The 52,439-nt window shown below is 47.3% G+C and overlaps 1 protein-coding gene across 1 annotated transcript; it reads right to left on the bottom strand.

Moving 5' to 3' along the window:
• Nucleotides 1-7,597: 7,597 nt before the first annotated feature.
• LOC142557000 (uncharacterized) lies at nt 7,598-32,786 on the bottom strand. The gene is made up of 4 exons (XM_075668512.1): nt 32,063-32,786; nt 29,001-29,094; nt 9,630-9,774; nt 7,598-8,080 (listed from the first exon to the last, which is right to left on the bottom strand). The coding sequence occupies exons 1-4, from the start codon at nt 32,274-32,276 to the stop codon at nt 7,964-7,966; spliced, it is 570 nt and encodes a 189-aa protein (XP_075524627.1). The 5' UTR covers nt 32,277-32,786; the 3' UTR covers nt 7,598-7,963.
• Nucleotides 32,787-52,439: the final 19,653 nt, after the last annotated feature.

Below are 52,439 nucleotides of genomic sequence, written 5' to 3'. Positions count from 1 at the left end.
GCGAGGTTTGGTGAGTGCGGGACTTTCTTCTTCTGAGCTTTGCCAGGCTTTTGTTAGTGTCAGAAACAGAGCTGGTAATTGTGGTTGTCGTTGCTGCCGGGTTAGTTTGCGGCAAGACAATAGTAAGCAGTAGAGAAAGCAGCATTCAGAGCAGCCATGGATTTGAAGTCGTTGCGCAAACCGAAATTGTTGGAGCTTGCAAGAGAGTTGGGTCTGGATGTCTCAGACAAACTAAGAAAACCTGAACTGCTAAAGGCTATTCTTGAGTTAGAAGCTGAGGATGACGAGCTGTCGGAATGCCTTGAGACCATTGAGGAGAGGGAGACTGCAAAAAGACAGGAGAGCGAACTTAAAGAACAAAAAGAGCGAGAGCAACAAGAGAAAAAAGAAGAGCGCGACCGTCAACACGCGTTGGAAATGAAGCGTCTCGAGATTGAGATGGAACGCGCTCGTAATGGAAGTCAGGCACACGGTGCAGGAGAACGAGTATTGTTCAAAATGACTGACCTGATGCGGCCGTTTAAGCTTGGAGAGGACATTGGTTTGTTCCTGGTTAACTTTGAGCGAACGTGCGAGAAGCAGGGGTTCTCTCGGGAAACGTGGCCACAGCGCTTGCTCACTTTGTTACCCGGCGAGGCGGCCGACGTAGTCGCTCGCTTGGATAGAGAGGAGGCAGAGGATTTCGACACAGTGAAATCGAGTCTTCTAAAAAAGTACCGGCTGTCTGCGGAGGCGTTCCGTCGGAAGTTTCGGGAAAATGAGAAAGGCAAGAATGAGTCATATACAGAGTTTGCGTACAAGCTTATGTCAAACATGCAGGAGTGGCTCAAAGAAGAGAAAGCGTTCGGTGACCACGATAAAGTTCTGCAGTGCTTCGGGCTAGAACAGTTTTATAGTCGGTTACCGGAGAACGTGCGGTACTGGGTCTTGGATAGGCCAGACGTTTGTACGGTGGCTAAAGCCGCTGAGCTAGCCGAGGAGTTTGTGACGCGTCGGGCTCGCGGAGCTAAGGACGGTCAAAAGGGTGAATTTGGCTCGAAGTTTGAGAGGCCGAAGTTCACACCCATGAGATTAAAGGGGGACACGCGTAGTGCGGATGCGAGTGAAAGCAGTCCGACCAAACGTAAAGAGACGGCGGCAGCCAAACGCAGAAAGCGGTTCGAGATGAGGCGAGCGCGCGTTTGTTATACGTGCCAGAAGCCGGGTCACTTTTCGGCGCAGTGTCCGGAAACAACACCAAAAGTTGTGTTTTTTTCAATAGGCAGCACTGACGAGAACATGAAGCTTCTCGAGCCTTACATGCGAGACCTCCTCGTGAACGGGAAAGAGTGCCGGGTGCTTCGCGATTCCGCAGCTACGATGGATGTAGTTCACCCGTCTTACGTAGAACCCCATATGTTCACGGGCGAGTGCGCATGGATCAAGCAAGCCGTGGAAGCTCATAGCGTGTGTCTGCCGGTAGCAAAAGTGCTTATTGAAGGACCTTTCGGAGCGCTTGAGACGGAGGCGGCAGTGTCATCTATGCTGCCCCCCCAGTACCCGTACCTATTTTCAAACAGGTCCGATCACCTCCTGCGCGAGAAGGGGCTTTTGTTTGGTGAGGCTAGCGTTCAGGCCTTAACCAGGTCGAAGGTTCGGGAGCTCGCTGCAAAGGCGGTAGTTGCGGGGCCGACGTTATCGAACAATGAAAAAGGGTCAGAGGTGCAGCAAGCTGACGAACTGAATAAAATTGAGCCTGTAACGTTGAAGGCGCCAGATACTGGAGAGGAAATGCCCGACACGGGAAAGTTAGAAGAGCTATCTACAGATTTGCTCATCGCGCCTACGTCAGACGGACTTGATAGGTTGCTAAAAGTCAGCCGGTCGGCTTTGATAGCCGAGCAAAAGAAGGATGGCAGCCTAGAAAACATACGCTGCAATGTCAAGGAAGGTATCGCCAAGAAAAATGCTCGTTTTGTGGAAAGAGGTGGAGTCCTGTACCGGAAGTATCTAGACCGCAGAGGAGTGGAGTTCGATCAGCTGATCGTGCCTCAATGCTATCGTCAGGATCTGTTGCGCTTGACGCACGGGGGTTCGTGGTCCGGACACCTAGGAGTTAAGAAAACTAAGGACCGTCTCTTGCAAGAGTACTATTGGCCAGGGTGTTTTCGGGACGCAGACCACTTCGTGAGGTCATGTGACACCTGTCAGCGGGTGGGCAAACCAGGCGACAAATCGAGGGCGCCGTTGAAATTGGTACCTATCATTACGGAGCCTTTTAGACGGCTCGTTATTGATACAGTGGGACCTCTGCCGGTAACAGCCACGGGGTACAGACACATTTTGACTGTGATCTGCCCAGCGACAAAGTTCCCTGAAGCAGTGCCGCTTAAAGAACTCAGCTCAGTTGAGATAGTCAATGCACTACTGTCTATATTTGCGCGAGTTGGTTTTCCTGCAGAAATCCAATCAGATCAGGGCACAGTGTTTACTAGCGCTTTGACGACAACTTTTCTCGAAAGGTGTGGGGTAAAGCTGCTACACAGCTCAGTGTACCACCCACAGTCGAATTCCGTTGAGAAGCTCCACTCCGTCATGAAGCGCGTGTTGAGAGCGTTGTGTTTTGAACATCGAACTGACTGGGAGCTGTGTCTGCCTGGGGTGATGTTTGCTTTAAGGACCGCGCCGCATGCGGCTACGGGGTTTTCGCCAGCTGAGCTGGTGTACGGTCGCTCGCTTCGGTCTCCGCTTCGCATGCTTCAAGAATCGTGGGAAGGCAGGGGCGACGACCCAGTCGTGGTGGAGTACGTACTTAAGCTCCTCGAACGCTTAAGAAGGGCACAGGAGTTGTCAGGTGAAGCAATGACAAAGGCCCAGCAGAGGGCCAAGGTTTATTATGATCGGACCGCCAGGGCCCGTCGTTTTGAGGTGGGCGATGAGGTCATGATATTGCGCACATCGCTAAACAACAAACTAGACGTGCAGTGGGAGGGCCCAGCGCGAATTGTTCAGAAACTGTCGGACGTTAACTACGTGGTAAGTCTGCCAGGAAAGCGGAAAGCACAGCAAGTTTACCACTGTAATCTGCTCAAACCTTATAGACAAAGGGAAGCAGTGGTGTGCATGATGGTAAACGTTCCTGAAGAGCTTCCGGTCGAGCTTCCGGGACTAGGCTCAGTGACGAACAGGGAAGACACCGGTCAAGTCATTAGTGACCTTATCAGTAAAGCACCGCTGTCGCCTGAGCAGAAAACCGAACTACACCAGCTCTTACAAGAGTTTCAAGGTCTGTTCTCTGAGAGGCCTGGTAGGACTTCTGTACTTACTCATGATATAGAACTTACCTCCCCAGAGCCAGTACGATCCAAGGCGTATCGGGTGTCACCCCGCCAGAGCGATATTATGGAGGCTGAGGTAAAGAAAATGCTACAGCTCGGTGTTATTGAGGCAGGTGAGAGTGATTATACCTCCCCTTTGATTTTAGTTGAGGTACCGGGCAAGGAACCTCGTCCTTGCGTCGACTACCGCAGGCTTAATTCCATCACTAAGGATCAAATTTATCCGATCCCTAACATCGAGGAGCGCCTTGAGAAAGTTAGTAGCGCTCAGTTTATTTCCACCCTAGATCTTGTCAGGGGTTATTGGCAGGTTCCACTTACAGAAGAGGCTAGTAGGTATGCGGCGTTCATTTCACCAATGGGAACATTCCGTCCTAAAGTGTTGAGTTTTGGTTTGAAGAACGCGCCATACTGTTTTTCAAGCCTCATGGATAAAGTGTTGCGGGGACAGCAAGAATTCGCTTTACCGTATCTAGACGACGTAGCGATATTCTCCGCATCCTGGTCTGAGCATATGGCACACTTGCGGGCAGTGCTAACCCGCCTGCGCGAAGCGGGCTTGACAGTAAAGGCTCCTAAGTGCCAGTTAGCACAGGCCGAGGTTGTCTACCTCGGTCACGTGATTGGTCAGGGTCGTCGCCGCCCCTCTGAAATAAAAGTGGCCGCTGTGCGAGACTTTCCGCAACCGCGCACAAAGACCGATATTCGGTCGTTCTTAGGTGTCGCCGGCTACTATCAGAGGTACATCCCCAGGTACTCTGATATCGCGGCTCCCCTGACGGATGCTCTAAGAAAGTCAGAGCCTCAAACAGTCGTCTGGGACGAGACAAAGGAAAGAGCTTTTAGCGCCCTAAAGAGTGCCCTAACAAACCAGCCTGTGCTACGATCGCCAGACTATACAAAAGGGTTCATTGTTCAGTGCGATGCTAGTGAGCGAGGCATGGGCGTTGTACTGTGCCAACGGGAAAAGGGAGAAGTAGAACACCCCGTCCTGTATGCTAGTCGTAAGCTGACCAGTCGTGAGCAGGCGTATAGCGCCACCGAGAAAGAGTGTGCATGTCTCGTGTGGGCCGTTCAGAAATTGTCATGCTATCTAGCCGGCTCGAGGTTTATCATTGAGACGGATCACTGCCCTCTCCAATGGCTGCAGACCATCTCTCCCAAAAATGGCCGCCTCCTGCGCTGGAGCCTCGCTTTACAACAATATTCCTTTGAGGTGCGTTACAAAAAGGGGAGTCTCAACGGTAACGCCGATGGCTTAAGTCGAAGCCCCTAACGTAGGAATCAGCCTCAAAATTGTTTGTTACTGATGTTTTTCTTCCTGAGGCAGGATTTTTTTTAACATATTGCTTTTGTTTAGTGTTTCAAAGTGATGATATGCTTTCTAGTGCAATCTTCCAATTTGTGGACGCGTTCTGAGTGATGCTAGACTACTGTAAGGAACTAGGCAGTGGTATAAAAAGGGGAAAGAGCCTGGCAGGGCTTAGTGAGGGTTGTGCCGTGCTTGCTGACTGAGCGGTTGAGTTTCAGCGTAGTTCTAACGCTTGCCGGGAACGAGAACAAAAATGTGAACTCTCCCGAAGTCACTTTGCAGTGTCCCGTGCGAACCTGAACGAGAGAACGAGGCCTTCTCTGTGCGCTGCGCTCAAGAAACGTCGAGGGACGCCCGACTTCGGTTATGAGCATCATCGAGCGACATCCCTCCGGACAGCGGATGCAGTCCCCTGTCCATCGGGATCTCCTTCCCCCGGCGGGGCGGTCTGTTGCGTTTCGCCTGCGACGCGCGGTTTTGCCGGCGCGACTGCGGCGGGGCGGCAGACATTTTGGCCCGTTCGGCGTCGCCGCAACGCTCCCCGCCAGGCGTTTCCAGGCGTTTCCAGGCGCGACTGCGGCGGGGCGGCAGACATTTTGGCCCGTTCGGCGTCGCCGCAACGCTCCCCGCCAGGCGTTTCCAGGCGTTTCCAGGCATGTTCCGATGCCACGTGTCTTCATGTGCGTGTGTGAGTGTATGTGCCATTGTGCCCGAACGGCGGCGATGCGACAGCAGGGGGTCACCCTCTCCTTCCAGTCATTGTGCCCGACCAGAGGCGCTACGAGAGCCGAAGTTACCTTCTCCTCCCAGTCTTTGTGCCCGACCGGCGGCGCTACGACAGTGTGCATCACCATTAGCCCATTGTACAATCACGTGCTCGTCTATTGAGGGGTTCCTTCTTGCCCTCAACTGCGAGAGTATAAAAACACCTGCCCCCGGGCGCCAAGAGGAGGGCTCCGATTTCTTCTGTTGAGTACAGTGCTCTCCCGTCTCTCTACTTCGGTCAACCTGACCGCCAACTCTTTGCGATGTTAAAATAAACAAGTTGTTTTGTTGTTACCAGTCGACTCATGCTTTGCCGGGACCTTCGGATGCTTCCAGTTGTACCCCAGGCCGCCAGGCCAACGCTACCCTTGGGGCTTGCGACCCAGGTACAACCACGGGCGTCAGCGCCGAGTTCCCAACAACCGATGCCATCGGTGGGATCCAAACACCGACCGTACTTCTCAAGGCGCCCACCAGTGGCGCGTCCGTATGCGCGCACTATGCGTATAGACTGCTGGCTTATAGAGATATACGATACTCTGATAGAAAGTTGAAAAAAGATTCTTGCGTGTTAGTAATGGAAATTTGGAGGAAAGGAAGGCAGCTGGCGAAGGATAAGGAATTTGCGAAAGCCGCAACTTACAGAGCGCTATACAGCGAATCTATAATGAGTAGTCAGCTAATTGTAATTGTTGTATCGAACTATATTTAGATAAAAGTGGTAAGTATTGTCTCGGATGGATATGCTATCAACTTGTATATTGTACGTGTACCTTAATCACTTATCGCATCAATATTTTATACATCTGCATCACGATATGTATTGGCGTAGTATCCATGTATATTGGCTCGGCCCCGCTAGTGTGACACGAGGAGTGTGGAGCCTAAATGACAACTTCAGCACTGGGTATACGTGTTCGTCACCTGGCCAATCGCTATGAGTGGATGTGCCACTGTGACGCGAGGTTTACGAAGACTTCAGTCTATTAATTAAACCGAAGCTTTCTTTCCCTCTCATCGCGTATACATATAGAGACTGCGATCTTCACGCGGAACACGCGTCTCGTGATCAGCGAGATCCAAACACCAACACGGACAGCTTGCCGCTTCCTGACTCTTACCGCGTGCCATGCAATGAGCGAAGTTGGTTCCGGCAGGCAAGTTCACGGCGCCCGAAATCACGGCACGCGCGAGCGCGAAGTCACGTCACAAGTTTTTCAGTTTCGCGCACTGTGGGAGTAAAGCCTGAAAAAAAAATTACGCCGGATATAGCGTGTCCAAACTGCTGACTGGGACGTTTTAGGGCGTAATAATAGCTTTCCCATTGAAAAGCCATGCCCTAATATCGAAACTTTAAAAGCTGAATAATACAGTTTCTCTAATCAGGCAGGTAATTTGTACAGAAGCACTATCCAGCTTGGCTAACGCTAGCTGCGACACCCTGCATAAAGATATCAGCATGATGTACAACACTAAATGTAAAAATATGTCACCGTTTTCAATTTTTTTTTTTCAGTCCGAACAAAGTTTTTGAAACGTCTATCACCTCAGACAGAAAGCGCCGTCTTTCTCATCAAATGTATTTGTGGAATATACGGAAATTACCTGAATGAGAAATCAAAATGCCCAGGTAGATAATTAACAAAGATCACTAATTAAATATTTGGTTATTCAGTGTAAGGCACCTACAGCAATTGCAATGTTGAAGTCGAGCAGTATAGTGAAGTCAGGCTTGCTTAGCAGAAATCGTAAGACCAGTACCACTTACGAAATACAGTGCGCTATGGAATACATTGGCGTTCCAGCTAACAGTTTCCCAAAATCATGAGCAAAGTGCAGTTCAGGGTGATCTTAACTGTAAGGCCAATGCATCTTTAGAATATTTTGGGGACGGATATATCGAAAGGGCGTCTAGTCTTATTATTTCTGCGAGGGTGACACAACTTCCGTTTCGCAGTTAGTACATCTTTCCTAATGTAAATAATGGGAAAGTTCATTAACGATTGTTTTTTTAACTAGCCATTGCAATTTATGACGTAACATCCGCTTCTTCAGGTAATCCACCTTTACAGGCACACAACGTTAAATTATTTATGCTATAAAAAATTTTTCGACTACAAATATGAACAAATATTGAAACGACAATATAGACGAATATATGCATATACGCGTGCATATGAAAAGAAACGTTACCGTGACAAAATCCCGATACGGGCAGAAGTTGCTTTTAATTTCCCAAAAAAGGCACACGACCACCTGTCTGGACTGTCGTTGTCCGGCGGTTAGAAGGACTCGCGGGCCTTCGATTTCGATGCGCGGCGATGCTCATCAAAAATGCGCGACCAACTCCGCAGCGCGGACAACCTGTGTTCCAGCAAGCGTCTTGGCTCGTGCGGATACGAGATGTCTTCCACGGGAAAGGAGCATCGCGGGCGCTCACGTGGGCGCGTCACGTGGTCACGTGGTCGAGCTGTTCTTGGGAACGTCTGGGAGCTGCGTCACTTCCGCGGGGGTGTCGCAGGTTCGCTGCGACCCCCAGGTCTCGATCGAGCGATCCGAGCAGCCTGGATCATCGCGACTGGTACGCAGGCGGCGCGGAGGGCTGCAGTGGACCAGTCGGTGGAACCCTGGGATCGAACGTGGCGTAGTTGTACCGTGGTGGCGGCGGTGGGTAACCGTAGAAGTCCTGAAAAGAGAGAGAGATATATAAGGCTCACATTTCAGTATACGCCGTTGCGTGCGCGTGCTCAAGAATTGTAGAACATTTTGCGAGCATGAACGTAGATGGCATAATCAAATCAGATTGTCTGTTTGCTTAAGTATATCGGATCGGTTGATTCGTGGGGTTTAGAGAGAAAAATAAACAGCTAGGAGAGAAAACGCGGGGAGGTCAACGAGCCAAGCGTCCGATTTCCAACTGTACACTGGGGGCAAGGGTAAGGAAGAGAGGGAATAGAAATAAGAAGAGAGGGAGAGAGTGAACGCTGCGCATACGCAGTACAGACGCACAGCAGGAATACAAACGGTCACTGAGGTCGGTGTTCCTCAAGAAAGTGCAACAACGCACGAATAGCTTTCTGCGCCACCGACGGATGCGGCCAGTGTCCAAAAAAACTTGGACCAGGTTCAAGGAAATGTTCCAGTCAAGGCGTTTACCGCCACAAAGCATCACTGGGGGATAGGTGAGATGCCCATTAGAGAAGGGACGACCACAGCAACGGCACACACGCACAGGACTGACACAGAATGGTTAGCAGTCAGACACTGGGTGAAGCAGTATGTCCCTTGTCTGGTGCGCTGTGGTTCACGTGTCCGCGTCGCGTTCTTACTGACACATGTAATTGCGTATTCTCGTCGCTGCATCCTTCCAAGGCCAATTAATTATGTCCACCAATTAAGTTTCACCACATTACTTGCACGATCAGGAAAGCGTGCAGTTGCAGTACGGATTGAGAATTTCCATTTTTCCGGCGAGTTTCGGCAAGCTTACAGAACGGGCAATAACTGCCTTCAGGAACGCCGGATGCGAGAACACAAACTATTTCACGTCTAGTGTACTTGGAAAGCACCTATCCAGGTATTTGAAAAGATGCCTAATGTGAAACAATGCGAAAAGCAATGAAAATAGTGAACCCGCTTCTTGGCGACATGCAGAAATCGAGAGCAAACATCTGCAGCCGTCAGGCTTCCAGCTCGTTTTACTGAAACACTTGACACGTATTGTTCGAACGTAATAGTGTGTTTTTGCCTTTGACTCACTCTGCCTCAGGGTGCACACTTGCTCACACAGCGCCTGAAGGAGATATACTACAGTGTGCAGAACATGTGCAGTTCTGCACAGTGCGTTTTTTTTCTTTACAACTGAAGCATTGTCTCGTCACCCTTGCGTTTGTAAACAAGCCCCATCTGAGATGTTCGCAGTGCTCCCAGCCGAGCCTTCATTTAAGATGTAGACGACGCGTGTTAGGCATTGTTATTTTTCATCAGTGACTTAGCTTTCGACGCACTGTCTTGGCGTTCACCATGGCTCACACGGTGCTTACAAAAATGACCGTTCTTCTAGATATTTAGAGCGCATTCTGGAGCACTACATCCACTATGCCTCTCATCATTTCTGTATATATGCACCCGTGCTATACTCCCAACCGTAATTGGCTGCACGTATACAAATAAAAATAAGCAAGAAAACAACAACGAAGCGTCCGCGCGACACATGGATCTGCGACTTCGCTTACGTGTCCCGGGCACCCCTGCTGGGTGTAGGTGTCCGTGCTGGGAGGCATGGTGTACATGGCGACCCTCTCGCCGCACTGCATTCGCCGCAACTCCTCCAGGTGCGCCCTGGAGGACTCCGTCTCGGGAGAGTTGCGGTCCTGGCACCTGCGACCGAGAGTGAACGAGTGTTATGCTGGAGCACGCCGCATTGGGTGCCGAGGAAAAAAAAATCATCCCGCAGATCCAACCCGCCTGTTCGAATCCATGTGATGGGAAACTTCGGTGAAGCAGCGCACGTTCAATCCTACATACAAGTAACGGTGATGCGTATGCAGCTGTGCTCGCCTCCATCTTACTCGACGCGTAACCGCGCGCAATGTTTGCCTTTGTACACTACAAAAAGGTGGCAACACTATGCCAATACAATTTTTATTTTTTTACGTTCATACACTACACCTCTCGCTAGCTGTGCCGTGATGGAGACGCCAAATTAGGCGGATGCGCAGTGTCATACTTCGACGCAGCGATGTCACAACACGAAGGCGATGTATGACGCTCGTTGGGGGAATAATGACGATGGCGAGAGTACGGCACAGAGAAGGACGACGCATGTTTGGCTACATTTGAGGATTATGTACCTCGTGTGTCGCCGCGGCGCATGCTCGATCCTTCTGGAGGATCGGCGAAGGATGGACACACACTCAGTAGTACATACCGCATTGCTAAAGAAGTAAAAGAACAACTAACAAACAAATACAAGCAAATAAAGGAATTCGTTGAATACAATAGCGCTTTTTTCCTTAACAGGTTGGTATGCTTTAAATACGCTGATGACCGACATTCTGATTTCAGGTTCTACGTAATAAATTTTTTTCTATTGCGCAGAACAAAGGTGCTGTTACTGGTGCTATCCTTTTGTTCATATACAACCTTCGTATAGATAGATAGATAGATAGATAGATAGATAGATAGATAGATAGATAGATAGATAGATAGATAGATAGATAGATAGATAGATAGATAGATAGATAGATAGATAGATAGATAGATAGATAGATAGATAGATAGATAGATAGATAGATAGATAGATAGATAGATAGATAGATAGATAGATAGATAGATAGATAGATAGATAGATAGATAGATAGATAGATAGATAGATAGATAGATAGATAGATAGATAGATAGATAGATAGATAGATAGATAGATAGATAGATAGATAGATAGATAGATAGATAGATAGATAGATAGATAGATAGATAGATAGATAGATAGATAGATAGATAGATAGATAGATAGATAGATAGATAGATAGATAGATAGATAGATAGATAGATAGATAGATAGATAGATAGATAGATAGATAGATAGATAGATAGATAGATAGATAGATAGATAGATAGATCCATTTTGCCTGTATCCCCCGGGAGGGATACAGGCGAAAAATGACTCAGTGCAAGTCGGCATGCAAAGCACAGTGGTGAGAAAACTCTGCGATAAGGTGGATGGGTCTGTGTCGTGTCTCGGGTTACGGGTAAAAGAAAATCGTGAAAGCGGCCTTTGTTCTGCAGTCGATGATGTGGTGGTGATGATGATGCTGTTGATGATGATGATGATGATGATGATGATGATGATGATGATGATGATGATGATGATGATGATGATGATGATGATGTGGCAGTTTCATGACGTAAAACGCTTTCGCGTTTTGTTTCACATGTCGCTCGCAGCATGTTGTCTGGACCGATTCGGAACAGCGGCTCACGGGACTCTTCGTACTTCGCAAGGTCAATCGTGCGAGTTTCGCATTCATTGCGTGTTGCCTTGACGGGCGCGATCGGGCGTGTCTACAGCGCATTCTGTCAAATGTCGTCAATACAAACATACTTTCTATCTCAATCTAAATGGATTCTTTAAGATCACCAGGACCAGCCATGGTTGCTCAGTGGCTACGGTGTTGAGCTGCTGAGCACGAGGTCACGAGATCGAATTTCGCCCCCATTTCGATGGGGGCGAAATGCGAAAACGCCCGCGTACTTAGATTTAGGTGCACGTTAAAGAACCCCAGGTGGTCGAAATTTCCGGAGTCCTCCACTACGGCGTGCCTCATAATCAGAAAGTGGTTTTGGCACGTAAAACACCATAACTTAATTAATTTAAGATCACCAGGGTGACGTGAGTCCAACTTGTGGTAAAACGCGTGGTCCACATAATCTGCTTTCGTAACCTATTCATATCAGTAAGAACTACCCTATAATCTCCGTACAGAAGGGTACGCATTTCACCAGATTGGTCGAATGCGTACCCTTCTCAAACTCAAGAACAGGACCGGAAACAGCGCTGTTTTGTGTCTTTTTCTCGTGTCCTGTTTTCGCGCTATTACCGCACGACTCTGTACAGAGCGTTCATGAAAAACTACCATGCCTTGAAATACACGGCACGTACTCCTCCCACAAGGCCAGCGCTGTCTGTGCGTCGTGCGCAACTAATACTGCTGTCACACGGTCGCTTTTGATCGCGATCGAGTCTGATCTCGACCACGATTGGCTCCCTCCCGCAGCTGTGCAAAGGAGGCAATCACGACCGATAAATTCGATCCCGATCGGGAAGAATTGCGATCGAAAGTGCGCTGTGTGAAACCCGTATAAGACACTTCTAACTTTCCTGAGGCACACTGGCATGTCTGGAATGGGTCGTGTGTCAGTAACGTGTACGGTGCGCATCATTTCGTGTCTTATCAATCCCTTCTGGAATAACGCACTGAACGGTCCGTCCCGCCAGGCAGAAGTCTACGGGAATAAGAGGAGAGGAAGACAGGGAAAGAGAGAGAGAGATAGATTACAACATGTGCATAGACCGGCTGACTCTACCTTGTGCAGGGGCAACGAGGTCGAGGTAACCACACAAGAAAGGAGGGATGAAAAAAAAATCTCAGGAAATCACTAAAGAGCTAAATCTTTCTTCATCGCGTTAATATAATCGACGTTATTTTATTCGATTTAGGCAAGGATTTGCTTTCGGCATTGGCCTTCCCCCTACTGCAGGCTTAAAGAAGGCTGATAACGTTGATAATAACAGACAATGCTATCGCATTAACATTACCGACAGCATTGTCATCTGAGACCTGCATGGCTACGTGCGCTTTCCTTCAAAGGTCGTCACAAAGTTTCTTGTGGCACTTTTTAGTGAGCTAGTCGGAGCGCATGTAAATCTTAAACCACTTCTCTTGTGAGGATCCTTGTGACCTGGTGGCCTTCATGGTGTCACAGAAGCGAGCACGAACTCTCGCGAGAGCTGACTTGTAGAGGTAAGCGTAAATCACCACTTGAGAGACACGCTGAGTCATGAAGAGCGGGCATTACAAAGCTATCGAGCGAAATATTTGTAAAAGCACGTTTTTTTTTTTTTCGATTGCAACACAAACTCTCTTTTTTTCTTTATCTCTCCCTCAATATCTCCTCCCATTGCCATCTGCGTCTTGCATTTTTGTGTGGAAATGCCCAGTCCCGTTTGGAACAGCTGCTTTTCTCGAGGCTGAACTGCCTTACGCGCATACAAGTCCCAGTGGCCTTGTTGCAGACCATTCTACGTAGCCTGATTTTTTAAATCTTGATTTCTGTTTTTTCACCGGGGTGTAACAATAGACGTCAGCACGTTCTCAACCCGACACCCATGGGAGCAAGAAATGAAGGGTTACTCAAGAAAGACTGAGACTGATGCTCAGAAGCAGCACGTCAACGAGTGCGAGATCGCTGTTACGATAAAACGTACTTAAACGAACATAAACGAATGATAAAGCGTCGGTAACAAAGCGTCGTACCCGCAGGAAACGGAACTATAAGCTCTCCAGCGCGCAAGCCCTGGGTTTTGCTACGATGCCGATCTGCTAGTGCACCGAGCGGCAGGCTTATTAGGTTAGTGGAGCGCTCGACCGGCTATATCGCTCGCACCATCCTTGCCTGAGGTATGCGCTCATGCGAATCCCTGAGGTACGCGCTAATGCTGACGTTGCCTGACGCCGGTTGTTTCGGATAGCCGGCTTTGCCCTTTAAGCCGAAAACAAATAAAAGATATTTCTGTTTCACTCTGAAATAAAATAATAAATGAAGTTTCGGTTACGCTTTCGTTCCGCTCAAATATATCGTTTCTTTTTTTTTCGTGTTAGTTTTCGTTCCCTTCCAACATACTGTGTGGTACGGCATTACAAATATTTGTTTAGAAGATGTAATATTATTATGGCGAAAGCCTGAAGTGGCTGGTCGCAACTGCTCATACCTGAAAAAAGCGGCGTCTAGTCGAGTGAGAGAAAAAACATCGTCATCAGGAATGGATCATGCCCCGTAAGCAAGCAAACATGTAATGGATCAATATGAATGAAGAAGCGAAAGAAAGAAATAACGAAGGAAAAAAAGAAGGAACGAAAGAAAGAAAGGAAGAAATACGGAAAGAAAGACAGAATGAAAGAACCTTTAGGTGGTGCATTAGGTAATCGCATGTGTCGGTGGAACGAAAGAAAGAAAGGAAGAAATACGGAAAGAAAGACAGAATGAAAGAACCTCTAGGTGGTGCATTAGGTACTCGCATGTGTCGGTGAGGAGGTCGACCTACGGCATCATACGTTTACTTCACACTGCGGCTCGTTATGTCTTACAAGAAGTTGTGGGGATGCGCGACTCTCACGGGTCCCCTGATATGTTGTTTTCCCGCATAGCTCCCGTCTCCTGGTAATCCGGCTTCGCCGCGTGCCCTGGTGCCCACGGCAGTCGGTGTGGTTGAAGCGCATCGCGAGAGATGGCAATGAGTGTGGCTCTGCTAGCGCCACCTAACAGCGGGGTTACTTGGGCGCTGAAAGGAGAAGGCACTTCCTCTTTGGCTGCGGGTCGGAAAGTGGCGCGGACGTTCCGCGCGTGCGCCGATCCATGCTTCTGAGAGACCGTCTCGCGAGGCCTCGTTCGAACGCGAGACCGTTCGCGTGACCGTATGCGTGAACGACCAAGCGTTGGTGTCCAGCATGGGGCGAACATATTCGCTCGTTATCCGGTCGCAGTGAGTCGGACTTCCTAGATTTGTCGCGCGCTCATCGGCATGTTTTGTGGATAGCGAATCGGCTAGCAGGTACTGATCTATGAAAGGTGCAATAAATGCCCTTGTGATTGTTTGCACTACTGTGTTCTCGTTCATTTGTTCCAAGAGCACGGGTCAGAACCCCACAAAGTCTGGCCGCACATTTCGTACAACTTGATGCATTACCACGTGTGCATCAGGCTTTCGCCTTCACGCGTTACATGAGTGTAACACGCTGCCGAACATTTTGATTCTCACGACCTGAGAGCGATTTTTCATGTAACTTACAAGTAAATCAAATATCTACTGTGAAACCCATAACGTTTAAGTTTGTCCAATAAAATTAAACGATCCACAGTGTAAAGTGATTTTCCTTTAAATCAAGAAAGATAACACCAACTAGCTTACTGAGTTGAAATGCCATGTTTATTTTCTGCGACAAACTCATAACTGCAGCAGCCTTTGAGAGCAGAGGCCGGGAACCGTGTTTCTCATGAGAAAGCACGATGTACTTATCTAGAAAGAATTTCATCCGTACTGATATCATTTTCTCGAAAAATATTATAGATTACACTTATAATAGGTATTGGCTTGTAATTTCAAGGGTCTGGCGGATCACCGTTCTTGCGAATATATATATATATATATATATATATATATGTATAATGAATGAGAAGAGAAGGGGGTTAAGCGAGGGGCCCGATTTTATTAGTCAGATCACGAGAAGCGAAGCCAACAAACATATATATATATATATATATATATATATATATATATATATATATATATATATATATATATATATTTGACAGTGAATAGGAATCACGTTAGCATTATTTAATGAAGTTCAAGTCTTTGCTTGTTCAATAGAATGATTTGACAAACGGCGTAATAATGGTCCCAGGATATGAATGTCACGCTTAAGCAGCCTCACAGGAATACCATCGCGCCCAGTAACTTCATTGTTTTGCATGGTAGAAACAGGCGAAACAATTTCAGCAATTTCTCTTTCTCCAATAACAAACGAGTTTACTATTGGATTTGGTGGAGGAGGAGGTTCAATAGCAATTTAAGGAAGCTGGGCTGCTAGAGCCGGACCTACGCTAGTAAAATAAGTGTTGAATTTCTCAACAATGTCATTGGTAACGGTCAGAGGGAGAAAACATTTTTTGACGTGTTACCCATAACTTCTTTTACTGTTCGCCACACTCGTTTAGAATCACCGACAGCTTGGCTGATCCGTTCTCAGTAAGAGCATCTTTTTCGGGCCCTCATCATTAACACCCATTTTTCATGGAAGGTTTTATACTGACCTAAGTAGTAATTATTGCTCCTATTATGACTCCATTCGAATGCTTTGCATAACAATGAGCCCCACATGGCGTGGAATCTCAGTAACGTTGTTTTTTCTCCGCGAATATAATCTTTTCCTCGCAATTACTTACGACCCAGATAGTTCAGTGAAATTGTAGTATAGTATTATGTGGCCTAATCCCTCAATCATGGATTATTTGTTTCTCTTCCAGTAGTCTTTTCCTGACGTCTTTTCATTTTGTGCATTGACCTTTGTAACGTTTAATCCTACCCCCCGATGGTTGGACGTTGACCCGGACTGGCTATACAATTACACAAGCAGTCGTTTTACAGCGCGACAACGTTAGACGAATCGGTACGCGGCTGACAGATGTCCTGCGTCGTTTCGCGATAAAAAGGGGGGAAAACATCGCAGCAACAGAGCTATACTGAAAGACGAAACAACAGTAGTCCCATGTTGCTACGCTTTTTTCGAAATGTTTCTCAGCTAACTAGCCCAACAGTGACGTTCGCGATCACCTTTCTGAAGCGCTGACCGCTACTCAGAAAGACGCCTCTCGTACAAGTCGCCGACGAGAGGAGACTCGGACTGGAGTACATTCGGTTCGTTTACTCTACGACGCGCACTCGGCGCATTCGAAAATCCGTCTCGCCAGACCCTACCGTGTAAGGTCTGCTTAAGAACCCCCTTTGCACGAGGTGTTATCTAGTTCATTCCCGGCTGTCTCGAGCAAGAGTCCCGGTCGCGCGGTCAAAGCACGGTACAGGAATGCCTCCAGTACCGTCGTCATGTAGGACTGCCGTAGTCGTCGGGCCATGGTCTGTAGCGCGCACTCGAAGTCATATAAAATTGGGGCCCCGCCGCTCGTTCAGTAAACGGTCGCTGCCACCGCTGGCCATGTACCCCCGGGGGTGGATTATAATATCTGAGAAGTTAATTAATTAATAGTTCCCCCCGCACGGATGTACGAGGAGCTGACGGAGACGTTCCGGCCAACACTGCTGCGCGAGCTCCGAGGGCGCGCTACCAGGAGCACCACGCCAAAGCAAGCTGCGACCCGTGTGAACCACGGCATTCCGCCCGCAGCTCGGTTTCGTTTATAGTCGCCAACATCGACGTCTGTGCCGCTTTATTCACATATTGTTACAGGCGTCGCGTCGCTCTGCCCGACACCAGCTCCGCACTGTTATCACCTGTCAGGTCATTTAGACCTGGGAGAGAGAAAGAGCGAGAGATAAAAGGGAGGCAGAGATGTTAACCAGCCAAGGGTCCGGTTGGCTACCCTGCGCTGGGGGAAGGGAGGAGGGGAATAGAAAGACGGGAGAGAGAGAGACATGGAGGTAGAGAGACGTGCACGGACAGCACCACAGAGTCAAAGGCACTCGCACAAGCCAGACGTCCTCAGAGAGCACACAAGAGCCTTCATGATCGGTGGGGACGGTGTTCTAATGTTGTCTGTTCACTCAGACGACGATCATCTAATTTCCTGAATGCATTGAGCATAGATTGTCTTTGTGCTCAAAATTGAGTACAGCGGCACATAGGTGGTCAATGTTCTCCTCGCAGCCACAGACATCACATGCAGGGCTGTCAGCCATTCCAATCAGTGATGAATAAGCTTTCGCGAAGGCAACTCCCAACCACAGCCGACATAGAAGAGAGGCTTTGCGTCGGTGCAGTGCGGCCCGAGGTCTGAGTGGCAGCGAAGGGTTTAGTCTGTGCAGTCTGGCGAGCGTTGTATGTGCGGTGTTCCACTCAGCTAACGAGAATGTGCGTGCTAGAATGCGAAGCCGTCTCGCAGCACCTGTCCTTGAAAGAGGAATGGGGACGCACTGGTTTGACGTCCGAGCTGCCTTATCTGCGTCATCATTTCCAGATCATCACTAACTTAACGAGATAAGTCCAGTTACAGATTTTGCCGCGAAACTGGTTGAACGAGCCAGTCGAAAGAGAAGAAAGGCGGTTCTGCATGCGCGAAAGAAGAAAAAGATGAATAGAAGGCTCGACAGGACAGCGGTATCCGCCGTTGCACAGACAACAGCTGCGGCTGACAGCACACAGCTGTCGCCGATATCTTCGAATGCAGAGATGGGTCAACCTTGCTCTCTCAAGCACGAAACAAGCACCCCGAGAGCTGCCGCCTTGGCGTTCGTTTTATTTTCAAGAATCATTTTCTAAATCATTTAGTGACTGCAGCTGCCAACTTCAGCCATTTCTTCAGCCCCCCCACCCCCGCCTACCCCTTGTTCTTTTTAATGCGTTAGCATTAGAAATATCAAACTGAAAAAAAAAGTATACATGTATAACATCACATAAAGCTAGCAAGCAATGAAGCCAAGGAAAGCCTAGGGCTAATTTGTTGTGGTTGAGATTGAAATGTATAAAATAATGATAAAAGGGGGAGATCACAGTTTACGAAAGGATAACTTGGCGTTGGTGGAGAGCGAACCTACAACCTACGCATTACGCGTGCGATGCACTACCAATTGTGCTATACAGCGACGGTCATCCACCCGCCCACTAACTGGAGTAGTTCTGAGTGCTAGATCCAGCTCCGGGTGTGTTAGCCAGAGCCACTCAGAGTCATGGCAGGCAAATGTGAAACGCCCTTTGTACGTCCGATGACGTCATGTAACACGTAAGCTTAGGACGGCAGGCACGTGGCTAATAAACCCTCGTATGCCACCTAATGGCACCAAGGCTGCCACATTCGAGACCCTCGCTATGAATGAGCGTTTCTCGTTCGTATACAGGGTATCCCACGTAACATGTGCCAAAATTTTAAAAATATGGAAGTGCCATGCAGCTGGACTGAACCAAGGTAGTGTTGTTTGCCGTCGCTTGGGAGCAAGTCAGACAAGCTTTTTTATTTATTTTACATAATTATATAATTAGTTATAACTATTTAGGTAACTTGTCAAATATTATAATCGCAGCAAAAAAAATCAATCAGAGAATGGTAGGCCATCATGAAAAATTCCTGGTACATATTTCTGTTGCTCAATACGTGCTATGTAATGTTTTTTATGAACTTATTAATTCAGGGGTTTTACGATTTCATTACGAAGATCGCCGTAGTGGGGGACACCGGATTAATTTTGACCCCCAGGAATCTTTAGAGTGTCCTCAACGCACGGGACACAAGAGTGTTTTTTTTTTTTTTTTTTTTGCATTTCGCCAACATCGAAATGCGACCGCCGTGACCGGGATTTCATCCCGCGATCTCGCGCTAAGCAAGCGCAACAAGCATAACCGCTATACCACCGCGGCGGGTACATAAAAATTTTTTTAAAGCCTGAAAGAAGCCCAGCGCTAGTCGCACGGCACTTTTTCGTGTTTTCCAGGCTTTCTTTAACACTTGGAAAACACTTTTGTGTAGCACGTATTGAGCAACAGAATGGTGTAACGGGGATTTTTTATAATTGCCTACAATGGTTCGGATTCACAATTTTGTTCAGGTTATAATATCTGATAATTAATAATTAGTGACTAATTACCTCATTAGGCAAAATACAAAAAAAGTTGTCTGACTTACTCTAAGCGACAGCAAGCAACATTACCTTGATTCTGTCCAACTACGCGGCAATCGCATATCCTTAAATTTTGGCTTAAGTTACCTTGAACAATCGCCCCTCGAAAAGGCAGGACGTGTGTCGAGTGAGCTCCTCAACAAAAATTTGCAATGGAGTGAACGCGGTTTAAATCATGAATGCGGGGCCTCAAAGACGCGTGACGTAATGGTGACGCATTTACGTCCAATTTGCCACTAGATCTCCACTGAATTTTCTTTTTCTTTTTTTATAGTGCTTCGCAGGAACACATGAGTTTTGTGTAATAGATCGGTGCTGCTCTAGCTTTCTCTTTTCTCCTATCTCTACAAGTTCTTGACTACTCTAGCGTTCTGATGATTTAGAGGCTGTTTATTCGCTCACACAATACCAAAAGGAAAGAAGAGGTAAATATTTAGCTTGTCTGTCCCCTTTGTTCCGACGCTGGCAGATGACTTTTGAACGCCCTCTAGCCTCTCTGTGAAAATTTTGTGTAGTTATTATTTAGGTATCGTATTAACAACACCACATGTATACTATTTCGAATAATAATAATCAATCAAGCAATCAATCATTTATTTATTTATTTATTTATTTATTTATTTATTTATTTATTTATTTATTTATCGTGCCCAGGAACAACCACGAGGTCTAAGTGCTGGCGCACGGATACATAGGGCAAAAATCGGCAGGGGAATATAAGCAAAATAAAACAATGAATAAAGAACAATCTTGAAGATTGTACATACAACAAGGCGCAAGGTGAATTCAATATAAAAGGGAGTAGAAGGACAGTTGAACAATATGTGAAAATATGGCACAACATCGCAGAGCCCGGAAAAGAGTGATGACTGCGAGTTATGAAAAATATCAAGTTCATTAAAATTAGCGATATAATGACTCTGTATTCTATGGACGGTCGAGTGTCGCTGGCGCCAGGCAGGACCATGGGAGAGAGAAATAAACGGTACTGGAAGGGCAGAAAGCTTAGCCGTATAAGATTCTGGTTTGCTACCCTCCACTGGGGGAAGGGTAAAGGGAAATTAAAGAGAGAAAGAACAGCGGATAGGATAGGGAAGGTAGGGGAAGGTTGGGGGAGGTCGTTAGGGCAGAAGCATAGGGAAGGTCGTGAACGTCCATGCGAACTACAGTCTCTTCAATAGACCACTCGAACGTAAAAAATTTCAAGAGTGCCTTCGCTGTCTTGTGGTGTGACGACTGTATAAGTTGGCGTTCCAGGACTATTTGCTCCGAAAGCGGCCGGTGATCGAGACGCGGTCGCGAGGGACTGCATGTGTGCGCTGTATCGGGGACAATGACAAAGAACGTGTTCGATAGTTTCCTCGTCTTCGTAGTGGTATCAAGCCGCACTATCCTCCCTTCCCATGCGGAAGGCAGACGGCTTCGTAAATGCGACGCCAATCCACAATTGGTGAAGTACCGTTGTTTCGTGTCGGGGTAGTCCATCTGGAGGATGAGGTTGCAGACAGGGGTCCAGTCGATGTAGACGTGTGTGCTGGAAACCAGGTTCCACAACGATTGTAAGGCATAATATACAAGCACTCGAAGTTTCGCTGCTGCATCTGTTCTTGACAGAGGGATTGGTTCCTGCACGCCGTCTTCATGAGCAGATAGAGCACCTTTATGGGCATGTTCATTGCCCATTGTGCCACAGTGGCTAGGGAGCCACTGAAATGTGACGTCGTGCTGTTGATCGGCGAGGCGATAAAGGAGATCTCGGATTTGTAGCACCAGTTGTTCGTAGGATGCACGGCGTAAGGCAGAAAGCAAGCAATGTAGAGCTGCCTTAGAGTCGCTGAATATGCTCCACTTCTTAGGTGGTTCCTCTCGAATTACGCGTAGTACGCTACGAAGAGCAACAAGCTCCGCGGCTGTCGATGCAGTCTTATGCGACGCCTTGATCTTCAAGGTGGTGACTTTCACAGGAGAAATCACTGATCCTGCAAAATTTTCCACGGTGGTTGAACTATAAGTGCATAAATGGGTATGATAGTTGTATTTTCCGTGCACCAACAGCAGCGAATCGTTCTTGAGAGCTGGTGATGAGAGTTGTACCTTCCTTGGAATTCCTGGTGCTGTCAGTTCAACTTGTGGCTGAGTCAAGCACCAAGAGGGAAGCAAAACTCTCGCAGCTATGTAATCTGATGGCAGGTATACACGATAAGGTAGTATCGTCTGACAAAAAAAAATTACCGACGATTACGTTACTTCCTAATGCGAAATTTGAGCGCAGCAAATAAGCTGTTTCACCTTTTCGATAGATTGAGGCAAAGAAATCGAGCAACACATGTATGCGCTATCACAGAATTTTTTTTTTATTTTTCACACGTATTCCTTTAACAAAGACTCCACTAGGTAAGCTTCTGCTTCGGCGGCACGCACCTCTGGATTCTGACGGCGACGGCGCTGGGCCTCTGCTCTGGCAGCTCGTTTAGCAGCAGCAGCAGCAGCAGCAGCAGCAGACGGAGGACTTCCATCGGTCGTCTCGCTCATGGCTCAGAAAGAACTGGCAGATAATTTCGCAGTGGCGAACGGCAGCGGCAATTTCGGCTCGGGCGGTGCACATATACAGATCCGCCGCCACCGGTCTGGCTCTCTGATTGCCACCGCACAGGGCGAACGGCAGCGGCAATTTCGGCTCGGGCGGTGCACATATACAGATCCGCCGCCACCGATCTGGCTCTCTGATTGCCACCGCACAGGGGTTGCATTGGAGGAGGAGCGAAGAAAGGAATTAAGTTCGAGCCGGCGCTTTGACAACCGGAGACTCGCAGGAAGAGGGGGGAGGGGGGCGGCGTGTACACCCAGCGGCAAACGATGGGGGCAGAAGCGCGCGCAGCAAGCGGACAACACGATAAAGGGAGGAGGGAAGAGATAGCAGCGACTGACTGATGCCGCTGACGCCGATAGTGAGTCAACCCCAGCTGCGGAGTTGGTTTCAGGGACAACGCCGCCGATGCCGACACAAACAATAGAGAGTTTTAGCTCAGCGGGTTTACGTTTCGCTCCGCTCGCGGTCTCCTCTGTTGCGCCAGCGGAGCGGCTCGCGAAAAAAGAATTTTAGCCCGGCGGATCACTCACCCGCTCGAGCGGAGAGAGCGGGGCGCTCTGCTTCTCCACCTAGTGGTCCGAATAGGAGTTACTGAAAAATGAATTTGAATTACGCTTGCTTTTATAATGCAAGAAATGTTGAATAAAGATATATTACAAGTTCTCAGTACATTATTTGTTAATAATATACTGAGTACTAATGTACGGGTCAGCGCCGCAGTCGCCGTCGTCGATGCAGAACTGCCGGCGTTCATGTTCGCGGCTGCCATCTTGCATTTCCCATACACGCCCGCGCGCGCTTACGCACGCTCGCGCGCTGCGTATACCCTCCGCTGGGGAGTGCTTTCCAGCGGGCGTAAACGCTGCTCCGTAAAACCGCTGGCCGCCTCAGCGTTGTGCGCATGCGCAGTCGTGTCACCGCTCGCCCGCTCCGCTCCGCTGGCCGTAAACCCGCTGGGCTAAAACTCTCTAATATGATACCCTCGCTTCCGCAGCGCTAAGAACCAGGTCTAGCCGTGGGAAGGTGGTCACGTATTCGTCGACGTGCCGGGACCTACGTGAAATAACCGGCGCGTCGGCAACTGAAGAGCACCCTATCCGCCACACAAGAACAGGGGGGGGGGGGGGTGGACCCTTTCCTCCTCTTTCTGCATGGCGGCGACGGTGTTCTATGCAGTCACGTTATCTTGACTCTCTAGCGGCGTCAGCGGCATCCAGCGGTATCAGTCGGTCGCTGCTAGCGCTGGGGGGATGAAAGAGGGGCGGAGCTGGTTACGAGGCCGACGACAACGCCGACGACGACGCGAAACCCAGGAACGGACGCCAAAGAGCTGCGCTCTAAAAGAGGTGGGGGGTTGGTCTTCCGGCAGTGCGGCGACTTAGAGGAGAGGGGCGCGAGCAACGTGCCTGACGTGTGCACTGAGAGCTTCCATAACAATGTGAATCTTGACTGGGTAGTCATGCGCAATTGCAATGGTTTTGGATGTTGATGTACATCGGTTCAGCCCTAGGGAAATCCTAAGTGTCTGGACCTGAGCACTTTCGAGTGTACGGATGTTAGTGCTACAGGTATTGGTCAACACTGCCAAGCTGTGTCTCAGACACCCGAGAAACAGCGTCCAGCACGATTGCATCATCATATGTACTGAAGTACCCCAGACTTTTCCTCCAAGAAACTTCAAATGATGAGAAATGGCTGTCAGGCGCTTCTTTAGGTAGGCCACATGGAGACTCCAACAGAGGTCACGGTCCATCGATGAATATGGCGTACGAAGTCATTAGCTTCCGGCTAATGCCACCATTCCTCTTTTTTATATATAAATGAAGAGATGTTGAACGTGTGTAACCAAATCGATGACATTATCAATGGAGCATCGATGATGTTGAAAGCCAGCCATGGCGTCTGGGTAAACTTCACAGCGTTCGAGGTATCGTTCAAGCCTGGCGAAGATCACTCGTTCTATCATCTTCACAATGCCAATAGCCAGCGCGACAGGGCGGTATGAAGTCACCTCTAGAGGAGACTTGCCAGGTTTTAGGTGCGGTACCAAGCGACTGGCCTTCCATTCTTGAGGAACGTTTCAATCCTGCGAGGTGTCAATGAAGATATGCAGCAATGGACTTCGCACCGGTTCACCGAGGTGGCACAATATACGGTAAGCTTCACCATCTGGTCCAGGAGATGACGATTGATTACATAAGGCAAGTGCCGCGTCGAGTTCTTGAGTCATGACCGGCAAATCCATGTGTGAATCCCGTGTGCCTGGAACGTCGTTAAACGTAAGGAAACTTGTGCCCATTTACTGTCCTGCAATCATAGGACAAAAAATTTTCCGCTACATCCAGGTCTTGTCGGCGTTGGAAGAGCGCTAGGGCCTTGGATGGGCAGCCTTGTTAAGAAACAGAACCTAGGCCTCTCACAGTTCTCCATATTTGAGACAGTGGTTTACGGGGGTCAAGGGACTCACAATACTTTGTCCTTAGTTCGGATTCCTGTTTATCATGCGGCGCTGTATCTTCTTTCGAGTGGGCCGGGCTGTCCTTAGATCGCGAATCGTGCGATGGCATCTTCGTGCCGCGAGACGACGAATCGCGCGAAGTCGCTCCCACTCCAAGTCGAATTGCGAGTGCTTCTGTGAGCACATGAGCATGCGCATAGCAGTCTGCGCCGCTTCTTTAATAGCTTCTTGCAGTCAAGAGAAGAGACCTTTCTTACAAGCCTCCTCCAATAGGTTTTTTAACACAGTCCCATCTATTGCTTGTAGTGTGCTAGGCGTATGAGTGTTAGACATGCCGTCGAACTTAAGGTAAGTGGAAATGTCATCGCTCCCATGTGCCTCAATGTCCAACAACCCCTTAACGCCCATGTCAAAGCGGCGTGATACAAAGGTCAATCACGTCCAGGCAGCTGCTGTACACTGTGCCCCCTAGAAATGTAGGACTAGAGACATTCAGCAGCAAGTCGTCATGATTGAAGACGAATGAAGCGAGTCTTCGTCCCGCTTCGTTAACTTTTGAGCTTCTCCAAATGCTCTGACGGGCGTTAAAGTTCCCTGTGATAATTGAAGGACCAAGATGTGCTTTTGTTATGTCTGTTAGTATTTTGATGTCAAACGGGCTCAATGGAGATAGGTACGGGCCTATGAGTGTAAAGGTGAGCTTTTTTATTTTTGATGGTTAGGGAGACATAGTGATTGCCGTCATAAGGGTGCACAGGCTGGACGACGTAAGCAAGCTCACGGCGAATGAAAGCGACGACCTTGCTGCTTTCGTTGTTGCTTGAGAACGTGACTGACTCGCAGCCGGATGATGTGATTGGATGGGATCATTTTGGTGCGCAGATAACGATGATTGGAAATCTGTTAAAATGCACAAACTGGTGAAAATCAGCAATGCAAAATCTAAGACGTCTGAAGTTCCACTGAATAAACGATGTATCTCTGACCTCCTTACGAAATGACTGGTGATTGTTAGTCATGGTTCACTCGACGGTTGCTAGGACTGGGCTCAGCGAGTCCAGCACTTGTAGTTCCCTTCGAGCAGATCGAGTTTCGATGCTGATCAACATTACTCTGATGACGTTGATTAGGGACTGCAGCATCGGAACGATTTGACGATCTACTGTTGGCACATCATGAACTGAAGTTTGCTGTGATGGAGGCATCAACCGTGTAAGCTCCTTGGAAGGCTGGGCCTTCTGGAGCGCCGACCAGTCTCCTACACGGGAAAGTTTTTCCTTTTGATTCCTATATGGGGTCTCGGGTCTGTTTGTGCTTAAGCTGGTCTCGATGACACAACTTTCCGTCGATGACGACGTCGACGCCGGACCTTTTCAGAAGCTTCACTATGAGATGCGTTATTCCTAACCAATTGTTTTTTTTTTACCCGCCGTGGTTGCTCAGTGGCTATGGTGTTGGGCTGCTGAGCACGAGGTCGCGGGATCGAATCCCGGCCACGGCGGCCGCATTTCGATGGGGGCGAAATGCGAAAACACCCGTGTGCTTAGATTTAGGTGCACGTTAAAGAACCCCAGGTGGTCAAAATTTCCGGAGTCCTCCACTACGGCGTGCCTCATAATCAGAAAGTGGTTTTGGCACGTAAAACCCCAAATATTATTATTATTATTAACCAATTGTTTCAGGATAGCAAATTCTTTTTTGATACTTGGGAAGTCTTTAAATGTTGCTTCATGAGACCCGTCACAGTTGCCGCACCTAATATTTGTTGCGCGGCAGACGTCTGCAGTGTGCGACTTCTCGCACCGGAGCACACTGGAGATTTCGCACAGGTGCCTTTGACATGTCCGATCCTGAAACACTTGTGGCATTAAAGCGGCTTGAGGACAAACGGTCTAACGACGTATCGGAAGTGACCGACTTTGACATGCGAAGGAATAGAGTCGCCCTTGAACACTACCTTCACGCAGTGGCTGTTTCCAAGGCGACATACGTCCGTTATGACCACTCCTTCATACGCCGGTTCACTCAAAATGGGCAGGTCCGAATTCGTAATTGTCAGGTCAATGTCGCAGATTACGCCGGCAGTACAGGTTGCTCCCATTCATATAACCGGTAGCACTTCGATGTTCCCCAATTCTGTAATCTGTCGGAGCTTGTCTAGCGCATTCAGACGGGTCGTGTCGACAGCCAAGACATTCTTCCGCGTGCTTAGTCGGGCCTCCTTAATTTTATTTGGCGCTATTCCCTCAAAGAAAACGGAGAGAGCGTGCATGTTTAATCCTCCAAGGCAGACGGAAGAGTCCACATGTATGAATAGGATGGTGTGCGGCCAGCGCTCATGTTTTGCCTGCAGGGTTACTCCCAGATGATGACGTCCTGATGAGTCTCCTTTTGGCCTTTCGGTTTCTCACCGACACAAAGCTGTCATCCGACGGGTCATTGCCTGAGACTGAGTAAACTTCAGTGTCTTCACTGGTGCTCAAAGTGCCTCGCTTCCTTGAAGTGCTTGTCAAAGTAGGCCTGTGGTCTGCTTTGACAGAAGTTTGAACAGAAACAGAAGGTCAGCGTGATTACACCGGCAGCGAAGTAAAAGCAGTGACAATAATCCAACAGTGTTAGAACAAGGTCCGGCCTCCGTGTTAGCGAAGCGGTGATGATATATGCTTAGAAACGTTTTCCGGACCCGATCTATAATGTCACTGTTGGATCTAGAGATGTCATTCCAGACGACCGACGCGCATTCGAGTTGACGAAGACAGATTGCTGTGTGCAAATTACGGGATGATGTAGAAGAATGGAATTATCTCGACAGTCTGCGAACAGAACCAAGAGAGCGCATACCCCGCACCATAATGCGGTTATTGTGAGCTCAAAAGAGCAAGGTTGTACACTGTAAAATAATTTACACCCTAAAAAGTGAGAAAGGGTGTAAATATGTCTATAACTCACACCCTTAGGGTGTCCGTTATATAGATAACACCCCAAGGGTGTGAGTTATAGACACATTTACACCCTTTTTCACTTTTTGGGGTGTAAATTATTTTACAGTGTATCAAGAAGCGCACGGAGATCATTGATCTCACAGACCTTACCAAATGGTACAGTATCTACACAATAATAAAAAAAAATTCTTGCTGTTTTGCGCGTGAAAGTAATGATTTTGGTCTAAGCAGCATTCAAGGTGATGTTATTATCTTTGCACCTTTTAGATAAAGAAATCAAGTCAGAGTGCAGGATGCGACAGTCATCAATAGTATGAATTTCCTTAAAAAGCTCGATATATAGAAGGAATGAAGAATTCCGAATAGCAGAAAAAAAATTAAATTATAGGGTTTTACGTGCCAAAATCACTTTCTGATTATGAGGCACGCCGTAGTGGGGGACTCCGGAAATTTGGACCACCTGGGGTTCTTTAACGTGCACCTTAATCTAAGTACACGGGTGTTTTCGCATTTCGCCCCCATCGAAATGCAGCCACCGTGGCCGGGATTTGATCCCGCGACCTCGTGCTCAGCAGCCCAACGCCATAGCCACTGAGCAACCACGGACGGTCGAATAGCAGAAAGAACGTCATTATTAAAAATTTTAGAAAGGAGTGGTCCTAATACTGATGCTTAAGAGAGGTCGGTAGTATTCATGTAAAAAGGGGATGCATGCCCATTGACGTTAGCATACCGTGATCTATCAAGAAGATAACCGCGCAAGAGATTTACAATTGGCGAATCAACACCAGAGTGCGTAAGTTTGATCAGAAGCTGAGAGTGGCTAACTACATCAAAAGCCTTGCCACAGTAATTAATAACAATAGTAAGAAGAAGAAGATGATGAAGAAGAAGGAAAATAAGTAGAAATGTCTATTTCGCCATTGGGCAGAGCGTTGAACTGTTTCTATATGGCTCGCCTCAGCGAAATGTCAAACTCTGAAATGTCGTACTTTACGCCCTCCTACCCTACTGCCTTTTAAATTTACCACCAGTCATGTAATGACAGGTTATACTTTGGACAAAAAAATCTCTTATTACTTAACAGACAAGCACGAGCAACCATTTAGATGAAAGATGGCAAAATATTTAACAATTTTACCCACATTCATACAACAAAAGAAGAAAAAAAGATATTGAGATGAAACTGCGACTGACAGGGCGTATCTATTCTGTGACGACCCCCTTCAAGTACGACATAAATAAATGCGCCTTTTTGGGACTTAGCTCGTTTCGTCGCCCTCGGGTCGCTTCTACTCACAAGCCCACGTGCTCAGTCAAGCAGCGGAAACTCACGTCACCGATCACCGACGCTGGACTTGGCACAACGGATACCACAGCCCTGCCGCAACTCATGCTCGTGTCCCACGCACCGATAATCTTCATCGCAATTCATCGTGCGAGGAGGCTGGTCCTAATGGCACAGCTTCTCAGGCAAGAAAAGAAACTCACCAGTAGCTGAGGCAGAGAGCTATCGCCACCAGGGACAGGGTGATGACGCCGAAGAGAGGAACGTACCGGTTGAAGAAACGCCGGTGCCAGTCATCTGCGCAAAGTGGGCACGACTTCTACACGATGAGCTCAGACCGTGGGTGTTACAGGGAGAGAGAGGGGGGGGGGAGGGGGGGATAACAAGAGGCCAACAGCTACAACATTTCACTTCTAAGTTGTTTATGAGTGAGTAGTATATACTATTGAAGCAATCTTGCGAGATGCAAAAAGCGCTCGTCCACTTCGACTTAGGCGCAAGGTTAAAGAACCCCTGGAAGAGAGGGGTGGGGTAAAAGTCAATGCGAAGTCCCCTGCCACGGCGTACCAGATCCTAATTTTATTTCGTTTTAACTTTCAGTGAAGGTACAACAAACCTTCTAATTCTTAGAAAAAGAAAGGTGCTGGCAAGCTCTAAAAAGTACCCTAAATATATGATAGAACAAAAGAACAAAAGAACAGAATAAGGCAAACCAGGGATCGATTTTTTTGTTAGTTACAACTATGTGAGGCAAACACACCATGAAGTCAAGGATAACATAGGTGACATTTACTGTTGTTCGTAAATTGAAATGCAATAGCAATAAGGAAAAATGAAAGCGGTCTCAAATACAAGTTTCCGCACATGGAAGCCGAAGCCAAATATTTCGAATTAGGTGAGCCGGGCATTACGTAACTACATCTACCATGGCGTCTCTCCTTCCGTCAACGTTTATTTATTTATTTATTTATTTATTTATTTATTTATTTATTTATTTATTTGTTTATTTATTATACCACCATTCACCCAGTGGGCATAACAGTAGGGGTTATTGAACGTGTATGCGCAAAAATATTCGCATGTGATAGAACACTACAACATCAAAAAGCACACAATAATAGAAAACTGTGCAATAAGATTAGTTATAGCGATGGAGACGTCGTTATAACACAAAGTTAAGAGACACAAATACAAAATGCCAGTCAGGTTCACACATGAACTGAACTAAAAGCATTGTGCGCTACAACTCACACGTGATTACACAGAACTGCGAAAAATTTGTCGCTACAGGCAATTTCAATGACGTCACCAGGAGGTTGATTCCAACAGCGTACGGTATAGGGTTTAAAAAAAATCCTTCAATGTAAACTTCTTTGGGCATTCGGGCAGTGCACTAGATTAGGCCCTGGGAATATTAGCCGGGGTCATTCACGGCCAAGGCTGAGGGATGTGAGGATGCATTCTTTCTACCGCGAGCGTAACGTGGTACGTGAACTGACCAACGTGAACTAGGAACCAGTTCCGGTTACACGCATGTACCAAGGACGCGGATTCCTTATGACGTCACGGCACACCGTCTCGCTCCGTTCCTATCGAACGCTGCAGTGGCTACGCGCGAGCGCTGCCTGAAGATGCGTGCGCAGAACATGCGTTTGATTTCTTTCTGAAACAACGCCGCCATACCTAACCTTATTGTTGAACGACGTCACTCGCATCTTTCTCCGTCATGACGTCACGATACTGCCGTCGGTGACGGCATCGCGGTGCCGGCATTGTGCGGCAATTTTCCCACCCCTTATACTTTTTTACCTGTGGGACTTTACACGTGCGGGAAACGTGTGGTAGTGTTTCTAAAGCTCCCAAACTATGCGCTGGCACTCCTTTATGGAAGCACTAAGGACCTAAGCTGAATTAATTGATGCTTCATAGCTTGTAGTCCAGCTTCTTCAAGATGTGTCTGAAGGGTTGTATCTCAAACTCTAGAAGTCATTTACTCCCTGTTGGCTTTATGTGCTTATGCATCTTCAAGATGTAGTCTTCTGTGTCCTGCTATAGATTGTATTGCAGGATTAAATATTAACATTTCATCATTAACCATGCTGTTGGATTAGAAGAACAGATAAAGATGGAGAGAGAGTGTGAGTGTATACGTATGAATGTTCGTGTATGTATGTACGTACGTATGTGTGTGTGTGCGTGCTACAGCATTCTTAATGCACAATGTTATGAAATTCTGTTAATATGTGTTCTTGAGGGACGCTTTCCTAGTTAGCTTAATTTGTTCATTTATATCATGTTTTGTATAAAGGCTTAACTTGCTTGCGTGTGTTTAATGTGCGTGTGCTTGTTATATGTGCTAAATGAGTAACGTTTATTTTTTTATTATGCCATGGTACAGCCGACGCACATACAGCTAATCTTAGAACGACAGAAAGCTGAGCTAGTTGGTAAGGATTCATTATGCAAAATAGAAGTGAGGCGTGCAGACTAGGACACAAGAGTAGAGAAGTGGACAACACGAACGCCGACTATCAACTGAAGGGAGCACTGAGGCGAAAAAAGAAGAAAGAAGACCGGCACGTGTACCCGATTGACACGTGGTGTTACCATACCTGAGCATGCGCAGATGAGTTTTGTGTCTTCTTTCTTTCTTCGCCTCAGTGCTCCCTTCAGTTGATAGTCGGCGTTCGTGTTGTCCACTTCTCTACTCTTGTGTCCTGTCTGCACGCCTCACTTCTATTTTGCAGCTAATCTTCCCATTTGTCTGCACTTGCTAAACAGAACAAAAATAAAACATGCATTTATACACTTATTCCCATTGTTAGCATGTATGGCATGTTTGCGCGAGCCTGTGGCTCATTACGTTATTCACTGCGTCACACTTTCAGCGTTCGCGAATTTCCAGAAGCATTTAAACGCGTGTTCGTTATGTATACGTGTATGTGTGCAGGATTTTTATCTTACTTAAATGTACCTTACTGTATCTTACTTAAATGTGCGGCTTTTCTTTCGAGGAACCCGTTTGGGTTTTCTTTGTAGCAATTGCTACGAACGGGTGGATGTCTGATTTTCCCTTTATTCATTACTTAAATGTAAATGTGAACTCGTAATTCCTGCTTCTCGCGTTAGAAAAAAAAGAAAGGTGTGGAAACTTCGTCCAGCTGCTAAACGGAATTCATATCGTAATATTTTTTTGTTTACTGTGCTTGAAAAGAAAGAGCCACAAAACATCAGTTGAACGAAACCTATCGGGGTTCGTACTTACGCCTGTTTACGTCGCGCTCGCCGAGCACGTAAGTCCTGAAGGCCGCCCAAAATCCCGGCTCGCGCTCGTCCTCGGTCAGCGTTCCGGACGTCACCACAACCAGATCGCTCGACGAACTATCTTCCCCGCGCACCACTTCCGGCTGTTTCTGCAGCGCCACCAGCGCCGCGATCACACAAAACGCGAAACGACCGACCGGCTGCGCCGGAAACATGGTTTCTCGCTGGAAATGAACGCCTCTTCCCCCTGGGTACCCCGAGCTGCTGCACGGCCGTCGTCACCGATGTCTGTGAGTCCGTCGTCTGCTCGAAGACGCCCGAATCGTCGACATGTCGTCTGCTGCACGGCACCACCACGAACACCCCTCGGAAAACACCGCCGAGGCAATCGCGCACAACACCACCGCCCCACAAGCTGCGTACGGTACAAGCGGCTCGCGATGCGGACCCGGAGTCGAGCGGAGACTCGACAACGAGCTCGCGAGCCAGGAAGAAAAGCTGGCGAGCGCGCCGCTTGTCAGATCGTCGGCGCTGGCGCCCCCGGCGATAGACGGTCTGCGAAGCGAGCAACTGGGGGGCTGCCGACGCTTGACGAGTCTTGGGCCGGCGTCGGCCGAGCGGTTGTCACGCAGGGGCAGCTGCCCGAAGTGCAAGGGTTACTCTGAGGTTTGCGTAGGCCAAACATATCCGTCTTCGGCCACCTGCGCATTGTCTTGCGGCACTAGCCAGGGGCGAGCGAGAGCTACTTGCGGCGTCATCGTCACAAGAGGAGAATTTATTGTTCTGGAGAGACACAGATCTCAGCCTCAGTCCTTCTAATGCTCTCTGTAGTAAAAAAAAAAAAAAACGAGCAGTCAGTTTCCGTCTAAACCAGCCGTGGTAACCTAAGCGGTTGCTGGACACGAGGTTGCGGGTTCGAGTCCCGCCAGCGGCGGCCGCATTCCGGTTGCTCGTAGCATTGTAACATCGTGTTGACCTTCACTGCGTACACTTTGAGCTGAATGCACTCATTTCTTAAGGCTGAGAGTTAAGATAGACGAAAAATTCCGATGACGCTTCTCCGGTATACTCTATTCCAAGAGCGATTGCGCATTCGAGGCCATAAAATGCGTTTATGTGCGTAAGAAGCTTGTATAAAGCCTGCAAACATTCGGGTTCAGCTGTTCACACAGCTGGTGCACAAGCTTGAGCTTACCTGGAAGCTATAAAGCAATGAAGAGTTCGTCAATGAAGTGAACAACGCGAAGCCACGTACAGTGGTAAATTTCGTTCCAACTATGCCGGAAGGGTGCCCATCATTAAGTTCCGCGAGGGACTGTCGTAAACACATAAAGCAAACAAAAACAAGAAAATAGCTAATCTCATCGGCGATGAAAGTAACTGAAAGCAAGCGCAATCAGACATATCGAGGCCCACAGCCCACACAAAACAGCAAAATAAATCTTCTCAAGTCCTGCAGGTCAGGTGGCAAGCATGCGTAGCTGCGAAATTAATGATCCCTAACATAAGGACACGCTTCCATTATTATTATTATTATTATTATTATTATTATTATTATTATTATTATTATTGGTGCTTTTTTGCCCACGTAGTAAGTGTCTGATGCCTGCCATGTAAGACAGCACCACCCCACAAACGGGGCGACATCTCTTTCACGTTTGCGAGACTGGCAGGTTTGCCGCCGTATAGGCGAAAAAAACCCTTTCTTTTTTAGAGAATTTTCGTTTTTTTGTTTTGTTCTTTTGCTGCAACGCCAAACAGCTGCAGCTGCGCGGGTCGTTTCTTGAATTCGAACAAAAGAGACAGAAGTGGAAATGAACGAGTTACTCAGAAATCGTCGCAATTTACGAAGACCCCGGCTGACACGGCACATATGCAAGTGCGGCTGCGTCATCTCACGCTCAGCTTACTACCGTATTTCCCCGAATTCAATCCCCTCACTGCATTTCGTCTTTGTTGAGGCCGTGGAAGCGACGGAGTTTGTCATAAAATTTTCAGTGTACGGAATACAAATGGCATTCCCTCACACACAAAGTCGGAACTGAACAGCGAAAACTGATTTCGAATGTTGCGAAAGATGGATAGCTTGGTAAATTTACACCGCCCGCTCGCACCCACTTCCAGTCAACCACACACGCGCACGCGCACACCCACAGACACACACGCGCGCGTTGAGAAGAGGTCGAGACCGGAAGGAGTGGCGTCTTGAACCCGAGAAAATGCGGCGCACTCAGTCACGCCCGAAAAGCGCACTCGGCGTGCACGTCGCGATGGCTCGTCACGTGACTAGCACGCAGCAGGGAGGGTCGACGCACCTGGGCAGCGGGCCCGAACACGCGACGCCCGCCCGAGCCGCGGCTGCTGCGCGGTGTCGGCGCAGCTGCGAGAGAGACCGTCCGAAACCTGCGCGTCTCGAGTGCGACGTCTCTGTTTTGCGGAGAGACTTGAGGCCGTAAGCTGGAAGCACCTGCGCGCGCCGTCCGCACGTAGAACCACGTGACGTCGGTGAGAAGCAAAGAAACTCGCGCCATTAAATAAATAAACTGAGGTCTTCCGCTCCCGCAACAATGTTGCCACCGGTCACCCAAAAATGAAATTCTGTGCCATTCCACTCTGTGAAGGTGGATGACGAACTGTGTATAGTTATGTCTGTATATATATATATATATATATATATATATATATATATATTTGTCGGACCTCGGCTTGTTCGACCCTATGCTCAATTTGAAAGCAGTGAAATGTCCCGACGAGAAACCATGTACATTGCTGTGGAAGGGAAAGCTCGTTTAGTTCGAACGAGAAAGGAGGCATGTCGCTTCAGTTAATTCGACTCCCCACCAGCGCCCCCTCATGCACAGAGCGCAACAAAATTCAGTAGACGGCACTTCTGGTCCCCATAACCAACGACAGCGACAGTCTGTCCTGCAATGATTACGGCGACTAGCGCTGTGTCCTGGGTGATGTCTCTTTTGACGATTTTGTCAGCGCCGACGAAAGCCTCGAGGACTTGAGCGGCTGACCGAGGACGACGTGTATGGTTATTGCCACACCGCATTAAAATGGTCTGTCAATGACGACAGCCTATTTCAAACTGTAAACAGATTTGGATCCGTTCATTTTGCCACTGTTTATGAATACGACGTTTCGGATGATTCGACCAAAACTTGCGGTCCCGCAAAGTTCAAATTAAAGGGAGTCTACTGCAGTATCATTTTGCTTTAAAATTAGTAAAAATTTGTTCTGTCATGCGTGTGCTCTTAGCGCCCTACGCAAGGTAACAGATCTTGATGGCATGCAGGTGCGCCCTCACATCTCGTTGGGCTCTGACGTCATCAACGATGTCATATATGACGTAGACTTGGCCATGCTCAGCAATGACTTGCTGATTCTGGTTAAAGCAATGATTGGTCCTGACGTCATTATTGATGCCTTCCGCCTGAGCAACTCATGTTGCGTGAAGATTGTGTTCAAGGGCAACTGCCTGCCGTCGCACGTTTACGTAGGGCAACTTTCGTCATCCTGTCCGGCCTTTCATTCCGAAGCCTCTGCAGTGCCGCAAATGCATGGAACTAGAACAGGTGAGCAGCGTCTGTGAGAACGAGAAAGTGTGGCCCCGCTGCGCTGATCTACACGCCGTGGATAAATGTGCAGCCTCTGTTATGAAATGTTCAAACTTCCACGAATTCCATGAGGCTTCATCAAAGGACTACCCAAAAATTAAGAAAGAAATGACTGTGTTAAACGAAATGGCAAGAGATAATTCCTCCCGTCGCCAACGTTCTTCAAGGAAAGCTTCTGCGTCGGTGACGCGTGTGCCACGCCCACTCTCCCCTCCCCCACTGCCACCCAGGCATCGCACATCAGAAAATTCTACAAAGAACAAGGACAAGGGCACTGAGAAGAATATGGACACCGAAGCATGGCCTGCGTTGCCAAAACGGCAACCACCAGCAGAATCACTACACGCCGATGGAAGTAGTCCAACCCGAACATCTCCTGCCCGGTGCGATCACTAATGAATGAGATTCGAATGCTACTGAACAAGTTGCAGACACCGACAGCTGAAAGCGAATTGAAATACTGGATGCACTGAACGCAGTGCTTGCAAACCTCATATAACGACCATGGCTTACCCAATATTTCTTTTTCGCACTGAAGTGAGAAGTGCGACAATATTGCAATGGAATGACAGATGCTTGAAGTGCCGCATCTCGGATTTGCGCCAATTTTCCTTGAAGAATCGGTTTCCTAGAGTTGTTATTTGCTTACCGAACGTATCAACTCATTGCAGATTATACTGTTACGAAGTTCTTGCTTCTTCCACATGTGAGTAACGGAGGAACGTTACCATTTACACCCGCATGGACTTGACCTATGTTTCGCATACTCTTCAGCCTCACCACTACAACAATACGTATGCCTCCGCGTCAGAAAAAACTAAGCGTCTTTTACTCTTATTGGTTGTTACACCTCCCCATCAAGGCGGTTTGATTTTGAAGGACAGAAATTGTTACTAGCCAGCCATTCTAACCCAATTGACTCTCCTGGTATATAAATTGTAAATATAGTTTTATACTCCCAATATTCCCGTAACATATATTAAAGGAAACTAATCGTCCCTGAGTCAACAATGGGACTTCAATGCGCACGACTTGCTTTGGGAAAGCACCAAGTAAACTCAAGGGGAAGGAATGTTGTGTCACTTGTCTCAGATTATGACCTCTGCATCATGAACGATGGTAGCCCGACGTATCTGCGGGGTCTTAGGTATAGCAGCTGCCTAGCTTGACCTCAGTGTCATGGAGCCTTACATTACATGTTAAATGGTTTTGCTACATCGAGACTTATTGGAGTGATTCCATTTCCACCTACTTAAAGGTTAATGCACTCACTTGGTCTTTCTCTCGTAGTGTCTTGAAGAGCACTGACTTGACTATGTTTACATCGCTTATGGAAGAAGCGTGTCGGGGAGATTTCGCCGGTAACGTCGGCACCATCGCAGAGGCAATGACGGCTGCCTCTGCGAAGTGTTCACTATAGCTGTCGTCAGGCCGAACGGATTTCGGCATTTAACTTGAGACACTTCGGGCGATTCTACGGCGCGCAGAATGGCGATACAGACGCTCTAAATCAATTTATAATCTCAAGGACGAACCACGTATTCAGAAGAAAGTTCAGTGTCGCATAGACAAACTAGAGAGTGAGCGATGGAAGACATCTTCTGAATCACTGGACCCTCGCAAGCTGCTTTCACATATCTGGAGGACTGTCCGTGGTCTTCGTTCACCCCACAAGAACGACACCCATTCGCAGCATTGGCTCTCCATTTGGCCAAACTGAGCTTGGTGTGGCGGAGGAATTCTGTGCGAAAGTCCCTGGCGAGCCTGTCAACATCAACGTTGATGTAAGTGACCTTGTTGTGGTTCGGGTACCAGATATGAACATGTCCTTTACCATGGAAGAACTCGAAGCTGCCCTCGCGGTCTCTAAATGATCATCCGTTCCAGGCCCTGAAGGCGTCACCTATGGTGCCCTGGAACACCTTGGACAAGAGGCAAGAAGAGCGTTTCTGAACAGTTTCAACAACTCGTGGCATAGTGGTACAGTTCCCCGGCAATGGAAGTTAAGTCGGCTGGTACCATCGCTAGAGCTCAGAAAATATCAGTTCGACTTGGCGCCATATCGTCCTATCGCTCTAGTCAGCTGCATCGGAAAGGCGATGTAAAGGATGGCCCTTGCACGTCTAGAATGGCATCTCGAGCGTTACGCTATCTACCCCGATTCCATGGCAGGCTTTCGTCGGGGCCGTTCCATAATTGATAGCGTCATTGACCTAACAACGTTTGTGCAACAGGAGAAAAGTCGTAAGCGCGCATTAGTTGCGCTTTTTCTCGACATGAAAAGCGTGTAGGACAGCGTTGCGCATGACGTGATCACCAACTCCCTGCAGACTATTGGAATCATCGACCATATGCTTCGCCGATTACCCGACTACATAACTAGCCGGTCTTTTTTCGCACAATTACAAGATGACCCCACAGCTGAATATTACACACACTACGGCGTGCCTCAGGGAGGAGTATTGAGTCCCACGTTGTTCAATGTGGCACTCATTGGACTATCTGAAGTTTTAGCTAAAACAATCTACCCCTCGATATGCGCAGATGACATTTGCCTTTATGAAGGCCTACACGTTCCGCATTGGAATGAGGATTACGCCAAATTGGGACTCATTATGCAAAATAGAAGTGAGGCGTGCAGACAGGACACAAGAGTAGAGAAGTGGACAACACGATTGAACTTCTCTACTCTTGGGTCCTGTCTGCACGCCTCACTTCTATTTTGCATAATGAATCCTTACCGACTAGCTCAGCTTTCTGTCGTTCTAAATTGCGACTCTTGCGGAAGTATAGAAACGATTGAACCCATCCTATATCTCTGTCCCCAGTAGGACGTCGAGCGTGACGCTCTGCGGACAGCGTTGAACTGGGTGGACTCCAGGCCACTTCGGATATAAAGACCCTTGGACCATGGCCGTACGCGTCAACGGCACAGGAAGCCACGAAGGCGTTGTTGCACTGCCTCAAGTCGACAGGTCTCGGCGACCGTGCGTAGGCTCGGTGCGAACCTATAGAAGTGCGCGCGAAACTGTGCTCTCTTTATGTCTTGAGCCATCGGTGAAGCGGTAGCAATCCCCACCCCCTCCACCAATGCGATGACTTCCCAGATTCTTGACGCGGCGCATGGTTCGAGAAGCCACGCTGGGTACAGGGAATCTGTAGCCCCATAACTACTACGAACGTCAAACGATGTCTTGTTCCACCCGCAGAAAGTAGTAGAAAGGGTAGCAGCTATTAAAAAATGGAGATTTCGCCATAATTTTTCTGAAAGACGCTCAAAATAGGCGTATTTTCAAGCCTTAACACTGAATTACAAAACACTTGCGAAAAGAGTTAGTAAATCTACCAATAATTCCAACGGTAGGAAACACTGGCTAGCACGTACTTGTCTTGGAGAAAATAGCCACGATGGTGTTACCATTTCGTATCAGAACCAAGGTAGGTGAACCCACAACAAACGATGTTGATAACTACAGACCGCGGATTTTCTTGCCGAGTGGGTGCCGCAGTGCTACAGTTGACCTGCCGAGGGGGGTGGGGTGGGGCTGCCCCCTCCAAGTCCCTCCCGACTGTAAGCACTGCTCACGAACACGTTGCAGCCGATGAGCCAGGCATGCGACGTGTAACACTTATGGGTAGCAAATTTCAAGATATCCCTCGTGCATATATTGTGCTGCATCGGTGTATAGCAGTAAAACCCTGCTGTCGTCCATCAAGCGATAGATGACCACTACACCGCATTCACTGCACCGGGCTGAATAACGCGAGCGTGAGCTGCTTTTGTGATGGCAGCTGACCATTATCTCCGGTTTTCGTGACGTAACGAGAAGTTCGGCTCGAAAAACCCTACGCCACTCAGCCATGCTCCCCTTTTCGAGCATATTGAAGTGGTTACGTCAAAAGATAAATTTAATGATTTGCTACGCATTAAAAAAACTGCGGCTTTGTGCTGCGGTTTACTGCAAAGCAACCTAGTAAAGCGAAAGAACGTATGAGACAATATCGTTTGGTCAATATAGGCAGCTGTACCTGCAGTGTAGGCTATATGAATGCCTTTTTTCGGGCCCCTCGGTTAACCCCCTTTCATTTCTCGGGCTAGGTTATTTACACTCGAAGGAATGCTGCTGCGCAGAAGCGCGAGGTTGTGGCGGTGGTTGGTACAACAAATGGGTTTAGTTTACAGCTGGCTCACCCAGCATTTCTTTCGGCCGAGCATCAATTACCTCGGTAACGCAGGTATTTCGCAGAACCTCAATCAACTCAGCGGCTCGAAGGCGGGTAACCAACAGGCGAAGAGTGACACAGTACTCTCTGCGTTCCGCAAGGAAGGTCCTACTTCCCTTTATTTTTAGAGCGGCTTTCCTTTCCCGAGGCAGAGATGGGAGGCAGCGAACGTATTCAAACACTGCCTGCCAAAAGGCAGTGTGTTCAATTTCAGCGTGCTGATGACGTAATCAGCAAGTTACAATTAAGGGAACAGTCCACTCGCTGCCGGCCTGAGGATAAGTAACGCAAAGGTATTCGTGCGCGGAATGATAAAAAAAGAAATTAAACCTAAGTTTCAAGTTGGCGATAACGCAGTTGAAGATCACTTCGAATGGCGTCCTCGCTGAAAGTGACGATAGATAGTCACCTAGCCCATCAGGCTTTGCTACATATGCTGCAGCTTATCATTTTGCCAATCTCTCCTTAATCGTCTAACCTCCTTAATAAATACAGTACATCTATATTGTACCTATGTCTGTAACGGATATTAATATCTACTCTGCTTTCTGCCCCCGCCAACACACTAACAGTATCTTGCTCATATCAAACACTTGCCAGCAAATGCTTGCCTCCGCTTTGAATTCCAGCGCTTCTGCAATGCGGACGCTTCCTACGGGTCTCGCTAGGTGAATGTGCTGGCATTCCGTTACGATTTGCCAAACCATCTCCCAACTTTTGCTACAGCAGATGCGTGATTTATCTTGTTGCGAATATTTGCTCCGGCCCATTTCCTTTTTCTTTTCTTTTTTTCGTTCACAGGCATCCAGTTCGGGCTTCAAGTGACTGTGCAGTGCCCTTTGCGTTATCGAACAAATTTTCTCTCCTGGTGTCTTGCTTGCCGAATAAGCCTCCGGGATCTGCCTCTATCAGGCTTTAAAAGGTCGATGTCGACGCATGCGTGAGTTTATACTATTTAGGCGATTTATGTGCACGTCAAAGAAAACCACAGATGGTCTGAAATAATCTGGAGGCCCCTACTATACCACGTGCCTCGTAATCAGATCATGGTTTTGGCTCGAAAACCTCTTCAAAATTTTATTTATTTATTTATTTATTTATTTATTTATTTATTTATTTATTTATTTATTTATTTTTGTCATTGCAAGAGACGCTTCCTGCCTCGAACAAAAAGTATTGCAGTGGCTCAAGGTGTGAGCGGAGAGAGAACCGCCTTGTAGCGCTATCAAATGAAAGTCACACATACATGGATCAAGCTCCCCTTGGGCACGACTCCGAAGTCTCACGTTATTTGCTGTAATGCGATGTGTATGCAAATACGCAGGACGCTGCTCGGTTTGATGCCCAGGCGGAAGGACAGTGGATAGTGACAGACAGCGAAGCACGCCGCATTCCCCATGAACAGGAACAGCGCGCAAAAGGCGACCGTGATCTGAAAAGATGCGGCGTTCGATATTAACCTATACGATTCATGAACCTTAAGGATTCCTGACTGATTGGTCAGGTTCGCGAGGGTTTCATACTCCACGCTAATGAACGAGTGCTCTAAAATAAATTATGAAATTTGTTGATTAAGAAATTCTTGCGAATTACGCTCTTGATGAGTACCAGTATTCGCGCACATTGTTTAATGAGGAGCATAAAGAACCTATATAAGAGCAGTATTCGCATAGCTCGCATATTTGTTTTGGATAAAGTTAGCCTAAGTATGTTTATTGAATGGTTACGCCACAATCCACAGAAGGCCCCGGGGATCAATGCAACATTGATTGATCGATTTATTCATTTTGTAGTCCAGGAGCAACCGCTGGGGTATAAGACGCCGTATATAGTGAAAGGCCAGATCCGTACTTATTACAGCAAAGTTTTATTTGCTTACTACTCCGCCGTTTGGAATAAGGTCATGTTTCCGACGCAATTTACGATACTTCTTTTAACATTGTTTTGCGTGGCAGACGAATCAGCTTATTCACTCATCTACCCTTACTTCTACATATGTGCCGGTGACTGGCTATGGGATACACGAAATGACGCAACGAATCTACAAGCGCTACCTAAATATCTTCACTGGAACAAATATTCGCCTTCAAGTGCACGATTATTTGCCTTCATCCCTGGGGTTTGGCGCGGCTGTTCGGTCCGTTTTTCGGCGCGAAGACTCGCCTGATCTCGTAGCTAACCGACCCAATTCCGGAGATCGTGAAATCCGAGGACTAGCGAGTCACGCTGGTCGCCTGGCGGGGGTCCCTGCAGCGCTTGCCGAGACTCCCGTCAGTCCGTCGTTTTCGCGCCATTTTTCGTCATTGTGTCGTCGTCAAAAAGTCGCCGCTACGCCGCCGTGGTCGTTCCATCGTCATTTTGGTCGCTGTGATCCCACTGTTGTCATCCCGTTGTCGCCATGTATCTGTCGTTACACAGTCGTCGTCATTCGATCTTCGTCATACCACTGTCGTCACGCGGTCGTCGTCGCACAGTCATCCTCATTCGAGCATCGGCGTCACGTTGTCGTCGTGGCATCTTCCCGTCACTTCGGGGTCGTCATCCCAGGGTCTTCGTGCCATTCTCATCATTGCATCGTCGTAATGCTGTCGCGGTTGTTTCATTTGTGATCATTCATTTGTGGTCATGCGTGTCATATGTGCATGATCAAGTGCAACAAGTTCATGTTGAGCGAGGCTGTTCCCAATGAAAGTATAGCCAAATGGGTCGAGTGGTCGGTACCTCCAAATGCGGTTATGTTGAGTTTAATGGCACATAAGCAGCTAAGGCTACCATGCGCCAAACACTAGGTATAGGTTCTTAAAAAAAAATTGGGTCACCTCAGTGAGTCTATGTCTGGGCAAGAGCCCGGAGGGTTCAAAAAAATTAGGGACCTCGGCCTTCTTCTGTACACTACGAAAGTCTTACTGTTTCTTTCCAGCTCCCTTGGACAACTGCACTTTCAGCATGGCCAGTCATTTTCGAACCAAGGCCGTGAAACCGCTGTATTTTTCCTCAATTGAAAGGAATTCCTGAATAATGTGTTGTGGTGAAGCTTGTGCTTTACGGAACTGTGTTAGAATGAGATCGCAGGCTTTGGTAAAGCTAAACCATGGGGACAGGGGATCATGTCTGTTGGCAATGCCAGGTAATGTGTCCCCTATGCCAAGGTTCTGACACATCTCTTCAAATCGCAGGAGTAGTGCTCTAGTAGTCTGTGGTCCGTTGTTGAATATTATTCTGGAAGGACGTTTTGCTAAAAGTTAATAGAAAATTTGTTTTGGTAGAGATTGTACCTTAAGAATATATGTACAGGTAAGAGCGGCTCTCCTACTTTCTAGTGGGAGCTGTTTGTTTCTGCATAAAGGTTGACTATAGGAGACAGTCTATGTGCACTGCATGAAAGATGCAAGCCTGAGTTATGTACTGGGTCTAATTTCTTTATGTATGACGATCTTCCGTATGGTACGCAGGCACTGCCGCCGCCACAAGATGATGTCATTTCTCTCGAGGAGAACAGAGTTTCTCTTCCGTTTGCGAAAAGAAAACCCAATGTCGTTGAGCAGCCTTTGCATTGTACGTACACGCATTTTAGGCATATCCATGTCACTATCACTGGCCGCATCTCGAGCAAGTTTTGCGGCTGTCAGAATTGCATTTTGCAGAAAATACCGGTGCACTTTTCTTCGTGGAGAGGCTAGGGAGAAACTGTCGCGAAGTTGCAGCGTCGCTCTTTCGGTTCTGGCATTGCTGTGTGCGGCTGGTAGACGCGGCCGTACGCGCATCGGCGACTTCAAGGCGCCACGCTGTACGTCGCACTTAATCCGTTGCACAATGCGTTCGCTAACCCCAGTCAGCTCGCTCACCTTCCGGCATGCGTCTGTGAAAGTAAGCTGCGGGCCGCTTCTGCATACTTTTGCAAGCGTTGTACACAACTGTCTTGGCCTTCGGGGACAGCTTTTCCTTCGACAAATCCTGCCACAGATGCAAGGCGGCTGTAGTCACGGAACGCTGTGGAAGTAAGTGCGTCGGCAGGCGACGTTGACGCGCTGCAACCCGGGGATGCCATATTCGTTTAGCGACGACGGAAAAGAGATACGGACACCAGAAAGCCGCAGAGCATGGAATAGCGTGAAAAGAAACTCCTTCGACACGCGACGTTTTTCTTGATTATTAATTTATTATCTTGCATTTAAAAAATTTGGAAGACGCCTAAGCTTCGCCTTTAAGAGGGGAACATGATAGCATTCAAAGATCCATGACTGCTTCTCACGCTCCCCCGCAACTGGAGCGTATGTAACCGTAATGTTTACCCAGAAACGCTGGCCGCGAACGCTATGCACGAACGCGGGCTTTATGGTGGAAACGCGGCCTCTTGCGTGGGCCACAATTCGGTGGAGGTGAGCGCCAGCTGGAGGTATTGCAAGGAACTGGGCGCGTCGCTCCGTGGCCCCCGAGACACCCGCGCGCCGGTGCGTGCAAATGGTAGACACCGCGCCCGGTCTGTGAATTGTAGAAACGCTGGAAAAGGGGTTTCTTTGAGTTCTCGCGTAACAGAATTACGTTTTATCGTAGACTCAAATTACAATCCGAGAGCTATCATGTCTGTAGGTAGTGTGTAAGTCGTAGTTTACGATTTTTCCATGTATTTTAGCTTGAGAAATTCAATTAGCTCAGTAAATATGCGCGGTACGAAAATCTTTTTGTCGAAATGACGTTCGACGCCGGACGCAGGCGCCGAATTTTTTGCGACCCGGGCTCCTTAAAGGTATACTAAAGGCAAATAGTAAGTCAAGCTAAAGTGACAGATTAGTGCTTGAGAATCTTTATGGCGTCAATATTATCGCGAACAGGGCCTTAATAATAAGGAAACTGAGGTAAACGCAGGACATGATTAGAGACTCCTCCGGGACATTCAAGCACTTGCCCGATGACAAAACCACTCCTCAGTTAAATTCTGTGACTAGTACTCAACCACTCGTTGCAAAAAACATCATTGTATTGTATTACAAGACGAAATAAAATGCTACTTATGCAGTTCTATTTCGCTTTTAGAAGAAAAGCAACTAATTGAAATAACCCTTTACAACGACGCGGGCGGTCAAAAGGTTTCGTTTTCGCTCGACTCTGCGCCGCCCACGCTTTCGAGTTTAAGTAGTTTCGTTATCGCATAGTGCTGCGCTGGTTTTGACGGCTCGCGAAACTCGCAAAAACTACAAGTAGCCGAGAATTCGGCTTCCGTGTTATGTCGCTGCATGCCCTGAACGGTCTACGCCGCAAAGCAGCTGCAGCGGCGAATCCACCGCTCTGTCTTGGCTCGGTGCCGCCGTCTGTTGGGCGCCGTTTTACTCACCGATGGCAGCAAAGGGTGGTGATGGCGTGTGCAATGTCACCACTCCCCCGGTTGGGTGGCGGGAGATTTCAATTTCGAAAAAGGTATTCGGACCCTTCAGATACAATTTTCTCGTAAACTAAGTCCCTTCTTGGCACGACACAAACGTTGCGAAGTTTCACGAACGGAAATTAAACAGTTCACGTCGACTTATTATTTGCCTTTAGTGTCCCTTTAACGCTATCGCGTTAAAAGTGCAAGTGACTAACATGTTTATTTAACCTGCATAGCGTAAATAATATTTCGATAGGTAACTACGTGCAGGGACTTAGAAAAAGAGGTGCGACTCGGCTCCGTAGCCTTGGCTGCACTGCCACAGAAAGTTGTTGCTAGGTGTAGTGTACAGAAACTTAAGCGCGAACAATTTCGAAACAACTTCAACGCCTGGTTGCAACAACGGCTGCTGTTGCTGCTGCAAGCCGGCACACATGACGTCACGTTGGTCGGCGCGCAGCCCCGCGAGTGCCGGCGTGCAGCCACCGGGCGCTCACAATCCTCCAAAAATGCAGCCGTCCGTTAAAAAATATGTGAAACAAACACTGCGTATCGGAACAGTCGCGTCTTCCGAGTCGAATTTCGATGCTTCCCGCTTTTTTTTTTTTTCATACTTTCGTTCAATATCCCTTTAAGGTAAACTAACGAGGTACTGCAGGTCACGTAACGCGTTCGCCAGACAAGCTTCCTTATTGCAGGCATAATTTCACGCCTAAGACTTACGAATGTAATCTTGGCGAATTGTGCAAGTTGGGTAGGATTTTTAAAACTTTCTCGACAATGGCCAAAAACGTACTGATAGCCGCCTCCTGCAATGACGCACCAGCACATTTTAAACTTTCGCTTAAGTTACTTGGGACAATTTATGGCGCGATTGGCTAATCCACCGGAAGCAGATCCGGCGGAAGCAATCTTGAGGGCAAGCCCCATGACACGATAGCCACCACTGCTGCTCGTTTAAGCATGCGATCGTAATGAATGGTGGCCTGGTGACGTCATACCTGCAAGCACGCCTGTCCGGCGTTATCTCAAAGATTCAAAGATTCAAAGAGTTTATTCAGACAACGTGGTACAGTTGCCTAGGGCGCAGACCAAAAGGCAAGTGGTTGCCTGACAAGGAGTCTGTGCCCTTGCTCCCATTCGAGAGCACAAGACATTCAGCGCATAAAATCAGCACTAAACATGATCGAAATACAGAGTGGTTGGTAACATTGAGACGAGAGTTATTTCATATTGAATATGTATGTACAATTGGGAAAATTGCTGTAAGAGACAACAGAAAAAAAAAAAAAAGAAAGGAGTGGTTATGCCTGCAGTGACAATAGATACATAGTGATGCTATATTTTAAAGCTTTGAATGATTTACTTTCTTGGATAATGTTTACAGCCGGATGGTGATCGTTTAAAAAACTGGAAATTCTGTAGCTAAGTTTCTGGGTGCCGTAGTTTGTACGTATTTTTTCCTTATTGTAACATATGTGCCGGGTGTTGTAGGTGTGTGCTTTCGTTAGATATTGTTGAAAAAAAGCCGTAGGATCGGAATGCATTTGTAGGTAACTAGCTAACGCTATCTTTTTGTTTATAACATTCCACAGTGTAAGCAGTTGATGTTTTCTAAACAGTGGGGCAGTGTGGCTAAGGTATGGTGCATTATCTATTAGGCGCAAAAATTTCTTTTGTAATAAATATATGTTTTCTATGCTTGTTTTAGGTGCTGTGCCCCAGACAAGAAGACAATAGTGGAAACGCGAATGTACCAGTGTGTAGTATAGTTGTTTCTTTAGCCAGATAGGCAAAAGGCTCTTTATTTTATGCATGATACCAATGGACCTAGATATACCAGTGCGAACTTTTTCAATGTGAGGTGACCAGTCAAGATGCTCGTGAAAGATGACACCAAGAAATTTATGTGTTGGTACACATTCGATAAATTCATCGCGAAATTGGATAACTATTTCTTGTTTTATACACTTGTTACGAGCGCGGAATATAATGTACTTAGTTTTTTTAGTGTTTAACTCTAATTCATTACCGTAGAGCCACGTGGACAAATTTTTCAGCCATACATTGGTTTCTACTTGGAGGACTTTTAGGTCTTGTCCGCAGAAGAATACATTGGTATCATCAGCGTACATTATTATTTCTGGTGTAGAGGGCACGTTAATTATATCATTTATATAGAGCAGAAATAACAGCGGCCCAAGAATAGATCCTTGTGGAACTCCATAATGTATCTGACCTAAACTGGATTTTGCATTCGTAATATTCGTGTACTGGTGGCGATTTAGGAGGTAATTCTTTATTAATGTGAGAGCCGTTCCTCTAATGCCATATTTATATAACTTGTACAGTAAAACAGGGTGCTTAATGGAGTCGAATGCCTTTTTAAAGTCTAGGAAAACACCTATTGTATATATTTTCTGCTCAAAGTTGTCTATTATCTTATCCTTAATTTTTACTAGCGCCATTTCAGTAGATTTCTCTTTCTGGAATCCGTATTGCTGTTCGGCGATGATATCGTTTCGCTTGCAGAAGTTTAGTAGCCTGATGTTTATAACTTGTTCAACTACTTTCGAGAGGATTGGTAGGACTGAAATTGGCCTATAGTTATTTATGTCATTTCTATCCCCTCCCTTGTGTATGACAGAGATTTTTGCAATTTTTAATTTATCTGGAAATATTCCGGTACTCAGAATCAGGTTGCATATATGCATAAGTGGCTGACTAATCATGTGACTGATGGATTTTATAGGTTGAACTTTAATATCATCAGCACCACATGCACTGTTATTTTTTAGGTTTTTGATTACTGTGCAGATTTCTAATTCAGTAGTGGGAAACATGAATATAGAGTTTTGGATGTTGGACGTGATATACGTTGTAAAATCACAATTACTTGCCTGAGGTTTACTTGAAGCCCCTGATATAAGAAAGTGTTCATTAAGTTTGTCAGCAAGCGACGCCCCTGTGTAAGGCACTCCATTTATAACGAGTTCAGAGATGCCGTCTCTTTTGTTGTTGGACATTAGCTGGTTTACTGTATTCCATACTTGTTTAGGGTTGTTGCAGATATCAGCAAACTTATGTTCGTAATGACTAGTCCTGGCTTTTTTAATATCAGAGCTTAATTTATTACGAATTTGTTTGTATTCAGTCAAACAGTCCATATTTTTCGTTCTGATAAAAGAGGCAAATAGTCTGTCACGTTCTCTAATTCTTTTTAGAAGGTCGGCATTTATCCATGGCTTTCTGGCTTTTTTACACTTTTTGATTTCTACGGTAGGGAAGGCTTGATTGTAGAGCTCAGTAATTGTTTTAATAAAGGCGTCATATGCTGCGACGGGGTCAGATAGTTGAAGAATATCTGCCCAGCTTGTTTCTGCTACTAAGTTTCTAAATATTGTGGTCTTAGCTTCATTAACGATTCTGTATGTAATGGTTGTACATGTTTTGGAAAGACTCTGTGGTGTATGGTAGGGTTTAAAGAACATAAAAATAGGTAAGTGGTCACTAATATTAGCTATTAGTACACCTGCTTGCACATCATCTTTTTTGTAACTTGTAAAACACACATCTAGTAAAGTATGGCACATGTCTGTCACTCTAGTTGGCATATGTATTACATTTTCACAACCAAACGAGAAAAAAATATCAAGCATTCTTTGTTGATTACAATCAAGCAATAAAAGATCGATATTAAAATCACCACAAATAACTAAGGGCAACTTAAACTGCATGCACTCTTCTAGCATGTTTTCAAGAAATTCTAAAAAAGTAGCCTGTGATCCAGAAGGCGGCCTATATACAACGGCAAGTATGGTACCAGCACACTTTAACATGAGACATTCAAAGTGTTGATTGATTATACAAAACTCTTCTATGGTGACATAATTTAGGTAGTTCATTATATAAATAGCCACACCTCCCCCTCTCTTATCACTCCTTGAAATTGATACGCATTTGTATCCTGGAAACTGTATAACATCATAATCGTTGGTGAACCAAGTTTCAGTGAAAGCTAAAATTTCAAATTTATGGTCTAATTCATTTAGGAAGATTTCCACAGAATCCTGTTTCTTCCGAAGGCTGTGAGCATTGAGATGGAATAAGGAAATTCTTTTTTCTCGTAGGTGCTTTGAATGTTTGAACGAATCAGCATCATGATAAGAATATGTGAACGGGACTGTCATTTTCAAGGGTGTCAGTTATATCAGTTACTGCGATGCGCGTACCGCCCGTTTCTCAACGTATCTTGTCCAGATCGTTTGTCGTCCTAATCCTGATAGCTCGGCTGCGGGGGCCGCGACGGACAAACATTTTTCCATTCTTTAGCCAGGCAAACACATACTCCTTTTCTTTCGCCATTTTCTTCATTTTCCAGAAGAGCGCCTTGTTCTGTGCTGTCAGGTTTTCATTGAAGAAAATTTTAGATTTCGTTTCCTTTAGTTGTCCTTTTTTTGCAAGCCATGCGTCTCTAGTTGAACGGGATACGAAGCGAACAAGAACAGATGCAACCTTCTTAGCACTGTCCCCGACCTCAATGTCATTGATAGACCGTGAGGGCAATCGATGAACAGCCTCAACATCTGTCTCGGAAAGGGGTGGAAGTTCGACATCAGTGGCCAAGACATTAAGCTTTTCCAGCAAGTTTTCATTATCATGATAGGGAAGCCCAACTATTTCTAAATTTTGACGTCTGCTGTACTGCTCTAGTTCGTTAACTTGTTGCCTTAATTCCTGGTTTTCTTGTTCTGTTACCCGAGCCTCGAGTTTTTCCACTCGCTTTCTGAAGCTATCTGAAGCGGGGCTGGCAACAGCCAAAGCTGGCCAAATCATCAAAGCTTATATTCACGTGGCTCCCTTATCCCTTCACTTGACCTTCAGTGGCAACAACTTGCCCAGGTGATCATGGCTAGGGGGCGAAACTGTAACTACAGTAATTCGTAATCAGAAAGTCTCGCATTGGCCCTCGTAACCCAGCGGTTGTGTGCCTCGCTGTAGGGGCAGACATGCTCAGAAATATGTTTCCGTATACCCGAACGATGCACCGTTCAGGTATACGGAATATATTCAGTGCCTTGCGCCCCGTGCTCGCAGAATAATTCCCCCGGAATAAGGGGCAGGGAGTTACATCACGAGCACCCTTTCCTTATAAAGTGGAAGCTTGGGCGAGTTGGCGATACAATATCGACATGTCTGCGCAGCGCAAAAAAAAAAAGAAGAGAGAGACGAGTACAGAAGAAAGACCCAACACGGGCGCTGACTTCAACTAAGCTTTATTTGTCAAGCCGCCAGAACTCTCTACTTTAGAGATGAACATAAAGCAAGCACTTTTGCGCATTATGTCACGCATCTCATGAAACCCTATCGCATCACAGCCAGATCCTTTATTTCGTTTTGATGAGGGCGATGGACGGCATGCTGATGCAGAGTTCACCCAGCCGCTGCATCTTGTGAGCCTCTAAGATTTCACTGATAAGCTGTTCGCGGCGTTCGATTACAAAGCATTTTTTGAAATTCAGGGACACAAGGGCAGTCTCTGCAGTGAATGCCAAAATGGCCTTGAATGACTGTATGAACATTGTAAAAATGCTATTTCCGTCTCATTTAGACATCTGCACGTTTGGCCAACGTATTTCTTCCTCTCAGAATAACGGGCAGCGCGAGAAAGAAGCGCCCAGAGCTCACCGGTGCTCGCTTTTTTTTTGCGTTTTTGCCATTTTCGTGAGAGTCATTTCATGAAGGATGAGCAAGAGGCTCGCACGACCACCTGAACAAGATCGATCGCCTGCTACATCGCTCATTTGGAGGACGTGCCTTTGGAGGCTCGGAACAGCTCGATTCCTGGGAGCTCAACGGTGGAAATCATGGGCCACCGTATGAAGATGCGCCGTATGTCGACTGTTGACTGAGAAGACTTCATTGAATTAGAATGAACAGGAATCCTCCATGATTTCTTACGTGCCGCCCTCGACGTCACACAGCATGAACTCCCTCAGCAGGCAATTTCTAACCGAATATTTTGAAAGTGGCCCCTGAGCAAATCAACGAGATCACAATCAACGCCCACAAGAACATCCTGACGACAGATCCGCAAAATCAAGCAATACTGGAGAACTTAAAGACCATTACGCACTTAAGCGCAATCTCCAGCCGCTCCTTTATTACTTATGGGAAGGAGACAACAGCTGGAGTGATTTCCGACGTGGAGTTCGAAATCAAGTATGCCGACCTCAACAGTCTTTTGAGGTCATCAGTGCGGATTCTTGAGATTCACGGCTTGAGGAACTTCCGGTGCATCAATATTTTTTCTTCGACATTACCACCCTCTGTCAAAGTGGGCTACGTGATGCACCGTGTGCGACCGAGACCTCTTCAGTGCCGGAAATGTCTAAAGGCGGGACACGTGAGCGCTGCTTGTAGAAATGAAGTCGCCTGCTCGCGTTGCGGCGGAGAGCATGATGCCGCCGACTGCGATGAGTCTTCACTTAAATGTGCCAACTGTACTGGCTCTCACGAACCGACTTCGAAGGAATGCCCGAAAAGGCAACAAGAAGCTCGTATTCTTCGAAAAATGGGAAGAGACCAACCTTCACGTAAGGAGGCTGCTAAATTTATTCGCCACAGTGGCCAACATTCGCGAAAGAAGCGCCACAAGGCCATTTCAGAACTGTATAGCGAGGCGCAGGCACACCGACCACCTCTGCCTGTGTGTGCATCGAGGACGGTAACCGCGTCTACAGCTAATTCAAGGTCGGTGAGAGCACGCAGCGAATATTCGCCTCCACCGGCTGATACAGACACGGAATGACCTTTGCTGCCCTCAAGACCCACGGCCATGACAGCGGGCCCTAGTGGTCCTCTGCGCCATGAAGTCAAGAATGATAGGGCCAATGAAACTGGTGACGCTACGGTCAATCTAGGAGATGGACATAATGCGAAGGAACGCGTTCAGAAAATGCTGAAGCACCTGGTAGAGTGAATGCGCTTGTTTCTCGGTGGTCTCCATAATCCGGCCGCTAAAGGTGCCCTGCGGGTGCTCGGCGTACTGGAGCTGCTTATCGCAGTCCTTTAGATGCTGTAAAGCTTTCGCTTGGGGCCTGTGCTGCTCACGCAGGGGAGGCCCACACACCGGCTTCGTCTTAGTGCCTTTATCTGAAGGTTTT

This window comes from Dermacentor variabilis, chromosome 9, assembly GCF_050947875.1.
Source record: "Dermacentor variabilis isolate Ectoservices chromosome 9, ASM5094787v1, whole genome shotgun sequence".
Classification (NCBI taxonomy): Eukaryota; Metazoa; Arthropoda; class Arachnida; order Ixodida; family Ixodidae; genus Dermacentor; species Dermacentor variabilis.
The sequence above is the reverse complement of the archived record's forward strand: the minus strand, read 5'-3'. Positions and strand labels throughout refer to the sequence as shown.

What these genes read in the sequence shown, in the direction of transcription:
- LOC142557000 (XM_075668512.1), bottom strand. Translation starts at nt 32,276, where the DNA reads ATGTTTCCGGCGCAGCCGGTCGGTCGTTTCGCGTTTTGTGTGATCGCG. An exon ending in CGAGCGCGACGTAAACAGGC is followed by an intron (nt 29,095 to 32,062) that starts GTAAGTACGAAC and finishes CACTTTGCGCAG; the next exon opens with ATGACTGGCACCGGCGTTTC. An exon ending in AGCAGGGGTGCCCGGGACAC is followed by an intron (nt 8,081 to 9,629) that starts GTAAGCGAAGTC and finishes CTCTCTTTTCAG; the next exon opens with GACTTCTACGGTTACCCACC.